This window comes from Panthera uncia, chromosome C2 (genome assembly GCF_023721935.1).
Source record: "Panthera uncia isolate 11264 chromosome C2, Puncia_PCG_1.0, whole genome shotgun sequence".
In the NCBI taxonomy this organism is placed as follows: Eukaryota; Metazoa; Chordata; class Mammalia; order Carnivora; family Felidae; genus Panthera; species Panthera uncia.
The window spans coordinates 48,951,033-49,023,121 of NC_064810.1; the positions used below are offsets into that span (position 1 = coordinate 48,951,033).

Here is a 72,089-nt window from a genome sequence, read left to right on the forward strand (position 1 = left end):
GGATCCATTTAACTTTATCAATAGCTAATGTAAGCCAGGTGCATACTTTTTGTTCTTTCCATAAGCCACTATATTCAAAAAGGAAATAATTGGGAATGAATTATTCTCTTTTATAATTCAGCAAGAGATTTTTTTAAAAAGTTTTTCTTTCCTTTTCACAATGAAGAGTAGTTGTCACAGCAAAGCTAAAAACCCACCACACTGCAGTCCAGTGTTAGATTTATCTTTGGACCATGAATGGACTTTTCATTATTGGGTAGATTACTGAAACATAGATGTACTCTTTGTACTAACCATATGTTATTAAGGCACACTGTATAACCCTGGGATTCCAAATGAAAGAGACAACACATAGGGTAAATTACATCAGATATGGGCTGAAGAAGGGAATTTGTGATTCCATTCTTCCCGTAGGTATAACTATATAAATTCATCCAAATTCAATAGAAAAAGAACCTTGTTGGTCTCCCAATGGACTATGAGTTAAAATTAGAGCAGGTACTGATCTGCTAATTTGCACTGCTGAACACACAGTGGGTAGTCATTATATATTTGTTGACTGATTAATTGACCTCTATTTTTGCAGTTGGAGAAGCAGATGAGTGATATATCATCCTGATTTTGTCCTTGGCTCTGTTACATGAGTTTATGCCACTTAGTTTTCCATTACCATGAACCTTCTACCCTAATGTTTCCTTGTGATCCTGGGCTCAAGATCAGAAGTGAAGGAAATTTCATTCTAACATGGAAACATGCATTTCAGACATTTTCAATTCTCATTAACTACTAGTTCTATATCTTATTAATATTATTAAGTCTTTAGATTTGTATTTTTATTCCCTAGTAAAATTTTACCTAAATGTTTTTTTTCCTTTGTGCCACTATCTGTGTTATATTTGTGTAACAACCATTGATTGGAATCTTTTGAAGCATTATTATAGCTCTGTCATTACTTGAAATTTCCAAATAAGGAAGCTGGGGATTAAAGATGGAAAGGGAGTTGTCTAGTTTAATAAACATAGCTATTATTTTTTCAAATACTCTAAATGCCAGAAGACTTATTGATATAATTATCCGTGTTCATCTACTTACCAACCATATTGCCTCCAAGTTCCTCAGGGACAGTGAGACATTTCATCTGAATGGGGCTTAGATGTCACTGGAGGACCACTATTTATTTCATTATTCTTTGGTGGCTTAACCTAATTTATCCTTTACAGTCAAGAGGCATATCTTCTATTAGAAACACTATCAATAAACTTCAATATCAAGAGTTTCCTAATATCCTCGAGATTTGTACAACCCACAGCTAGCAGAGAACTCAGACTCTTTAGTGCCTTCTAAGAGATTGTCTGCTGGAATTGAGTATGTACACAGCTAGGCTAGATTACTATGCTTATAGTCAAACATCAGAATAATCTTATTAATCTCACACATGCTTGTCATGGTGTAATCTCTTGGAGACTTTTTCTAAAGGATACAGCAACCCAGTCATTATCCCAGTCAACACCCATTGGTAAAATGATTGGGTAGAATCTGTGACCTGTTGCTAGCTAATTCTATGTAAGCCTTCTGTAGCAAAGAGGCTCAAGTGAAACAATTCATCAGGGTTATCTAAAGAAATAAAGGCCTATATTGATTTTATTGCTTGTGTATACCATCAAAAAGGGAACTATTACAAAATTCCATATAATTCAAACTAGTTTTAAATAAAATCTATCATCTTGCAAATTCCTTGGCCAATTATTCCAACAAGTAAAACAATTTTCATGCTTCATGGAAAAGAAGATTAATACTTTTACAAGTCATATTTTCCATATTTACTTGTATTCTATTTTTCCACTGATTTCCTTGTTCAACCTAATTTACCCTTGTGCCCATGGGGTAATTCTAATGTACATTGCTTTGGGAAGCCATCATAAATTTCTCTTGACATTAAAATTGCTTACAAAAATATGATTGCTGTGTATTCAAGTTCAGTATAGCTATGAGTTTGAGGTCAGTAATTACTTCTGCTAGACTTCCTATTAGGAACTTTACAGCGAGAGGTGTTCACTAAAAAGTAAAGTAAACAAAGTACATTTTCATGTCAGAAATGCATTTTATTCTTGTCATGGTTAAGTGATAGTGAATAATAAATAGATGGGCAGAAATAATATTACTTACTTGCATTTAAGAAATCCAATCATTGCCAACTGTGTCCACCCTATTGCAAATTACTCCTCAAGCTCCCTGAATTTTTCAGGTCATCCGGGCCACCCAGGGCAAAATGGCAAAGGAGGTAAATTTGCCTTGACAAAAAATTCCTCCTTCTCTTGCTTGCAGTTGGGCTTCTGCCTTCATTACTCCTTTAAGTAATAACTCCATTCATTTATTGTCTTTACATTTAGTGTGAATTAAGTTCATATCTACTTTTCCTGGAATATTTTCCTTTTAATTCTGTTCTCTGAATGTGTTATTGGAGACTTTGCCTACAGTTCCAAGAAATACAGGATTCTGATCAGTTTCTGTTACGTAGACTGGATATATGTTAGTATTCATTTCAAAATCTCTCTAATTTCTTTACAAGGAGCGTATAGTATTAGCTGCAGTTTCTCTCGTAATATCCTCTTTTCATTCCAGAATACACTATGACTAAATGTATATTTATTTGCTTTAATTAAAAGAATATAGCACCTTTATGTATATTATCCCTTCAGTAATTGTTTTTCATATCTCTCTTCATATTTCACCTTAAAATAAGTAAGTTCTTCCTTTTCTAAATTTTACTTGGTCTCCTCTCTGTTACATTTTCACACATCTATTATTTTAAACATTTTTTGGTGACACACTATGTATTCTAAAGAAAAAACAGCTGTAAGCAGGTGAACTTGAATAATCTTTTATTGGTCAGTAACACATTAGAAATAATGATAAAACTCATAATATTTTTATTTTAAATGAAGGACATAATATATCAAAGATAAATATCAGTATATATAAAAATAAAGACAAAATTGGACAAAGAGACAAATTTGAGTTAGAAAAAAAAGCACTGAATTTTAAATGCTTTTCCATCTTCCCAAATGATGGATAACATGGCATTATTGGTTATGAGGGCTCAGCAATTTGGGAAAAAATTGCTCTTCTTTCTCAGTGCTTTAATTAGACGAGGCAAATAAGATAAGCGCTCCATTGAAATACAATGAAGTTCTCTTCCTTCCGAAATGCTTCTGTGGTGGTGCCCACTTTGATTTCATCTCAGTCTTTCAGGCTCCACCCTCAAGCATGGTTTTGTTGCTCTGGTCATTAATATTGACATAAAACCATCAATACACAGGCTAACTTTTATAAATAGAATTAATGTATTATCAAAAATTCTGAAAGATAAAATGCTACATACAATGACAGTCTTCAATTTACCCAGCCTTTCTCTGCTTCTCTCTCCACCTTTATATGCGTGTGTGCACACATTTGCACACGTGTGCATGCACACACACACACACACACATACACACACACACAGAGTGTCATACATGGAGACCCTGAGAATATGGTATGTCTCTAAGTTCACTGTCAGTAATGGAGGTGATTGCTGGAGTTTACCAAGAAGCAGGCTTTGGAGAATTAGTAAATATCCCCAGAAGGGAAGGGACAATACCTACATGCCATAGGTCTTAAGCAAACTTCTGAGAATGTATTCATGCCATGTCCACATACTCATGTCAGAGGTCTGCCTTGACTTATTTTGAGAACCACTGAAGCTCTGGAGCTCTTTTTATTTTCAGGGATTCAGTTTTCTTTGGGTTTTATCCTCCCAACTTGCATGAACAGACGTTTCTTTTTTTTTCTTTTTATTTTATTTACTGTTCAATTAGTTTTATTATTCTTTTTTTTTAATATATGAAATTTATTGTCACATTGGTTCCCATACAACACCCAGTGCTCATCTCAAAAGATACCCTCTTCAATACCCATCACCCACCCTCCGCTCCCTCCCACCCCCCATCAGCCCTCAGTTTGTTCTCATTTTTTTAAGAGTCTCTTATGCTTTGGCTCTCTCCCACTCTAACCTCTTTTTTTTTTCCTTCCCCTCCTCCATGGGTTCCTGTTAAGTTTCTCAGGATCCACATAAGAGTGAAAACACATGGTATCTGTCTTTCTCTGAATGACTTATTTCACTTAGCATACAGTCTCCAGTTCCATCCACGTCGCTACAAAAGGCCATATTTCATTCTTTCTCATTGCTACATAGTACTCCATTGACGAACACACATTTCTATCCAATGTTCTCAGCTTATGTAGCATATTCCTCGCTGTATCTGAACAGTGTGTCTATGTAGTTGTCACACCCTTTATATTGACTCACATCTCAATCCTCTTGTTCCTGCTTGCCTAGCTTGTCCACTGGTGAATTCACTGGATCTTGCCACTTACAGGATTCACTTACCCCATTTTCTCAGACTGCTCAAACCCTAGTTACCATGCCAACCCTCCCAGATAGACCATATACTCGTTTCTTGATAAAAATGTAATTAGGAAAGAATTTAAGAAGCTCCATTCTATCCATTCCAGTTTGGCTGGGAGTTTGCTCTGGCGCATCTTCCTTATCTTTTGACTGAGGATACAGTCATTGAACCATTCTTGCTGTGAGATTTATCTGGAACATGTTTTTTTTTTCTATTGACTGGGATTTTCACATAGCTCTTTCATCAAAGTTCTTTCTAACAGAGAATAGGCCTGTTACAACTGATTTCCTGAATTCAATATCACTTTCTGTGCCTCCATTTATTATACTGAGCTTCTGTATGATTGCTATTTCATGTTTTATACTAAAATCCCTCATCTTCCCTTAAAGACTGGGAGCCTCACTCCTTCCCAAAGATGGAGGACAGCTCCTAACATCCGGCAACTCACCTTGATGTCTATTGTCAATGTGGGTTTTAGAGTATCATACCACCTGGATACTCTCATCGCTGTTTTTCACCCACCTCTTGGCACATTTCATACTCCTTAGAAATTGAGGGCTTATCAAATGTGCTTGAGACTACATAATCCCTTGGCCACTGTGTCTTGCCTTCCCAGAAACTGTCATTTTCAAAACTTTTTACCGTGCCTGCCCAGTTCTATGTCATGCCAATTAGGCCTTATATATGAGAATATACATCTTACTTCATATGCTGAAACACTGATAATATTTCATAGAGATGTGAAGGTACTACTGATACAGAGACAATCTTCTTTTTTGAAATTTATGACAGAATAGAATCTTCAAGAAAGCTCAATTTGGTCTTCCCTACCACTGTTGTTTCATCTTCTTAGTTCATGCAACTGTACTTTTGCCAAGTCCGCCATCTCTGATAATGCCCATTGTCTGTGTATCAATGGCTATCTTTATTCACCAAAGTCAGAGATGTGCAATTGCTGGGTAGGCAAGGCCTCATACTATTCTTGGAATGAAACTTGATTCAGAAGGATCTTTATCTTTCATTAAAACAGGAGAACTAGACACTTGGTTTGCTTTGATATACATATGTGCAATGTATGTATGGGTTCATGTGTGTATGTGTGTGTGTGCACATATATATGATGGAATATTATTCAGCCATAAAAAAGATAAGCTCTTTTTTTTTCAAAAAAAATTATTGTCTATTTATTTATTTATTTTTTTCAATATATGAAGTTTATTGTCAAATTGGTTTCCATACAACACCCAGTGCTCATCCCAAAAGGTGCCCTCAATACCCATCACCCACCCTCCCCTCCCTCCCACCCCCCACCAACCCTCAGTTTGTTTTCAGTTTTTAAGAGTCTCTTATGCTTTGGCTCTCTTCCACTCTAACCTCTTTTTTTTTTTTTTCCTTCCTCTCCCCCATGGGTTCCTGTTAAGTTTCTCAGGATCCACATAAGAGTGAAACCATATGGTATCTGTCTTTCTCTGTATGGCTTATTTCAATTAGCATCACACTCTCCAGTTCCATCCATGTTGCTACAAAAGGCCATATTTCATTCTTTCTCATTGCCACGTAGTATTCCATTGTGTATATACACCACAATTTCTTTATCCATTCATCAGTTGATGGACATTTAGGCTCTTTCCATAATTTGGCTATTGTTGAGAATGCTGCTATGAACATTGGGGTACAAGTGCCCCTATGCATCAGTACTCTTGTATCCCTTGGGTAAATTCCTAGCAGTGCTATTGCTGGGTCATAGGGTAAGTCTATTTTTAATTTTTTGAGGAACCTCCACACTGTTTTCCAGAGTGGCTGCACCAATTTGCATTCCCACCAACAGTGCAAGAGGGTTCCCGTTTCTCCACATCTTCTCCAGCATCTATAGTCTCCTGATTTGTTCATTTTGGCCACTCTGACTGGCATGAGGTGATATGTGAGTGTTGTTTTGATTTGTATTTCCCTGATGAGGAGCAACGTTGAGCATCTTTTCATGTGCCTGTTGGCCATCCAGATGTCTTCTTTAGAGAAGTGTCTATTCATGTTTTCTGCCCATTTCTCCACTGGGTTATTTGTTTTTCAGGTGGGGAGTTTGGTGAGCTCTTTATAGATTTTGGATGCTAGCCCTTTGTCCTATATGTCATTTGCAAATATCTTTTCCCATTCCATTGGTTGTCTTTTAGTTTTGTTGGTTGTTTCCTTTGCTGTGCAGAAGCTTTTTATCTTCATAAGGTCCCAGTAATTTATTTTTGCTTTTAATTCCCTTGCCTTTGGGGATGTGTCAAGTAAGAAATTGCTACGGCTGAGGTTAGAGAGTTCTTTTCCTGCCTTCTCCTCTAAGGTTTTGATGGTTTCCTGTCTCACATTCAGGTCCTTTATCCATTTTGAGTTTACTTTTGTGAATGGTGTGAGAAAGTGGTCTAGTTTCAACCTTCTGCATGTTGCTATCCAGTTCTGCCAGCACCATTTGTTAAAGAGACTGTCTTTTTTCCATTGGATGTTCTTTCCTGCTTTGTCAAAGATGAGTTGGCCATACGTTTGTGGGTCTAGTTCTGGGTTTTCTATTCTATTCCATTGGTCTATGTGTCTGTTTTTGTGCCAATACCATGCTGTCTTGATGATGACAGCTTTGTGGTAGAGGCTAAAGTCTGGGATTGTGATGCCTCCTGCTTTGGTCTTCTTCTTCAAAATTACTTTGGCTATTCGGGGCCTTTTGTGGTTCCATATGAATTTTAGGATTGCTTGTTCTAGTTTCGAGAAGAATGCTGGTGCAATTTTGATTGGGATTGCATTGAATGTGTGGATAGCTTTGGGTAGTATTGACATTTTGACAATATTTATTCTTCCAATCTATGAGCACGGAATGTTTTTCCATTTCTTTATATCTTCTTCAATTTCTTTCATAAGCTTTCTATAGTTTTCAGCATACAGATCTTTTACATCTTTGGTTAGATTTATTCCTAGGTATTTTATGCTTCTTGGTGCAATTGTGAATGGGATCAGTTTCTTTATTTGTCTTTCTGTTGCTTCATTATTAGTGTATAAGAATGCAACTGATTTCTGTACATTGATTTTGTATCCTGCAACTTTGCTGAATTCATGTATCAGTTCTAGCACACTTCTGGTGGAGTCTATCGGATTTTCCATGTATAATATCATGTCATCTGCAAAAAGTGAAAGCTTAACTTCATCTTTGCCAATTTTGATGCCTTTGATTTCCTTTAGTTGTCTGATTGCTGATGCTAGCACTTCCAACACTATGTTAAACAACAGCGGTGAGAGTGGGCATCCCTGTCATGTTCCTGATCTCAGGGAAAAAGCTTTCAGTTTTTCCCCATTGAGGATGATGTTAGCTGTGGGCTTTTCATAAATGGCTTTTATGATCTTTAAGTATGTTCCTTCTATCCCGACTTTCTCGAGGGTTTTTATTAAGAAAGGGTGCTGAATTTTGTCAAAGGCCTTTTCTGCATCGATTGACAGGATCATATGGTTCTTATCTTTTCTTTTACTAGTGTGATGTATCCCATTGATTGATTTGCCGATGTTGAACCAGCTCTGCATCCCAGGAATGAATCCCACTTGATCATGGTGGATAATTCTTTTTATATACTGTTGAATTCGATTTGCTAGTATCTTATTGAGAATTTTTGCATCCATATTCATCAGGGATACTGGCCTGTAGTTCTCTTTTTTTACTGGGTCTCTGTCTGGTTTAGGAATCAAAGTAATACTGGCTTCATAGAATGAGTCTGGAAGTTTTCCTTCCCTTTCTATTTCTTGGAATAGCTTGAGAAGGATAGGTATTATCTCTGCTTTAAACGTCTGGTAGAACTCCCCTGGGAAGCCATCTGGTCCTGGACTCTTATTTGTTGGGAGATTTTTGATGACTGATTCCATTTCTTTGCTGGTTATGGGTCTGTTCAAGCTTTCTATTTCCTCCTGATTGAGTTTTGGGAGCGTGTGGGAGTTTAGGAATTTTTCCATTTCTTCCAGGTTGTCCAGTTTGTTGGCATATAGTTTTTCATAGTATTCCCTGATAATTGCTTGTATCTCTGAGGGATTGGTTGTAATAATTCCATTTTCATTCATGATTTTATCTTTTTGGGTCATCTCCCTTTTCTTTTTGAGAAGCCTGGCTAGAGGTTTATCAATTTTGTTTATTTTTTCAAAAAACCAACTCTTGGTTTCGTTGGTCTGCTCTACAGTGTTTTTAGATTCTACAGTTTTTTTAGGTTCTATATTGTTTATTTCTGCTCTGATCTTTATTATTTCTCTTCTTCTGCTGGATTTAAGCTGTCTTTGCTGTTCTGCTTCTATATCCTTTAGGTGTTCTGTTAGATTTTGTATTTGGGATTTTTCTTGTTTCTTGAGATAGGCCTGGATTGCAATGTATTTTCTTCTCAGGACTGCCTTCACTGCATCCCAAAGCGTTTGGATTGTTGTATTTTCATTTTCATTTGTTTCCATATATTTTTAAATTTCTTCTCTAAATGCCTGGTTGACCCATTCATTCTTTAGTAGGGTGTTCTTTAACCTCCATGCTTTTGGAGGTTTTCCAGACTTTTTCCTGTGGTTGATTTCAAGCTTTATAGCACTGTGGTCTGAAAGTGTGCATGGTATGATTTCAATTCTTGTTTACTTATGAAGGGCTGTTTTGTGACCCAGTATGTGATCTATCTTGGAGAATGTTCCATGTGCACTGGAGAAGAAAGTATATTCTGTTGCTTTGGGATGCAGAGTTCTACATATATCTGTCAAGTCCATCTGATCCAATGTATCGTTCAGGGCCCTTGTTTCTTTATTGACCGTGTGTCTAGATGATCTCTCCATACCTGTAAGTGGAGTGTTAAAGTCCCCTGCAATTACCACATTCTTATCAGTAAGGTTGCTTATGTTTGTGAGTAATTGTTTTCTATATTTGGGGGCTCCTGTATTCGGCACATAGACATTTATAATTGTTAGCTCTTCCTGATGGATAGACCCTATGATTATTATATAATGCCCTTCTTCATCTCTTGTTACAGCCTTTAATTTAAAGTCTAGTTTGTCTGATATAAGTATGGCTACTCCAGCTTTCTTTTGACTTCCAGTGGCATGATAAATAGTTCTCCATCCCCTCACTCTCAATCTGAAGGTGTCCTCAGGTCTAAAATGAGTCTCTTGTAGACAGCAAATAGATGGGTCTTGTTTTTTTTATCCATTCTGATACCCTATGTCTTTTGGTTGGCGCATTTAGTCCATTTACATTCAGTGTTATTATTGAAAAATATGGGTTTAGAGTCATTGTGATGTCTGTAGGTTTCATGCTTGTAGCGATTTCTCTGGTACTTTGTCTCACAGGATCCCCCTTAGGATCTCTTGTAGGGCTGGTTTAGTGGTGATGAATTCCTTCAATTTTTGTTTCTTTGGCAAGACCTTTATCTCTCCTATTCTAAATGACAGACTTGCTGGATAAAGGATTCTCGGCTGCATATTTTTTCTGTTCAGCACATTGAAGATCTCCTGCCATTCCTTTCTGGCCTGCCAAGTTTCAGTAGAGAGATGGGTCACGAGTCTTATAGGTCTCCCTTTATATGTTATAGCACGTTTATCTCTAGCTGCTTTCAGAATTTTCTCTTTATCCTTGTATTTTGCCAGTTTCACTATGATATGTCGTGCAGAAGATTGATTCAAGTTACATCTGAAGGGAGTTATGTATGCCTCTTGGATTTCAGTGCCTTTTTCCTTCCCCAGTTCAGGGAAGTTCTCAGCTATTATTTCTTCAAGTACCCCTTCAGCACCTTTCCCTCTCTCTTCCTCCTCTGGAATACCAATTATGCGTATATTATTTCTCTTAAGTGCATCACTTAGATCTCTAATTTTCCCCTCATACTCCTGGATTTTTTTATCTCTCTTTTTCTCAGCTTCTTCTTTTTCCATAATTTTTTCTTCTAGTTCACCTATTCTCTCCTCTGCCTCTTCAATCCGAGCCGTAGTTGTCTTCATTTTATTTTGCAGTTCATTGATAGCATTTTTTAGCTCCTCCTGTCTGTTCCTTAGTCCCTTGATCTCTGTAGCAAGAGATTCTCTGCTGTCCTTTATACTGTTTTCAAGCCCAGCGATTAATTTTATGACTATTCTAAATTCACTTTCTGTTATATTGTTTAAATCATTTTTGATCAGTTCGATAGCTGTTGTTATTTCCTGGACGTTTTTCTGAGGGGAATTCTTCTGTTTGGTCATTTTGGATAGTCCCTGGAGTGGTGCGGGACTGCGGGGCACTTCCCGTGTGCTGTCTTGAATAACTTGCCTTGGTGGGCGGGGCCGCAGTCAGACCTGATGTCTGCCCCCAGCCCACCGCTGGGGCCACAGTCAGACCGGTGTGTGCCTTCTCTTCCCCTCTCCTAGGGGTGGGATTCACTGTGGGGTGGCGTGGCCCATCTGGGCTGCTTGCACAGTGCCAGGCTTGTGGTGCTGGCGATCTGGCGTATTAGCTGGGGTGGATCAGCAAGGTGCACAGGGGCGAGAGTGGCAGGGTCAGCTCGCTTTTCCTTCAGAGATCCGCTTCGGGAGGGGCCCTGTGGCACCGGGAGGGAGTCAGACCCGCTGGAGGGACAGATCTGGAGAAGCACAGCATTGGGTGTTTGTGCGGTGCAAGCAAGTTCCCTGGCAGGAACTGGTTCCCTTTGGGATTTTGGCTGGGGGATGGGTGAGGGAGATGGCGCTGGTGAGTGTCTTTGTTCCCCGCCAAACTGTGCTGTGTCATCAGGGGCTCAACAACTCTCCCTCCGTTTTCCTCCAGACCTCCTGCTCTCTGAGCAGAGCTGTTAGCTTATAACCTTCCAGATGTCAAGTCCCGCTTGATATCGGAACACACTCCCTCCGGCCCCTCTGCTTTTGCCAGCCAGACTTGGGGGCTCTGCTTGGCTGGCGGGCCTCCCCTCAGCCCTGACCTTCTCCCGCCAGTCTGTGTAGCGCGCACCGCCTCGCCGCCCTTCCTACCCTCTTCCGTGGGCCTCTTGTCTGTACTTGGCTCCGGAGACTCCATTCTGCTAGTGTTCTGGTGGTTTTCTGGGTTATTTAGGCAGTTGTAGGTGGAATCTAAGAGATCAGAAGGATACTCAGTGAGCCCAGCATCCTCCTACTCCGCCATCTTCCCAGGATCCCTCTAAAAAAGATAAGATCTTGACATTTGTGACAATATGGACGGACCTGGAGGGTATTATACAAAATGAAGTAAATCAGACAGAAAAGATAAATACCATATGATTTCACTTCTATGTGAAATGTAAAACAAACAAACAAAACAAATGAATAAATAAACAAAAAAACATAATCAGATCTGTAAATACAGAGAACAAACTGATGGTTGTCGAAGGGGAGGGAGGGGAGAGATGGGCAAAATAAGTGAAGGAGAATGAGAGATACAAATTTCCAGTTGTAGGATAAATAAGTCATGAGAATGAAAGGTACAACATACAGAATATAGTCAATAGCACTGTAATAACATTGTATGGTGACAGAAGATACCTACACTTGTGAACATAGCATAACATGGAGACTTGCCAAATCACTATGCTGTATACCTGAAACTGATGTAACATTGTGTCAACTATACTCAAATAAAAACAAACAAAACAAAACAAATAAACAAAATAGAATTGTCCATCTTCTTGAGCATCATCTCAGACTATCTTGTTACTAAGCTGTCATTCTTTAAATTCAAATCCATAGTCTTACATTTTTAGCTAAGTTGCTACATAATTGGAGAAAAGATATCCCCCCAAAAGAAAGCTTTCTGGAAGAATATAGCACTCTCCTGTTCAAGAAGCCCTGAGAATATGCTGGAAACAGGGACTGGAATATTAATATATTGACTGCTTCACATTGTACAAAGAATATTATTTTTCACAATTTTGAAAAATGCACTCATGGAAATTACCTACAGTACATGTTTTAGATTGACAAAGTCAGCAATACGTTTCAATTAGCTCAAATTATTATACATATGTTATATATATGTATATGACAATCATATTTATTAACATTATTTGTAATATCATATGCAAATCTCAATATTACAGAAAGATAAAAATAAGAAAATTTGTAAAACTTGGTATTATTGAAATCTGGTACCTGAAAATATAAAAATATGTCTTAAGATGATACAGAAGCAAACTCATATTAGAATTAATTTGGAATTAGAAGCTTGATCCTCTGTTTACAATGGCTATGCATGTATTGCCACCATTAATGGGTTCTGAGTTATGGTTGGATTTTACAAAACTGAGAATTTATGAGATTCATGTGTTGATAACACATAGACATATCTGTTAATTATATTCTCTTATGAACTATTTCTATTCTCTCCTCCATTAACCTACTATTAGTTATCTTCTAAAAACACATCAAAGAAAATGCAATCTTAATTATTTTTTGTCTAAATTAGGTGACTGTTGAGGAAATGTAATGAATTCATATATCATATACATAATTTATCAATATATTAGTAGTTTTAAAAATAATTATATAGAATTTGTCAATGTATTGACTTATCAGGAGTTGTGAAATTAAAAATATTTAATGTCAGGTACCATTTGTCAAGTGTTTACCATGTGTGAGGTATTTTATCTGTGTGAATTTGATTCATCCCACAACCACACTGTGAGGCAGAAAATTATTTTTCAGATGAAGAACCTAAGATTTAGAGAGATTAAAGACCATGACCAGATTACTCAGATAATGAGGAGAGGACATGGGTCTTTGCCTGGCTCTCATATTTTTACATCATTTTTTTACATTATTTACATCATTACGCAAACACTCCAGTCAGAGAACCAAGGAATAAGGCTCATGAAAACTTACTGACATTGAGGACATCTGCACATCACCATTTCAGTATGGAAATATGCAAACAAAATCTAATCTTGATTAAGTATTCAATGGAAGTGACTTATAATTCAATGCCAATATCAAGTAGGGGAAATGAGAGTTTGAAGCTACATAAAGATATGAGGCAGAATAGCCAGTGACACTCTACAGTGAATTTCATACAAGTTTAACTCCAGATCAACATGTTAGCTGAGAATACCTCAGTTCACAGGGAGCTGCTGTGTTAGAAGCAGTAGGGACACACAAGCCATTGGAAGAGAACAGATTTGGAAGCACAGGAATGGGTCTGTTTGTCAGATCACTACACACCTCACCCCAGGGGAGTCTAAGACAAAGACCAGTAAATGGAGGAAACACAGTAACTTCTAATGTCTTCACCATTATCAAGACCATTAAAGAGATGTAAAAAGCACAACAACTAACCACATTCATAAATAGTAAACTAGCCTTGGAGAAGGCAGTAAGAACTCAGTCTCATAAGTAACTAGATGTACGTTAATTTAATTTTATAGGAGAAGTAGACAAATATAAAACATTAATCACCATCTCAGGAGTGATTTATTTTGCATATATGCCTGCAGAGAGAAGGAAAGCTGTTTGCTTTTGGTAGTCTTCCAGCTCCTGCTTCCTTCTTGATCATCAGGGGGCTGCATTCATACATCTTCCATATGTCAATAGTAGATTAGCTCTGATGTGGCCATCCTCTGCTTTTGTGTGTGCAGCCAGAATCCACTGACGTTCATGGGCAGATGGTGGTGAGTTTGGTATTTGTGCTAAAACTTTATCACAAACAGTGTGATGCTAGGACTACGCCAGATGCCCAAGTTATTATTTCTCCCCTTTTGTGTATGAATGTTCCCCTTTCTCATTTACTTTCCCCCTACAGCTTTATTGAGGTATAATTGATATATAATATTACATAAGTTTAAGGTGTGCAACATGGTGATCTGCTATACATACATATTATGGATGTTTACCACAATAAGGTTAGTTAACATATCCATCACTCAGCATAGTTGTCATTTTTTTTGTTTTTGTTTGCTTGGTGAGAACTTTTAAGATCTATTCTCTAAGCAGCTTTCAAGTATGTAGTACAGTGTTGTTAACTATAGTCACCATGCTGTGCATTATATCCCCAGAATTCATTTTATAACTCCGAGTTTGTACCCTTTGACCACCTTCACCCATTTCCCCACCCTCACACCCCTGCCCCTGGCAACCACCAAATCTAAATTTTGTTTCTGTGAATTTGATTTTATATCTGTGTGTGTGTGTGTGTGTGTGTGTGTGTGTGTGTGTGATTTTTTAAGGTTCTACACACAAGTGAGATTCTGCAGTAATTGTCTTTATCTTACTTTGCATAATGCCCTCTAAGTTCACCCACACTGTTGCAAATGGCAGAATTTTCTTTTCTTTTATTGTTGATTATATATTATACATTATAAATATTATATATAATATATATATGTATATAATTCACCCAGTGATGGATGTACACCTAGATTGTTTTCATGTCTTGGCTATTATGAATACTGCTGCAATGAACACAGATATCTTTTTGAGATAGTAATTTCATTTCCTTTGGATAACCTAGAAGTGGGATTGCTGGATCATATGGTAATTCTATTTTTATTTTTTTGAGGAACCTCCATACTCTTTTCCATAGTGGCTACACCAATTTACATTCCCACCAAGAGAGCACAAAGGTTCTCTTTTCTTCACATCCTTGACAGCCCTTGTTATCTCTTGTCTTCCTGGTAATAGTCATTCCAACAGATGTGATGTGATATCTCATTGTGGTTTTGTTTTGTATTTCTTTCCCTGGTGATTAGTGATGTTGAGCATTTTTTTTCATGTACCTTTGGACATTTGTATATCTTTTTTCGAATAATGTCTGTTCAAGTCCTTTGTGAATGGACCCCTTTCTAGAAAATGTTGCTTTCATCAGAACTATGACTTTCTGAATTTACTGACTGACATAGATCAGTATAAACATTGTTTCCCAGTTGAGGAAATTACTTTCACATTAAAACAGATTGAGAAATTCATATAATATATTGATAAAACATAAGTTTCATAATTAGCTTGATTTTTAGTCTACTTGAGTCTATCTGTATGAAGATTTTTAGAAATAAAAGAAAACTTAAAACTTAACTCAAGCTACCCAGGAGATAACAGTTTTACCTATACAAAAACCACCATATGTAGAGAACCCACCAGCAAAACCCAACATACCAAACCTGAAATCAAGAAGGGCTGTGGAGAGGAGGGTAGAGTTAGTGGAATGTCACTGGTTTGACTTTTTCTTTTACCAGAAAATACCCAGCCACAAAACCTAACCACAGGAAAAAAGATTTTACAAAGGGCTGATATAAGGTAATTGCCCATTTTTAGAATTATTTGGTCATAATTTTCAAAATGACCCAACTCCAAAATACAATTTCTTGTTTCAGCCTTCAGCCTTGCTGAAATTCATGTTTCTGATAGAAAGTTGTAAATTATATATATTCCGTAATGCATATTTTTAAGCTTGGGCAAATGAGAATCTGGCCTCTTAAAATTTATCAGGAGATTATAAGCATTTGTAACTATTTTATTACTTTTCAATACTTTGTTGCAACTCTCATTAGGCATGTCCTTTGAGGGAATTTCCTCCTAAAAACTTCAGTGAAGCATATTCTTACTTAGATTGGTTCTGTGCTCCTGAAAAGGTCAAAAGTGATTCTGGACTAAACATGATTATTATATAGAGGATCAGAATGGAGCCATATAATTTATCTTGATGAGTCTGGTATTTTGTATAGTTTGTAGAATACCTCTGGAAAAATTTTCCAAAATTAATTCTAATCAAGTTTTAAGTAATAATCTTCATTGGAATAAGTATTTAGTTCTTAAATACATGAACTTTTGTGAAGGACATTTCTCACTGGGAACCATATTTCAGCATGTTTGTTAAAAATTCACTTACTTAAAAATCATTCAGTTTAGCAAGAAACCAAAAGCTATGCACTGAGCTGAGAGTATCTAATTTTAACTTTCAAACTTCCCTAGCCTAGAATTAGCCATCTTTTGCACAAGGATGGAGTCTATCTCCTGGATTAGTTTATTACCCTGGAGACAAGTATTAGAAAGCAATATCTTTTGTTCTTATAGTTGCTAAACCACAACCCAAATTAAAAGTAGTATTATCTGTGTGCCAAAAATGATGCAGGATGGAGAATTGCTACATGACAGTCAACCTTATCTTCTTTACAAATGACACAAAATACTTTTTGCTTCCCAGGAAAGGATGTAAGGTTTATTCTTTATTGAAAGTAAGCGAGAAAAATATTGCTATTTCCAAACTATAGGTAGAATTTGAAACACTTTAATAATACTTTTAAAAATGTTTATCCGCTAAAAAATGCTAGAGTGCTTTCCAAAGAGCAAGAGAGTTAGAATACCTTAAAGCACACAAATTGAGGGGTAACAACAGCATCAAATAACATATACAAGTCAGTATTTGTAGACAAACTAATGCCTGCTTTGCAGAAAGTCTAGAAATGTTCAGATTCTTCACTTAGATGTATTGGGTTTTTTAAGGAGAATGTTTCACATGACCTCTGGTCCCAGCACTCTTGGTCACACTGCGGTACTTGCTCTGGGTTTCCTGTTCAGCTCTGGCTTGTCATGGAGGAGCTCCTGTGGGCTCTCAAGCCAAAAGCAGCATCCAGACTCGTTCACTGTCCATGGTGCCCAGCGTGTCTTAGAGGGATTTGCTGATGCTGACGGTGCTGGCACCTTGAACTTTCTCAAAGAGATGCAACTTGGAGGAAGATTTACCTTTTACTTCCCCCAAAGAAATACTGGAGTAAGAACCTGAGCACTGGACTGAAGAGCAATTTGAGAAGATATTTGCAATGCGCAGCATCACCTCACTCTTCTCTTCCTGGCCCAATAGCCTCATACCAAATTTGTGGGCTCAGCTCTCTCTTTTCCAATGATCAGGTCCTTTTTGCCCCCAAAAGCGCTTCTGAGTCCTGTAGGCAAGTAACTGTTGACTTTTAAGTGCCCCTAGTTATTCATAGCAGATTTGCCCAATTGCATAGTGGGTAAAACTCACCCTGTATGTGGTGACACTCCTGATTCAGAGTTTCTGTGAGCTAGCTCTTCAGTTACCAGGGCTTTGTAACATTGAGGTGGTTGCTGTCTCTTACGACTTTTGCTCTAACCACTTAAGAATACAAATCAGAAGATTGTAATGAAAATCATAATAACTCTCACAATGGGAAATGCTAACATTTATTAAGTTCTACTGTATGCCACACATTGTTCCATATAGTATTTTACATTGGTTAACACATTTAATCTCACAATAACCCTTTAAGATAGGTGCAGTTAGGTGTGCCTGGGTGGCTTAGTCAGTTGAGTGTCCCACTTCAGCTTGGGCTTGATCTCATGGGTTCGTGAGTTCAAGCCCCACATGGGACTTGTTGCTGTTAGTGCAAAGCCTGCTTCAGATCCTCCGTCTCCCTCTCTCTCTGCCCCACCCCCTACTTGCTCTCTCTCTTCGAAAAAAACAAAACAAAACAAGATAGGTGTAAGTATTTCTCCCATTTTCCTGTGAGGACCTTGGGCATATAGAAGTTAAGTAATTTGCCAGAGGCCACACCAACTGAATTCAGAGCCTCAGCATCTGATGACTCACAAGAAGGGGAAAGGAAATAGAGTGAAATTTTTCCTTTGTTATATATTGTTCTCTATTCCTAATTTCAAAAACAATTCAACGGGATTAAAGAATCTTTCTCTGACATTCAAAAGTAAGCCCCACCAAGGCAAGACCAACCTTTTTTCCTTCTCCATGGTGTCTCTGGCACCTAGTCTGTGACTACTGCAAAATAGACAGAAGAATGAAAGGATCTAAAAAACTTGTAATTGGTTTTTCTTATGTGACCTTCATTTTTTTTAAATCTGCTCTTTCCAGTTTTTATGCTTGCTTTTACTTACACTAAAGAATTACTGAAGTGTCTGGATTAGAGTAATTCAAAACTCCTAATCAGTAATTTGCAGTTTTCTGTTGCCTTTAATTGTTAGCAGAAGAACTGGGACTGGGTTTGGTTTAAGAGAGTGTTTAACTTGCAGGATATCATCAACAAGACGTCTCTGAGGTGTGTGATAATGACCATACTTAAATACAGAGTCCATGTTTACATGGGTGAGCCACTGCTTCTGCGAGGACCTTTACTGTATACCATTTCATTAATTATTCCTGGCAATAAAAATAATTTCAAAAAATAATCCCTGGTTCTATGGGCCAAAGCTGACAAAACTGATAGTTACATGTAACATGTTTTAGAAGCCGACTTGCTAAACTACCTGATGAGTAAACACATACATGGAAGACTTATGAGTATGAGGCTTCTCAATCAAACCATGGCTATGTGGTAGGACTGTATTTTAGTTTTGGTGTTTGTAGTTGTTGAAAGTTGATCTGATGACTTATCCTATAATTCTTCACATTTTCATATATTTGACCCTCTTCAGCTTCCTGGATCTGAGACATCATGGCTAACCATATTCATTAAAGGAGTAATCAAATAGCTTCATTTCACACTTTGTTTTCCTTTAAACGCTTTGATAGCATCCAGGAATTTAAAAACATCATTCATAAATCATTCTTATGATTGGACCTTGATCAATTCACTAAAACTTAGTGTGTGCCCTTTTCTCCATTTACAAGTGAAAGGATAGTCTTGACCCACTTTTCAGAGGAGCCAATAAAAAATGATTGAGCCTGCCTTATAGAGTATTTTAAATATATAATTGCTCTGTATATGGAAAAAAGTAATCACAAATTTTTTAAAATGTTTAAAAACAGCTAGATGAAAAATCTGGAATGCATACAGGAATTACTAATTCTGTATAAGGCAGAAAAACATATTTTTGCCCATCAGCTTTACTAGTTTAAGTAAAGTCTATTTAATTATAAAAATCTACTTAATCGGCGACAGAGTCATTTCATTTCAGTGAGTGTCTAATTGTAGGGGAGCTCTGCAGCACAATCATGGCTTTCTGTTGTGCTCGGCTCAAGACCACCTTTAATGAAATGTGACAATGGAGCAGCTCCCTTGACTTTAATAAATAAATAAGTAGCTAGATGAATTTACCAGCTAGGGAGGGAAAGGAACAAATGGAGCTCTAAGTCCTATAAGAATAGTTTTTATCATTTAAGAACTTTTATGGATTATTTAAATTGTGCTTCTCTAATTGCAATGGTTTATAACGTTTCATTTTGTTTAATAGCATTTGCTTTGATCGTATCATTATCATAGCACGTTGCTCTACCATCCACCTTACAGTATCTTTCCAGTAATGTGAAGGATAATTGAAGCTGTGTGAATGTGTTTTCCTCTTCTGTCCCTAGAAAGAGGCCATAATAATCAGAATCTGGAGAAGTTTCATTTGTAGCCAACTTATATTTCAAAGTCCCTTACCAACTTACATTTCAGGCTTATTTGTTAACGGTTTCATTTTCACATTCACTCATTCTGATTGCCTTCTCACAAAGTTTAATAATCACATTCTGTTTGGGCAGGATAGCAACAGAAAGGTAAATTGTTCAATTTTTGTTCTTTTCGGATAGATCCACAGCATCGCAGAGAAAATGAGAATGATTTCAGTCTTCTCATATGTCACAGTTGTGGAGAAACCTCTGACATTACCACACACCATGGTCCTCCACCTCTGATTTCAGAGGGCATAAATAGGGGGCTCTTGCCCTCTCTTTTGCTTTGCATGGTCCTCTGGACCTAATGTCCATTTACGCAGCTTTCCTAGGTTGATTTGAGAGTGAACAAAAATGTCATTGTAGCAGGTGTCAGGCAGGGGCTCAGAACCAATTGTGTGAATGTTCTGTTTTTCCTGTATCTTGAATCTTTTTGCTCAGTATTGTTTAGTGTGTGCATATGACAGAGGGGGGGGGGAGAGAGGGGGAGAGAGGGAGAGAGAGGGAGAGGGGGGGAGGGAGGGAGGGAGGGAGAGAGAGAATTTACCTACTTTACTAATAGCATAATCACAAACAGATAAAATATCCTTCATCAATTCTCTGAGAGTAACTGCAGGGAAATGGTGTTGTGGCACCATGGAAAGAATATGGGCTTTGCAGTAAGAAACATCTATGGTTTAAATCCAGCTCTGGATTTACAGAAAATTAGCTTTTATTTGCTTTTCAAATTCATTAAAATCACCTGAATCTGTTTTCTCATCCATAAAATGGGAATAATAATATAAACCTCATAGCATTATTGTATTAAGTAAAGTATGGAAACTATATGGAATATTACGTTTTCAAAAAATGTGTGTTCTCTTCTACTCCTTAGTACTCCACTGAGGTAGGTTAGCAAAGCTCAGAACCATGATAAACACTTGAAGCAGAACTATCAAAATATGAATAATAAAAAGGAAGGTAAATCAATTACGCTAAACAAATGTCTTACGTCATTTATTGTGACTAATTGTAGTACTTATCTTTCAGATTCTTTGATGGTTAAGGTGACAAGATAAACACAGTAGCGTATATGATTGCCAATTTTTGAGAAAAGAAAATAAGACTCACCAACTTTTTTCTGCACTAACATTTTTAATATTAAATATTAATTACCTCTACTCTTATTCTGTATCTCAGATTTCATTAAAATTTTAATTAAAAGTTAATTACAAACTCAATGGAGAAGAGGGAGCACATCATCAAAAATGGATGGATATTTCTCTGCTACAGGTATGGCCACCTCTTAACAGGTAAAGGGACTCTTGTTAGAACATACTTGTGAGGTCTGAACTCGATTATTTTGTTGTGGAAATGGTGGAAAAGCTGACTAAGTGAAGCACCAGGAGATAATGGCTGCTACATATGTTTTTTTCAGATCTGTGAATTCAGGAGGACGACTGGTATTTTGTTGCCTTAATTTCTTCATTAGAGACTGCACCCACGTAGACCTTTTCCTGAGTTGTGCAGCTGTTTCCTCCTTGGTCCAAGGCCATAGCTCCATCAATACAACACTCACCCCCACAGCATACACACATACTTCTTCCCAAAGCCCGTTGCCCTCATTAGTCAACAAGTTCTCACTTGAAAGAAATGTAAAGACTTGGTTTTTTAAAACACCCACAATCACTACTACAATGACTTTTAGCATAAAGGAAATGTGTGACGTTTCTAAATTCCTGACAGATATTAATCTTTGGGGTTTGCCAATGACAAATTGGAATTCTTCGGAATTCTACAAATCGTAAATGATCCTTAAAATATTTCCAACATTGTACATAGTCTTTATGGATATATAAACAAATCATTACAAATACAAATGAAGTAAATTTAAATTTAGTAGCATTTATAAAGCACTTTAGCCTATAGTACATATTCAAACACAGATAAACACCAGTGAAGAATACTGGGTTATATTCAAATAAGGTAACATTCTGAATCCGAGTAAAATGAACATCACTCACTGTAGCATTATGTGCCAAAATTGCCAACGTAAGCGTTTATTTTGCTTTTTAAACTTGTTATTTCTTAGGAGATAACTCATATAGGATTTGTTTAAAATGTACTATGCACACAAATTGATTAATATTTACTTTATTTACTTTATTTTCAAGCATGGCTCACTGTTAGTAGCTAACAGGGCTATGAACACACACTTACAACATGACCATAGCCATGAACAATACTGCTGGAGTAGATAAGGAAATTCTCTCTTCCTGCTCCTGTTTGGTTCTCAGAAGTGTCAACCTCAACTTTTGAGTCTCCTGTCATTGTTTCCTGCTCCTGCTTTCCACTTGACTAGTAGATTCTTTTTTTTTTTTTTTCAACGTTTTTTTTTTTTTTTAATTTATTTTTGGGACAGAGAGAGCCAGAGCATGAACGGGGGAGGGGCAGAGAGAGAGGGAGACACAGAATCGGAAACAGGCTCCAGGCTCCGAGCCATCAGCCCAGAGCCTGACGCGGGCTCGAAACCACCGGCCGGCGAGTTCGTGCCCTGGCTGAAGTCGGACGCTTAACCGACTGCGCCACCCAGGCGCCCCGGAAACAAAGTTATTTATTAAGTGTGACCAAGATTTAGGGAAAGGAAAACTATAGTTTTTAAGGATAGTTTTTTTTAAATTTTTTTTTCAACGTTTTTATTTATTTTTGGGACAGAGAGAGACAGAGCATGAACGGGGGAGGGGCAGAGAGAGAGGGAGACACAGAATCGGAAACAGGCTCCAGGCTCCGAGCCATCAGCCCAGAGCCTGACGCGGGGCTCGAACTCACGGACCGCGAGATCGTGACCTGGCTGAAGTTGGACGCTTAACCGACCGCGCCACCCAGGCGCCCCTAGATTCTTTTGAACCAGTGTGTTTCTATGTTGATTGTTACATTTTGGTTCTTACAAGAGAATTATACTTTTTCCTGTTTTCTCCATTTCTCAACTGATTTTTCTCCTGATTCCAAAGAAACATATAAATTACCCCAGAAATGTTGAGAAGCAATTCCTTATGGAAACACTAAAAAAATAGCCCCCCTTTTTAGGACAGTGGCTCTTAGTCTTGGTGGCATTTTACTTGGATGCTATTTTTAAAACCCTGCACATGGGGCCCCAGAGAATTAATTTAATAGGGTATATTTTTTCAAATGCAGGCAATTCTGTTGTATAGCCAAGTTTGAGAACTTATCTCTCAGGAACTACCAAGTGGGTTAATCCTCATTCCATAATTCTATGCATACACTTATAAGTATTTCTCATTATTTCATTAGGCGAATTTACTTTTGTTTGTGAAATTCTTGAGGGAAGATACATTTACGGTTTGAAAATTATTTTCGATCAGCAATTTTAGAACCTCAGAGGTTCTGTCTTAGATATTTTAGAAATGTATTAGATAAAATTACGTCTAAAAAATAGTGTGTAGGTCTCAAACCCCCTAGCTAACCTTCAGAAGTAAATGGGTACAAGAGAGATAAATTGAAGCCATAGTATTTAAGAGATTAATATATTAAATGTTAGTACCTTTATTAGTACATTTTGACAGTTACAGGTATTGAATTAATCTTATATTGTTTAATTGTCAAAGAAATACACACAACTATTTAAAAATAAAGTTATGTAGGAATGCCAACGGGGCTTAGTTGGTTAAGCATACAACTCTTGGTTTCTGCTCAGGTCATGATCTCACAGTTTTGTGAATTTGAGCCTCGTGTCAGGCTCTGCGCTGACAGCTTGGAGCCTGCTTGGGATTTTCTCTCTTCTCCTCTCTCTCTGCCCCTCCCCAACTCGTGCTGCCTCTGTCAAAAATAAACAAACTTTTAAAAAATAAAATAAAAAGTTATGTAGAACTATTTATGTTGAAAACAAAGTTTACCTACTACAGTCTTCCTCTCCACAAGTATCCATTTTTAATTCTTTCAGCTCTTAGTCTGAGTTGTCATCTTAACATTTCTAAATAATATGATTACACTATTATTTCTTGATGAATTACTTTTTGACAGCTTCTATTTATTTTCTGCCATGATAGCAAGGATTTAGCTATCCAGTGTGCCCCATCAGTGCCTCCATGCTTTCATTAAATTATGTTATTATTTTTCAATCCTTTAGTGGCTACCTTTCTAATCTTAATTTATATATTTGCATCATTTTTTTCTACATTAACTGTAAACTGTATCTCTTGACTCTATGTTTTGTAAGACGAGGGTATTAGTACCTGTGCCCTTCTCATCCACTCTCCCTCCTCTTCCAACTTCTTTCATTTTTATTTTTACAAAATCAAGGTTGATGAAAATGTATTCCATTATATAAAATACATATTTTCTGAATTTGGCCTGTAGATTAGTTTTAAATTTTGATAGCTAATATACATTTTCACATTATTCTGACTATATGAGAATAGTAAATTGAAAAGTCAATCAGGCTTTTGTACATTGAAATTCCCTGTTCCAATCTCTTCACTATTTTCCCTTGTATCCTAACACCATTAAAAAAATATTGTTTATATTACATATTCTTTCTTGACCCCCTTTCTGTGAGGCCACTATCCTTAACCACTAGCTGGTTTTCCTGCTCTAACAATCTAGACTGGCTCTTGACTCAAACTTATAATTTGGGACTTCCCTCTAGGTTAAGAGTCATTTTCTCTCATATTTTGAAAGCACTGCTGTACCACTTTCTAGCATCTAGTATTGATGATAAGTCTTCTGTTTCTCATTTTCCTTCATTTATGGGTAAATTTTAATCCCCCCAGAAGCTTTTTGAATTTTCTATCTTTGGCACTCCAAAATTTCACAACAAAGTGTCCAGATACAGGTATTTTTCCATTTATCATGTTGAGCCCTCAGTCTACTATTTCAATCCTGAGATCATGTCCTTCAATTCTGAGAAATTCTCATGCATTTTTCCTTTGATGATTTTCATATCTTTGTCTAATCTGGTCTTATCATCTGAACTCTAGTTGGTTAGATATTGGACCTCTTGGATGTTATACTGATGCACTCTTTATATCTTTTATATCTTCTTTCATTTTCTGTATTTGTTTTTTATTTTGGGGGTAATATTTTAATATTTTTATCTCTCAATGATTTTTATTAACTTTTAAAAAGATGCTATCTGTTTTTAATTTCAGGAGACATTGGATTGCCCTCTCCTCCTGCCACAGTATCTATCATCTATCATCTTTATTTTTATATACACTAATTTATTTCTGAGGACATTATTTCCATTATTTTAATGCTCTCTTCTACTCCTTAAATTATGCCCTATTCCTCTAGAATAACATTTCTCTAACATTAGTTTCATGTTGCAGCTGGTATCAAAATTTCATACTTTGCTGCCAATTCATATTTAAAAATAAAACAATATAAATTTCAGTTGAGGCTTTAAATTTTTTTTCTTTTTCTTGACATTTATTTATTTTTTGAGAGACAGAAAGGGATACAGCGCAAGCGGGGGAAGGGCAGAGAGAGAGGGAGACACAGAATCCATGGGAACCTGACGGTGGGAGGTGGGTGGGTGGGGGGAGGGGGGCTCAAACTCACCAACTGTGAGATCATGACCTGAGTTGAGGTTGGACTCTTAACTGACTGAGCCACCAAGGTGCCCCATGGGGCTTTTGATAAGTTTACTTTAGTGCAGCTGGGCAGGTATGTGACTGTTACAACTGTAAAAAAATGTCAGAATTTGAGATATTATCTTCTGGTCTTGGGAAATCCTTTAGAGAAGAGGCTTTTAATTTTTTGATCCAAGGAATAGATATTTTGGTGCCAGATGATGATAGAAAGAGGTGGGATCCTGCCTTTTAATTAACACTCATTTTTTTTAACCCCCATGTCTTATCTTTGTCTTGGTGTTTAGAAATTCCAACCTCCACTTCAGCCGTATCTTTTTCCAACCTTACTTTTCTGAGCAGTTTCTTCTTTTCCCTGCACCATCATTTTGTTGTACTACCTTCCCTTTGTGATTCCTTTTTTTGTTGTGGACAGTCTATACAGTCAAATGCCCATATGGCTCAAGAAGGTAATTAAGTAAATGAAGAATGGTCCCTAAGAAATAACAATGGATCTGGTATGCCCTGGGATTGCCACTACTCAGTTTTAGTTATTATGTTTTATTCCCTTATAATTAATTTAGTAAATTTTTCAGAGACAAAAATAATCAACACATATGGTTGGCTTGTCATCTTGACTCAGAGGTCCTCCCAGGTACTAAATGCTAAAAGAAACATTATTTTTGATTCGGGGGGGGGGGGGTGGTGTTAGGTCCTTTTACCTTCCTTCAGACTTCTCCATGCTACCTTAAATGAACATAGTTCTAGGTTAAACCATGTCCTTGCCATTCGCAGGCAACCTTAAGTCATATTGAAAAGGAAATATTGTATTTCCTATTCTAAAAATTTCAATGTGAGAGGGCCTGAGTAATCTAAAAGGCAATAATTTTACCTTGGTTTTATATTACGATGGTAGCATGCAATATGTTTTTCTCTCATTTGGACCCTATATATAATTTTAGGGCTGAATATTGAGGCATAACTCAGAGAAAATGATTCTGCATGGGTGTAGGGTAATGTGGTTCATTTATATAGCTTTCTGGCTCTATATCTTGATCCAAAGATAGGATTGAGTTTAATATATGACCTGTGAATTAGATGGACTACATATTCTCAGATGGTCACTTTTAATATCATTTCTCTTGCCAGGCCTTTAGATAATGCAACAAAAAGTTAATGACCATATTCTTGGATGAGATCTTGAGTGTCTTGATTTTCCGATGCTGATTGAAAGAAGAATTATTGAGAATTATTTCCATTATGTGATGATGGTAGGGTTGACAACATATTGGATATTGAAAAAATGTAAATGTATTTTAGACTTCAAGAAGGCCTCTAAAGGGATGTTTGTAAAAGGCCAAAGGGTTATTTAATTTGTCACACCCTTCTTGTTATATTGGCAAATTTATCAATTTTCAGAGTTAATGATGAAAAATGGCAGAATATGCCTACCCAAAATATGGTTCTAGAAGTTCAGGACACACCACCTCCAAATACTCTTTGGTATATTGACTGTTTTTAGCTGCAGGCTCTTGAAAAGCAGCACATGCAGGGAGAGGCTGCCCCCGAGCTCCACTTATCTGTCCAAAGACAGATATTTTCATGGGAACTGAATTGTCATGAATCCCTCCCAGGGAGTTATATCATTCAGGGAGGATTGACTCATCACAGGACAGGAGAATAGAAGTGACATCACACCCAGACAAACTTGGTCACAGACGACCACACCTATTCTTCTAGGGGCTCATTTATCTTTCCTAAAAATCATTTACTATTCCCTCAGAGGCCTACATTCCCCCTCCACTTTCCCTATTAAGATGGTGTTTAAGCCTGAATTCTAAGCCACATCAAAGAGTTACTCATTTTTCCCCTGGAGATCTCCTATGTTTACATAAGGTATACATGATAATAAACTTCTGTTTGTTTCTCTCTTGTTAATCTGTCTTTTGTTATAAGGGACCCAGTGAAAATTTAGGAGGGTAGTAGGAAAATTATTTTTTCTCCCTAAAATGCCAAAGCATGACTTGGTGGTAGGGGCACTTATGTCCCAATACTCTCCAAAGACTTCCCCATGCCTCCCAAATAAACATACAATCTGTTTTAAAACCATGTGCCTTTCTCAAAAAGATAATTTTAAGATTTAGCAATAAACACACAATATAAAATGCGTCTGATTTCTTTTCTAAGTAGCTTCAAAGCAAGTTCCCAGCTTCTGTTCCCAATCTGATTTCTACTCTTGAGTCTCTCCTATTTAGAAAATTTGTTAATAGTATCACATTTTCAATCGTCTGAGCTACAGGGAATATGTGTTTTAAAATCTATAAAGTCATCTTAAAAGTTTTAATTTGAAAGGAAGCAAGAATATACAATGAGGAAAAGACAGTCCTTTCAAAAAATGGTGCTGGGAAGACTGGATACCCACATGAAAAAGAATGAACCCAGACCACTTTCTTATAACCACACACAAACTTAAGCTCAAAATGGAGTAAAGGCCTAAATGTGAGACATGTAACCATAAAATTACTAGAAGAAGACACAGGCAGTAATTTATTTGACATCCATTGTAGAAACATTCTTTTAGATATTACTCCTCAGGCAAGGGAAACAAAAACAAGAATAAGCTATTGGCACTACACCAAAACAAAAACAAAAACAAAACAAAAACGTTTGCACAGCAAAGGAAACCATCAACAAAACAAAAACACAACCTACAGAATAGAAGTATGTATTTGCAAATGATATATCCAACAAGGGATTAATCTCCAAAATATATAAAGAAGAAATACAGCTCAATACACACGCACGAACAATCCAATCAACAATTGGCAGAGGACTTGAATTGACATTTTTCCAAAGGATACATACAGATGGCCAAGAGACACATGAAACAGTGCTCAACATCATTAATCATCAAGGAAATGCAAATCAAAACCACGATCAATATCACCTTACACCTGTCAGGATAGAATCAAAAAGAGAAGAAATAACAAGTGTTCGTGTGGATGTGGAGAAAAAAGAACTCTTGTGCACTGTTGGTGGGAGTGCAGATGATGCAACCACTGTGGAAAACAGAATGGAGTTACTTTAAAAAAGAAAAAAATATAAATACCATATGATCCAGTGATCCTACTTCTGGCTATCCACAAAGAATACAAAAACATTAATTCAGAAAGATACATGCACCCTATGTTTATTGCAGCATTATTTACAATAGCCAAAATATGGAAGCAACCTAAGTTGTTCATCAATAGATGAATGGACACTTACTGTGATGAGCACTGAGTAATGTATGGAAATATTGAATCACTATATTATACACTTGAAACTAATATAACATTGTATATTATACTTCAATAAAAAAATTAAAATTTTTAATTCAGTTAAGACTGGCTTGTTCAGATATTTAGAGCAAACATGTTTTTAAGCTGTTTGCATTACCCTAACAATTCAATATGACACAGATGTGTCCATTAAGCCTATCAGCTTCCCCCTTGAAAAGGAGAAAATCAAATCAAAGCTCAACAAACATGAAGTGCATGGTTTGCTGCGCAATAGATATAGATCTCTAAACAATTGATAAAGTTGTAGTGTTCTAAATTGATTGTTGAGATGGGTGGTGGTGCATACCACAACCTGTCTTTTCCTTGCCGCACACTGCTTAACTGGTCACTCATAGCCATGTGCCCAGATCAATATCCCAACATATAAGGAAATATTGGAATGTTGCAAAGTGAAGCAATTTACAGATAAGTTTAAGCTACTGAAAGTGAAAAACACCTCAAATAAAAAAGCCTACTAATATCTTAGACTCCCAAGTAAAATGTCCTAAAGAGATCCCATGTCCTTTTTAAGTTACAGACTAAGTAAATTTTTAGCCTCCTCTAGAAACTATCCAGAAGGGGAAAGTATCCACCTAACATATGCTTCTCTTTTGTTTTGCTGATATATCTTGACCTCCTTACCTCATTTTACACAAGTGGAAGAGCTGACTTCTGCCATTTTTTTTTTTTGGTGAAAGAAAGTTATGGAGTCTAGTATCCAAATGTACGTCCTGCAACTGAACATATTAGACGTGTAGAAAATTTTGTGGAGTACTTCAAAGGCTTCTCTAAGACTATACCATAAAGGCATATTGTATTAACTTAACTCTGCCCCAAATTTCCCTACACCAGAACCAAGGAGAGGAAAACTAATCTGCTTTTAAAATCCTTTTAAAATCTGCTTGGATACCGTGTGATTGCATATTTCCCAAATAGCCACAACAGTTTCTCCCATCTAGCATTCCTTTCTTTGATGCTCCTCCTATCAAGAGGTGGGTGTGTGTGTTTGCTCCCTTGACTGGGTGGACTTGTGACTACAACAGAGAAGATGTAGTGAAGCTAGTTGAAAGAAATGATACAGCTTCTGCTTAGTTGTCTTTTGGAACATACCCTCTTAGAGCGCAGTCATCATTCTAGAGGAAACCTAAGCAACTCCATGGAGGAACCCACTGGAAAGGAACTGGTAGCCTGAACCTCTGACCAGGACTGAGTGGGTCATTGTGGAAGCTGCTACTCCAGTATCAGCTGAGCCCTGCAGCCATGTGGTGCAGTGGTGGCCATCCCCACAGAGCCCAGTACACACTGCAGATGTGTGAACAAAATAAATAATTGCCATTGTGCTTTTGAATTTTGGAGTGCTTTGTTAGGCAGTAAAGGATCGCTGTCTTGCAAGAGGACCCGGTTGACACCTTAATTGCCTCCATCGTGACCTCACTCTACTTTCTAACTGTTGAGTTCGTCTTTCCTTCCATCTTATCTCTTAACTCAGGCAAAAGACCCAGTGGGCAAAGCATCCCATGATGGGGACTGAGACTAATCACCGCCCCCCAGCAGTAATGACTGACCCATTATCAGCAAGACCCCATGTGACTTACCCCATGACAGTGAACAACCTGACCTTTACTGCCCAGTTGCATGGACCTGCCTACCTTTGTCACACTTTACTTACACAAACCTAGTATTTTTAGCACTTTGGAGACAGTTTTGGGGACACTAGCCCACTGTCTTCCCAGTGCTGGCCTAACTAAAATAAATTCCTTTCTTGTTTCACTGTGACTCATCTCTCTGCCTCTGGATTTACTAGCATCAAGTTCCCCACCCTGGTCTGTTTGAGATCTCTGGAACCCTGGTGCTGTTGTGACCCAGTTACAGTATTAGGCAACCATACCTAATCTTGTGGGGATGTAAATTTTGTAGGGTTTTCCTTTCCTGTGTAATAGGAGATGGCAAACTCTAGTTTCCTGGCTAAATTATGTCCCATAACTAAGAATGGTTCATACTGTATGTATGTATGTATGTATGTATTTATATGTTTATTTACTTAGAGAGAGAGAGAGACAGCGCATGTGAATGAGTGGGGAGGGGCAGAGAGAGAGGAAGAGGGAATCCCAAGCAGGCTCAGCGCTGAGCAGAGGACAGAGGCCAGGTTTCTACATTTTAAAGTGTTATTGAGGGATGCCTGGGTGGCTCAGTTGGTTAAGGATCAGACTCGTGGTTTCACGTCACGTCATGATGTCATGGTTCATGAGAGATTGAGGTATGTCAGACTCTGCACTGACAGCACAAAGCCTGCTTGGGATTCTCTCTCTCCTTCTCTCTCTGCTCTGCCCCCACTCAGGCATGCATACTTTTACATGCTCTCTCTCTCTCTCTCAAAATAAATAAACTTAAAAAAAGTGTTCTTGGAAAGAAAAACCACAAACAAAAATACAAAGAATATGTGACAGAGACTATAAGTGGCCTGCAAAGACTGAAATATTTATATCTGAGCTTTTATAGAAAAATTTTGCTGTTCTCTGCTCTAGGATAACCCATCTTCTCTCAGGTGCTTCATGTTAATTAGGGCTACTGGTTTTGTGCTGGGAGAAAAATTGGGCAAAAAGAGGAAATCTCGGAAATCTTTCTTGAAAGACTCTCCCCTGTCTTCCCACAACTAACTTACACTTCAAAAGCAGTTGTACATTTTAATGAGTACCCTCATGCAAACCTGTTGATTTCTCCATTAAGATACAGTAGACCATAGAGCAAGAAAATATATTTGGGGTGTTATATACATCAAAATAATAAATTATTGAGCAATGATTTTAGGAAAATATTTGCAAGCATTTGCTTGAGATCTGGAACTAGGCATACTACCCCTTTTCCTCTCCCTTTAAAACACATATAGTTAGTATATCTATAATTTCTTATCAGAGGCTGAAATAATAGGAATTTTAGTGGAAGTATATTTGTATACATTTGTATTATGTATCATAATTATATGTCATAACTAAAGGTTTCTAAGATCAAAATTGAACTAAGAAATGTAAACACTTAAGATGAAAAAGTTAGCATTTCTTTCTTAGATTCCTGAATTGATAGATTAAGAGACATTGTCAAAGTCAACTGCCAGCCCAGAACTGTATTAAGCAGCTGTGCTCTTCCATGGGCTCATTGTGCCAGTAAAATCACAGGATCTGGCCAAAAAGTCATTTTCTCGTAGTCGCTCTTACATTGAACAGATATTTTCATCATCTTTATAATTTTGGATTCAACAACCACCAATGTCCAAATTTTTATCAGTGCACTATGAGGAATAAGAGTATTTTAGTATAACAGTGTTTGGATTTAGACAGGAAAATGATGGCAGGTGGAATTTTGAACCTTGCATACTCTTCTCCATTGGGGCTGGAAGGTGAGGAGCTGCCTGAGGACAAGTAGATGTGGCATAAATCTTTCTTAGCTGACTTGTGAGGAGATGGATTCATACACATTGCATCTGTTTTGTGGGATTTTTTTTTTTTTACATTTGATAAACTGACTCATGTTTGAAATCTAGAGTCTTGAATTGGTAAAATTTTTAATTAGAAATATCTTTGGCATTTTAACTGCTATCACTTTGCTGTTTGCAAATGAAATGTTTCAATGAAAAATCATGAATATCAAAGAAATCATTTTCATAATTAGCATATCGTTAAGTACTAACTCACTGTCCTTTACCAGGGGTTTTGGTGATTTTAGAGAAAAGAGCATAACGCAGCTCTTACAAGGCTGCATTTAAGCCCTCGATAGGTTGGAAATTGCTGTGGAGCTTTAATTTTTGAAATATGTTTTCAGCACAAGGTAAAATTGATGTGATGGCATAAAGAAGCAAAACAAGTAACAACCTTTCAAAGAGATTCAACATAATTGTTACAAAGTAAAAAACCTTTTAGAACCCCCATACATTTCAGCAAGAATTGTGTTGTTTTCCATTATGGTTTTTATAGAGCTTCTGTAATATTGGTTCATAAAATGTGTGTCTGCAGAAATTATCTACGGAAGTTGGAGGGAGAAAGACCTGCCAGGGCATCTATTTCATTTACAAGCCATCAATAACTAATGCAAGACACGACAATAATGCAGCATTAAGGTTATTCATTTAAACACAGGAGTCAGGAAATGCAAAAAACAAGGATCTCATAATAACATCAAACACCCACAGTGAACAGATAAAATATTTTTGATTGCTAATTATACTGTTAAGTGTTATACCTTAAAATGAAGCACATGAAATATGAACAAGCTAATGTTCCCTTGAGATACTTAACTTGCATTTCCTGGCTTTAATGTTTAAATTGGAAACTTTAAAAGTTTCATTGACATAAATTTTTGTTTTTCATTTCCTTTCATTTACTTCTTATTTTTGAAGAAAATGAAAAAAAATGTTCATTGATTACTGATGGTGTTGATGGTGTTAAGAGTTAGCCTCAGTCTCCATAGAGCTTTCTAAAGCGATTTTAAAATTGGACTTAACCAGAATGATGCCCACAGTCCTCAGGATGTGACCATCCGTGTCTCCAGGCCTAGACCCAGTATTGTGGTTTCACCCTTTCATTTTAAACATGGAGCTGCCTTCTCTAAACAAATCGACTCTGTGCCACATATTTAGATTTCTAAATTTTATGAAGAACAATTTGAAAGGGAATAGGGGGTAGTGATATATCTACATCTAATAAATTTTGATTTTAGGAAGGCTTTTTACGAGTATAGAGTCTCCCTTTCAAAATACTACTCTCAATAAGAATAATTAAAAGGGAGAGGAGAGGTAAAGACTTACAGACACAGAGCACAGCAGCAGGAAAAATCCCCGGGTCGTGAAATTAAACACTGAATATGAATTTAAAATGACGATAACAGAGAATTGATGATAGTAGAGACATCAGTAGGGTAGAGAAAGGACGGATTCAACAGGAAGAAGATGACAACTTTTATTGACACTCTACCGCTTATGGCCAAAAGTCCAAATGCCTGACATGTAAACAAAATCCTCCGCAATTTACTTCTAGTTTACCTCTTGCGATGGGCAAAATCATGAATCCTGAAACACACTCATGGCCTATCCTCAGAGCCTGTGACTATTTTGCTTCATATAGCAAAAAAGTATTTTGTAGTGTGATTGTTAAAGATCTTGAGATGGAGAGATTATCCCGTAATATCCTAGTGGGTCCTTACAAGGGACAGAGGGAGGCAGGACAGTCCAAGGAGAAGACAAACAGTGGAGGCAGAGGTCTGAGTTATGTGATTATTGTCTTTGAAGATGGCAAGTTGTCATAGGCCAAGGAATGACAGCGACCTCTAGGGGCCAGGAGAGAAAGGAATGGATTCTCTTCAGAGGCTCCGTGAAGGAAGGCAGACCTACCAGCACCTTGATTTTTAGCCCCGTAAGACCCATTTTGGACATCTGGTCTCTAGACTGCAAGATAATATATTTGTGTTGTTTTAAACCACTCATTTTATGGTAATTTGTTACAATAGCCATAAGGAAACTAATATACCTCTACACACTCATAATGATAACATTCATTACATTACTGTGTCTCAAAGATGCTATCTACTATAAGACATAAAACTAATTTCATGAAACTTGGAGGTGGGTACAAAATATAACCATTTGTTTTATCAGTTAACAGTAGATTATCTCAACGCAATTATATATTTTTATCTTTTTTAATATGACAAGTGAACTTGGAGCTCAAGTTTTCCTTACAGTCAGAATCAAATGATTCTTCTGATTTTCTTTAGGCTATTGGAAGTTGTGTAGTTTCATCTTGGCATGTCGCTTTTCATAACTCATGTTCAGTTTCTTTAGAGATAGACATTGCCGTTTCAAGGTGTTTTGTTTGCATTTGCTTCTTGTTAATTCATGGTTCCATTTTTTTTTCTTAATTGAATTACATGTTGTTGGAAGTTTAATAGCTTCTCTTAAAAACCTAGTAGAAGCATTTGTCAGGCAGATGTTGGCGCTCCAGTGATAGTCCTTCACGATGTATGAATCAGCCTGCTATGCTTCGCTACCTTTAAAAGTCTTATGATTTATTCTGAAACACTGGCAATGTCTTCTGTCTCTAATTGTATTACCTGGATGCGACAGTCTTCTGCATATTCAAGCTGCCTTATAGCCCTTTTTTGAAGACATTTAAGTGACAATTAGAGATCCATATTTTAGTGAAAATTAAATTGCATGTGATGCTACCAATGCAAAGAACTCAAACAAGTCCATGAACAAACATCTTTTAGGTGCATAGTTTCTTCTATTCAGGAAATAAAACAACTGGGTTGCATCTTACTCCTCTGCCTTTTAGATGAAAAGATTATTTCATATTGACTATATGACACATCTTGATTTTTAGAGACATCAAACTAGAAAAACTTGACCTTTTGGGATCCAGGAAATAAGATAATAATATGAATAGTAGCTAATACAACACTGTCCAGATGAGGAAACTGAGGCTGGGGATGAGAAATAATCTCCCCAAGATCACTAGTTGAACAAAAGTAGCATTCAGATGCAGTAGCGCTGGTTACTTCTCTAAAGCCTGGGCATTGAACCACTGCACCCTGTTATCCCATATCTTGTTTCCACAACCATTGAACTTCTTGGTGATCCATGCACATGCTGTTCTCATTCCAGGATTTGAGTGGTTGGGCATATGCTCATCAGTCCTCCATCTGGCAACCTCTCTAAACAGAATGGTAAAGGAAAATGCTCTAGACTCAAGTGACTACAGTCCTGCCTCCCCTACCTACAAGTTGACCCTTTGTGGCCTCATTTCTAAAATGCAGATTACTTCGTTCATATCCCATAGATTTGCAGTAAGGATTAAGTAAAATAATACAGGTAAGAGTTTAGCAACAGTAACCGCCACATAAGAAATTATACTTAATGTGGGCGGCCGGGTGGCTCAGTTGGTTAAACATCTGACTCAGCTCAGGTCATGATCTTGCAGTTTGTGGGTTTGAGCCCCGTGTTGGGCTCTGTGCTGACAGCTCAGAGCTTGGAGCCTACTTTGGATCCTGTGTCTCCCTTTCTTTCTGCCTCTCCCCAGCTCATGCTCTCTCTCAAAAATGAATAAACATTAAAAAATTTTAAAAAAAGGAATTATACTTAATGAGAAAAGGAGAAGAGGAAGATAATAGGAATGATACATATATTACTTTATTTCCAACAACTTCTACTACTTCTCACAGTGTATTTTTTATACCATTCAATTCAATTAATAGAAAACAATTTTTGACTATCAACTCTGTGCATGCCCAGTCCTAGTTTTATCATCATCAAAAGAATTAATGGTGTTGCAAGAAGTGTAAGGATGCTGTGTAATGTAGACAGCTCCTACGTGGTGTCAAAGAGAAACAGAGTTAGACACCAGGTAAATGTGGTAAAAATAGAGTTTATTCAGTATTATCAAAATAGGGAAAAGAGGCTTCAGTATGGAACTGCATTCAACTTCTAATATAACAAGGACAAGTGAGGATTTTATAGCCAAGGAGCAGAGCGAGGGGATTGATAGATGGAGAATTTCTAAGACGAAACATTATGGTAGATGGATTCTTGCTAAACCAACTTAAGATTCTCGCTGAAGGCAACATGATCAGACATCAAATTAGAGGATGAAGAACTTGGTTAGGTATCAAGTGTGATCAGATAGGGTATGGGGATGACTTAGCAGAATTCTTGCTAAAAATGGGTTTGGCAAGGATTGACATGGAAGGTCAGGGTCAAGGCCTTGGCGAGAAGAAGGTTCAGAAGGGCCAATTTACAGTATGGTCGAGGAGAGAGTTTTTGTCAGTGGGAATCAATGGCAAATTGTGAGGGAAAGACCTCTTGACCTGTTCATCATCTCTTTTCTTTCACTGCTTTAGATACTGTAATATTTAATGGCAGACCTTCATTGGGTAGACTTATACAGGCTCTGTTTTTGCAAGTGAGTGTTGCTTGGAGAAGGAAGGTTGACAGGAGAGAGACTCTCCAATTAATGTGTCAGTCTTACCGTGATACTCAAAAATAGTCTAGGTATTTTTGCCAGTGAGTGGGAGAACTCTGATGAGGTATTTGAAGGATTAAAGTCTCTAATTTTTTAAATATCTTTTTTAAATGTGTATTTATTTTTGAGAGAGGGATGGGGCAAAGAGAGAGATACACAGAGAATCTGAAGCAAGTTCCAGGTTCCGCCAAGCTGTCAGCACAGAGCACGACATGGGGCTCAAACTCATGGACCACAAGGTCATGACCTGAGCTGAAGTCGGACGCTTAATTGACTAAGCCACCCAGGCGCCCCAAAGTCTCTAATCTTTTAAAACATGGATATTTGGTCATTGCTATGTAGGTCCCTTTTATCCTGTCCCAACTGGTACATCTCTAAGTCTGGAGAGGCACAAATACAGTGTGCTCATGTGAGTTACTACTCCTTCTAGTTGAGTGACTCTGGAGGATGACATTATCCATTACCTGTTCTGAATACAACCTCCCTCACATTTCCCTGATCTGAATATGCACTGTATCTCAATGAAATTTTTAGCAATTTCTTACTAAAGAATCTTAAGTGACGTGGTGCTTTATTTTCATAGGGTAGGCTGTTCCCTTCATTAATCACCATGGCTTTTAAATTCTCACATTTACTGAGTACAATACTTCCTCTGAGGTAATTGTAAAAACCTTTACTTGTTCTAAAGATATAGTAAACTAAATGATAATTTCTCTTTAGAAGCATTTTTCTGCACAGTTAAGTTAATGGTGACAGATTACTTTCACCCTTGAGATGAATGTGTGTGTGAATGCACACACACAAACTCCATAGATACATATACATATAGATTCAGCAGGAGCAGAGAGAGGAAAAGTTTAATGCCATTTAAATAAAAGCTTTAATTTTAGAAGAAAATTGGAAATTAGAGAAAAGCTCAAAGAAGGGAAAAATTTTAGAACTTGGGAGAAACCCTTATTTTCTCTATTCTCTGACCTTTGGCATATTATTTATTTAGTGGGTTTCAGTGAGCTTTAATATTTAGAAAAGGTCACAGGAATAGCCAGATTCATGTGCTGTATTTGAATAATGTAGGCAGCAGGGGTCTAGAGAATTAGTGTCCTCAGACTAGAAAGCCTGATATTCTAGCCCAGTCTCATTTCTGCCCCTGATTTGTTGTTTGACCTGAGGTGAGTCATTCTCTTCTTTGTCTGTCAATGGTGATAATGAGATCTCTTCTTTCCTTTTCTAAAGTAGATGTTGTGAAGAATGCAATAATCTCCTACCTGGCCTTTCCCCTTTATAGACTACCTCCTAAAACTAACTGGATGCTACCTTCCTAAAGCACTGCTTTGCATCCCAGCCCCGTGTTCAAAATTCCTTAGGTCTTCCCCATACTGTGATATCCAAGGTCTTCCCCATTTTAATCCCAAGCAATTGCTTCCTATCTCCAATGTGCTATACATTGTCCTGTGTACTTTTAATATTAACTTTTCATCTTCATACCATCAGAGCATAGCTATTTATGTTCATATGCTCTTAAATATAAAGAAAATAGTATCTTTAAAAGTACAAGTATGAAAGCAGGTCTGTTGGATTCTTGGTTTTTGCTCCTTCCACATGCATATTCAAGTGGTTGCTGCTTAGCTCATACCTTCACATGTGGGTGTGCACACACACACACACACACACACACACACACACACTCTTTTATTTAGAACTTTGTATCTATGCCCCACCTGCTTTCCAAAAAGATGCAAGGTGGAACAATAAGTTTGAAGTGTACAACAATACCACTACATTAAAAATAAAGAAAAATAAGAGCTAGGACAAGGAAGAAGAAACGGGCATCTTATCTCTGGAATGTTTCCCAAAACCACTTACTGCATTTGCACTGCTACCACTCAAAATCTCTTGCACGGTCTATTGCAATGGCCACCTATCCTGTACTCCACTCTGCTGTTACCCCAACACAATTCATCTTCCATACTGAGGGTAGAGTGACCATTTTAAAATACAAACCTAGGGTTGCCTGGTTGGTTGGCTCAGTGAGTTGAGCAGCTGACTCCTGAATTCAGCTCTGGTCACAATCCCAGGGTCATGGGATCAAACCCTGTGTTGGAGCAGACATGGAGACTGCTTAAGATTCTCCTTAAGATTCTCTCTCTGTCCCTTTGCCCCTCTCCCCTGCTTGCACTGTCTCTCTGTTCCTAAAAAAAAAAAGAAATACATAAAATAAAAATAAAAATGTTTAAAATACTAACCTGGGCGTTTGCTTAAAATATTCTACTGCTTCCCATTAGATTCAAGGCACAATGTCACTCTCTACCATGACCTTCAGGCTGTACGTGATCTACTTCACGCTCAGATCTCAATCCTTATCTTCTCCCCTTCCTCATCCATCTCACTTCAGTCATTGGTAGCCTTCTTAGAACAGTACATCTGGCCTGAGGTGTTTTGCTTTAGTTGTCACCCAAACCTGGCACATTTTAATGCTAGATCTTTGTGTGAGTAGCCAGCCTCTCTTCATTTGGGTATCAGGTTTTGGTTTGCTAGTTCCAGGTCAGTGTATGTAGGCATACTCATACTGTGCCTTTTTTTTTCTTTAAGACTTAATGTTTATTTATTTTTGAGAGAGAGAGAGAGAGAGGTAGAGTGTGAGCAGGGTACGGGCAGAAAGAGGGAGACAGAGGATCCGAAGCAGACTCTGTGCGGAGTGTGAAGTCTGATACAGAGCTTGAACTGACGATCTTGAGATTATGACCTGAGCGGAAATCAAGAATCAGCTGCTTAACTGACTGAGCCATCCAGGAGCCCCATACTGTGTGTGTGTGTTTTTTTTTTTTAAGGGATGCATAGTATTTATCATGTGGAAGCACTTTAATTTAGCTAAACTTTCCCTGCCAATATGCATCATGTCCCTTCCCAGTCTTTCACAATTACAAAAAAGAAACAAAACCTGCAATATGAATGATTACATATACATATCAACACACTGAAAAAAGATTATTTATACAAATAATTGCCTGAATTGGAATTACTTTATCAAAGGATATGGGATTTTTTTTTTTGGTATATTTTTGCCAAGCCAGAGTTTAATTTTATTTATTCTTTCAGCTTTATTGAGGTAAAATTTACAGATAAAAATTGTATACACAAAGGTGTATGATGTGATGGTTCGATATATATATGTATGTATATATATGTATACATATATATACACATATATACATATATATACATATATACATATGTATACGTTTGTATACGTATTATACATATATACATACGTATATATACATATATACATGTATACATGTATATGTGTATATGTACAAATATACATGTATACATATATACATATACATATATACATACATATATACATATATATACACATATACACACACACATATATTATGAAATAATTACCTCAGTCAAGTTAATTAACACATCCATCACCTACATAGTTACCTTTTTTTTTAGTGTGTTAAAAACGGTTAAGATCTACTCTTATAGCACATTTCAAGTATATAATACAGTATTATTAACTACAGTCACCATGCTGTACATTAGATCTCCAAAACTTATTCATCTTATAACTTAAGGTCTGTACCCTTTGACCAACAACTCCCCAGTTTTTTCACCCTTCAGCCCCTTGGTAGTCACTGTTCTACTCAGAGAGTTTAATATTAAAGCATAACTCAGTGAAGGTAGTCATGACATGTAGCTTTATAAAGCTCTAACTTGATCCAAGGATAGAGCTTAAAAAGCCTTCAGGAGTGGATGTCTTAAATGGTTTTCCTTGATGTGCACTTTTCTCAGCAGGTTTTTAGATATGAATTTTTTTTTTTTTTCCTGAACACAGCCTCCTGCATTCCCTATTGCTAACCAGGGGATGAGCCACAGGCTTATAATACTGGAATAAAAACAGGAGTTGACTTCCTGCTATGCACACTGAAAAGCCTGAGATGTGTTGTTCTTTTTTTCCCCAGACCTAGCTTCGCTATGAGGATGAATCAGGGGGCCCCCTGATACTGAAAACCCATCTGCTATTTCTCCATGTTCTGAAAGGCTAGCACCAAGGTCACCTCCTCCAGAAGTTTCCCCTGACTATATGACAGAATGCAATCTTTCCATTACTTCTCTCTGTCCACACTTAACTGGCCACACTATTCACTTGGTCCTAAAAATGCTGTACTCTATCATTTATTCTTTATCTTTTTTATATGTCTTTCTTGGGGTGTGTGGAGCTCAAGGGCAGACATGTTGCAACACCTCTGTTCTTATCTCTCAACCTAATTTAGCAGCTCATACCTACGAATATAAACATAAGGGGTGCCTATGCTGTTCAGGTGGTTAAGGGTGTAATGCTGGATTTCGGCTCAGGTCATGATCTCACATTTCTTGATATCGAGCCGCATGTTGGGCTCTGTGCTGACAGCATGGAGCCTGCATGGGATTCTCTCTCCCTCTCTCTGCTCCTCCCCAGCTCGTGTGCATTATCTCTCTCTCACAAAATAAATAAACATAAAAAAAAAAAGTAAGAATGATGAGACTGGTTGTCCTCTCTGCTGATAGGATGTGTACCTTCCCCACTCTTTGAACCAGTCCCCCTTTTGCCTATGATAGTCCAGCAGGAGATTACTGATCCCAAGCAGGAGCTGATCTCAGGTGTGGGATACTTTTCTTCCTACATGGATCTCATACCAGGAAGAGCCTGTGACCTTGACATCATTAGCTGTTTTCTAACTAACCGAACCCATGACTAAACATTTTTTAGGGCAAAATTTCCATTACATTTCATTGTTAAGCTGACTCTAAGAAGAAAACAAACTATAGCCCTGGAGGAAAAAAGCATCAAAAAGTTGCTAGTGAGAGAAAATTGGGGTTATATGGTCAGTCTGCATGCCTTGTCAGCTATGCTACACTTCCTCTGTAATGAGCTATGCAGTGATCCATATATATATATATATATATGATCTATATATATAGATCTCAGAAGACTGCTGAAATCAAATTTCTAGATGCAGTTATTATTGATGTTTTTATGTCCCCGCATAGTAACATTTGACAGGCCTGCACAATTTTGCGATTCTGCTGGGGCAAAGCTAAGTGTCTCTGTGACATGAGGAAGCTTATGTTCTGATTTTTTTCTGAATGTTTTGCATATTATGGGCACTCGTTCCATTTGATTGACAGGTTATCTTCACATAATAAATTAAAAAGGCTGTAGGCACTTCTTTTGTCTTGTTCCTAGGAAGAGAGCTTTGACGCATTAACTATGTCTATTGCTCTTTGAATGAGGTACTGGGGATCTAGGTGCCATGAGTCATGACAGAACCAGAGCCGGGTGTTTTTGCCTAAATTTTTACCTATTAAGTTTGTCCTTTGATGCCGACATCTAGTGACCTGCTACTCTTTGTTATGAAAGGAAAACTGTTGTGTACATGGTTAGTACAGATGTGACGTAGTCCCTTGTTTAAGAGCAGTTGGGGGGCACCTGGGTGGCTCAGTCAGTTAAGCAGCCAACTTCAGCTCAGGTCATGATCTCACAGTTAGTGAGTTCGAGCCCCACATTGGGCTCTGTGCTGACAGCTTGGAGCCTGAAGCCTGCTTTGGATTCTGTGTCTCCCTCTTTCTGTTCTTCCCCCACTTGCACTCTGTCTCTGTCTCTGTCTCTCAAAAATAAATAAAGATTAAAAAAAAAGAGCAGTTGGGATTATTTGAGTTCTCACATTGTTGCTATTCAAAATTTGACACACAAGCTGTAGTAAAGGGGTGACAAAAAGTGAAGGTAAAAATAATAAGAAGTAATTATTTGGGTAATTTAGGCTCCATAAACCTTTTTGTCTCATTTTAGGTTTTGAAGTTTAGAGCTTTTGAAAACAATTTTAACCAAACTTAAACTAAAGTTATCCCTGTAATAAATGTGTTACAGACAAAGCCATTTTTTTTCTCTAGAGATTTGATTGCTTCTCTTAGCAGCTCTTAAACCAATTGTCCTTTTAAATGTAGAAAGTAGTATATATAATTTTTTAAAGCCTCAATATATTGTGGCATTACTTGGCCCACAATAACTCCAAAAATGCTTTCTAGTGACCTTAATTTTTAAAATCTTTACAAATGTTCTTTTTTTTGTTGTTTAAGTATTTAGTGTTTTTCTTTATTTATGTGCTTGAAGCACATTATAAAATTCTTTTACTAATTTAAGTATCTCTCTTCTATCATTCATTCATTCAATAGACATTTATTGAACACTTATCCTTTCTTGTATAATATGAAAACATGCCTGCATTAAAGCAGTTTTATTTTTGCTTGCAATGATACCAATGTGTGACCATCAAGTAAACATTTTTAGAAAGACTTCAATATCTATGTTTTGGTACTTTAAATGAGACGCTGTGCGATGCTACAAATATATACCAGTATTTTAAATCTGAGAATGTTGGAAATAGTAGACTAAATAGAGACTAAGTCAGTGGTGAGGGGACTTTGATAAATCTAAATTTTACTCAGTCCATTGAAGTTAGTGTAAGGAAATACATACAACCTGCAGACCGCTAAAGCCCTAACTATGTAGAGTTGTTCATTTAGTATCCCTAACTTGCTGAGGCAATATAATAATATTTAATGATTATTAACAAGCTTCTTTAAATTCTTATCTTTACTTAAGCAAAGATCCAGAAATTAAAAAATATCAAGCTATTTCCTTCAATGATATGATATCTTCCACCTGCATTGTTAAATGTCAAACACGTGAGTGGATTTTGATCATGATCCACATAGTGATAAAGGTGGTTGTGGGTTGGTGAGAAAACTGAAACAATTAGCATTTTTAAAGGTTTTATTATGAGATGCTTCAAAACATACACAAATAAAATAGAATAGTGTAATGAACTCCTATGAACCCATCTCCCAGCTTAAAAAGTCATCAGTATTCAGCCTTTCTTATTTATTTTTTACTTTCACCCACTCCCCAAACTTACTTGATCATTATTGCTATTTACAGGTGTGTGTGTGTGTGTGTGTGTGTGTGTGTGTGTGTAAGAGAGAGAGAGAGAGAGAGAGAGAGAGAGAGAAGTTAAACATATTGAAATGCACAGATCTTAGCTGTACAATTTTCACAAGTAAGTACTCCCATGTTACTCCACCTATATCACAATTGGCAGTGGATTTAATAGTTATTATCACAGATGCTATAAAGTTTGTAAGTATTCACATGGAAGAGAGGGAAATTCTCCCTCTATCTACAACCTGACGCTCAGGCCTGTAGTTGGGTCTTATACATGTGCTGGAATGACATTAAATGGATAAGCTTTTGCTTTCAGGCTAATAACTCTTGAACATTCTTTTCAATTATAGACTCTGAAATATCCTCCCCTCATGCCTCTTCAAGGTTTAAGGAAGAGGAGACAGCTATCATGAATTAGAGGAGAGAGAAGGAAGAAGAATCTCCAAATCTCATGTTAATCCTCAACATCTTTCCTTGGTTAGAAAACTGGAATGAATTGAAGTCAAATGATCTATCTTAGGTTTTTATGGAAATGAGACAATATTTGTTTTTTCTTGATCTGTAATTACTTGTTTTTGAATTATAACTTAGTAGCTTCATCATACCCTTAGATTCCTATAGCCTCCAGGATGGTGATAAAATGTTAGTGTATCTAGGTATGTCTTAGCTATGGCTGTTGAAGTTGCACAGTATGGTTGAGTGGAGGCTGAGACATAGTAGAATATCTGGGGTGTTCTGGGGGCTTTGAGCCACAGGCAGTGTGGCTTAAAAAAGTTCTATTTTGCCTACATTTCCTCTTTCTAGCTTTGCTCAGTCCAACCAGTTCGACATACAGATCACTACTGATAAATAAGCCTTTAATTCTATGGCTCAAAGATACTCATAATATTTCTTTCCCCTGTTGGCATTGAAAGTCACAAACCAACACGGAGATATTTTTTAAATGAAGTCAGATTTTTTCACTTCTTGCCAAGATATTGTTGCTTATTCACAGTCAGTGGCTATTTGCAAGGCTGATCATAATTCTGCAGAAAACTGCCTGTATTCCGGTGTCACTCTTGAATAATCAAAATTCAGAGCTTCAATAAGGGTGCTCCTCATTTACAAGGTTAATTCTTCCAATAATGATGTCTACACTCTTACACACATTTCAGAACTGAGAATTTATTGCACAGGGCACAAACTCATTGGATATGCAGTGTAAATAACCTTATTAAGAATGCAGGGAGAGAATATACATTACTGTTCTGTTGGGTCAGAAGGGTAAACACAACAAGAAAATGAGGCATTTACCACTAAGTAGTCCAACTGATTTATTTTACTGTGCCTTTTTCATTTTGAGCCTTTCGAAGCGCAGGCTGCCTGAGTACTCTGCCCTCATATAGGCATTCATGTAAAAAATACTAAATTCTAGAGGGCGTGGGAACTGTCCCAGAGAACAACACCAGGGACTATGTGTTAACTGAAGTTAGAATTGATAACAACGTTTCAGGTCAGTGTGAGTTAGTAGTAAATGTGCTTTTGCTTTTGTGCTCCAGGTGTTTCTGTTAGGATTCGATAAAACATATGATGGAGAATTTTTCCCTGCCAGTATAAACAAAATTCAATTGATCTAGATCTAAGCAGTGACACAGCTCTAAGTAGAGACCAGAGCCAAGCAGAACAGGATATACTGACCCTTCAGCTATCTCCTATATATGGTCTGTATTTCTAGTTCAACTCTAAGTGCTTTTTGATAGAAGAAAGTTGCTGCTGTCTACTTCTTTTCTGCCTAAGAGATAGTATCCAGTATAGGATGCCAGTGGGAAGAACGCTGTCAGCCAAGTTCTTCAGTGACATGAGGTCACATTTTATATAACACAAAACATCATATCAAAGCTACAATATCCTCAGGGCCCTCCTTCCAAGGCCACTTAGCTTAGTAGTGTATGCTTTTTCTAGTCCTGAAGTAAGGAAATATTTTTAGGAAGACATCAGTGTCTTTCAAACTTGTAACACTTGCTATAGTATTTCTTTACCTGACGGTGATAATGATTATAGATTACTATTTATTAGTAGAGATTATTACTGTGTTATAAACACTGTAAGCTTGAGTGGACTCATAATAAAAGAATTTGGCTTTATGTTGATCCCAGACTAAGGAACATACTGAGTGCATTATATAATTTGTACATTTCTCTAAAAAAAATAACTTATTGAGACTTATTCACCATTCTCATTCTCTGAGTTTCGGGGAGAGGATGGAGTATCTCCCTTTCTTTTATCCGGCTATCTGAGGTTCCTTTTTGGCTTACCTTGTTTTATTCATACTTGTCTAAGGAGAAAGATGGTTTCTCAATTTTCATTGTTCCAAATTCCTGCCTCATGGAAGCAGAAATTTTAATTACTTAAAAGTTAAATTAAATCAGATAGCCATGTTGACCATGAGTAGCAGGAAGCACGGAAAGATAGATAACAGAAGACCAAGGGTCATGTGGTGAAAGGAGCAGGAACCTGAAATTTTGGAGGAACAAGCACACATCTTTCAGGGGTTTATGGAGTAAAATCAATAAAGGCAAAATATGTCAAATAAAGCCTGAAGAAATTTTCATCAGTGTGTCACCTCCTTATTCATTGGAGGACAAGTAATATGATCCACCCTATATGGCTTTGTGGTGCTAAATAATGTTTTAAACTTTTACTGATGTGTCCCATCAAGTCAGCTTCCAGTAGACCCCTTTTGGGATATATTCCTTAAAAGTATAAACTATTGGTGAAATGAAATTTCTCTTTCTTTGTCTCGTTCCACTTTTCTAAAGGAGGTACAGGTCGGGAGAGGAGAAGGGGTGGGCTCTATTCCTTGCCCTGGTGCTAACCAGCTGGTGGTGACATTGAGTATTTAGCCCCTTGGGGCCTTGGTTTTCTCTGTGTCAGATGAAAGGGTTGGGCTACATAATTTAAGATTCTTTCCATCTTTAAAATTCGTTCTCTACATATTTAAAAACATTTTAATCTTCATTGATTATATAATACCTACTAATGATGATCTATTGTACTCTCACCTTGAAAATACTAGAACTGAGTCCAAGAAATGTAAGTCTTTGTCTTCACTATAAAGAACACGCTGATGTTTACAGAGGGGAGTGGGGGGAGGAGGTTACATAGGTGATGGAGATTAAGGAATGCACTTATTGTGATGAGCACTAGGTTCTGTATGGAAATGTTGAATCACTAAATTGTATACATCTGAAACTAATATTACACTTTATGTTAAATAAAAACAAAAAGAAAAAGAAAGAAAAGAAAAAAGAAAAAAGAAAAAGAAACAGTTGAGGCAAATTAAGCCAGAGCCAGGACCAGAATAGGAGAATAGGAGACTGTTTACTGCTTTAGGAAGGGCCAGGTTCCTGGGGTTGTGAACAGGGCATTCATAAAGGGTCCCATGCTTAAGGTTTGATACAATGTGGTCATCTTGAAATTCTTAATAGTTTTATCTTTAAATTTGTTTTCTGTAGTCAAAACTCATCCTGATGGGATGATGGAGGTATTCACTGACGTGTTGGATCTCCTACTCACATAGGGTTCTGCCTCCTGTCACCTTATTTCCTCTGATTGCATGTCCGGCCACTTCCTAGCCTCCACCCAGTGACTTCTGCTGCCTTTTGTTCACAGCATGGGCTTAGGAATGGGTGTGGACAGGACACTTGTGAAGGTCTGCACTTGCCCTGCAGGTATCCTCATTCCCAAGGAAGCAGTACCTTCAATGCAAATAAAAATTACCAGGATAGTTTGAGAGACTATAGAAGAACAGAAAAAGCTTTTCCCCTGCTTTTGAACAAGGGGTCAATGTTTTCATTTTGCACTGAGCCCTGCAAATTGTCTGGCCTTCACCTCAGTCCTTCATAAACATATTCTTTGCAAGGATTAGGAATTAGCAAGAGCATCACCCTTTCAATATTATTTTGTATACAGCATAATAGCAAAAGTATATAATGTATAATATAGTGATATTTTTAGTGTCATCATTGCTCCAAATCTTATTTCTCGTTTTTGTACATTTAAGAATTTGATTTTTTATTTCTCTCTAAGTATTAGCCTCTGGAGGGCTAATTCATGTCTACCAAACTATAAGAGCCTCATGAATTAATTTATTTTGAATTGATAAATGGTTGGAAATACTGATACTGGGGTATCAACCCATCCTCTTCTCAGGTGAAATGCTATTTGGGAAATCAGATGATTTTAAGAAAACCCAGAGAAAAGGTATTTAGATATATTTAGAAATAATGTTAATAGATTGGTATGTACCCTTCTTTACTGTAGGAATACATGTGCTGAAAAGACTTGAGGTTCGTACTGTCAATCAGGGTACTCTGTTCTATGGATTATTCTAGGGACACAACTACACAATATTAAATTCTTAATTCTTGCTTACCCAAATGTTACCCTTCCAAAGGCATTGGGTGTTACAACGTCCAATCCCATTTGGAGGAGCTTTAATAATTATATTTACCCAATATTTATTTATTTTTAATTTTTTTTAATGTTTACTTATTTTTGAGAGAGAGAACAGAGAGAACAGAGAATGAGTGGGAGAGAGGCAGAGAGAGGAGACACAGAATCCGAAGCAGGCTCCAGACTCCCATCTGTCAGCACAGAGCCCAACAGAGGGCTTGAACTCACGAACCGTGAGGTCATGACCCCAGCAGAAGCTGGATCCTTAACCAAATGAGCCACCCAGGCACCCCATTTACCCAATATTTATGATGTCAGTATATTTGTTTTATTTCTACAATGAGATGATTAGTGTGAGCAAATACTACAAATATTATCAGAAGTAAAAGTTCAATATCAACTCTATCAAAATGAACATGATTATTTTTTGAAGATGTGTTTCAATATCTGAGTAGACATGATGCTTCACAGGTCTAATCTGCAGGCTCTGTAGAGTGTGTTTTGACAGGAACTCATCCTGAAATGCCATTAAGGTATAATCCTCCTCAAATTATCATCGGTATTCGTATGACAGAGATGGAGAATTACTGAAGTACGCTGTGAAGTTTTCCTGTTAATGTATGTGCAGAACTCTGAGGATTTAATTGTGTTCTTGTTCAGACCTCTGGGAAGAACCGAATCTGCTTTTTTGAGAGAAGTCTTGGTCTTGCCCGATTCAATTGCTCTGCAGCTGGGCAGGGATACAGATAAATTATTCAGTGTTTACATAAAAATAAAAACCTTGTCAACTACACAGGGAGTAGCTAATATAAAGAAATCAGCCCACTAAAAAAACAAAATGTGTTCATTACAAGCATTTATAAAAACCTTAGATTTCAAATATATATTACATATGCTATTCTCTAAGAGGTCACCTGAAATGAACATCCATTTTTCTACAATTTTTAATCTCCCTTCTGTTTTTCACTAGAAAGCTACACAATCTAGTTCTTAAAATAATGCTCATTTTAGTGATTGATTCATTTATTTACCCAACTGGTGTTTATTGATCCCATACTAGGAGATCTTTTAGGCACTAGTTATAAACATAGCAAAGACTTGTGGACCACCATAGATAGTAGATGTTTGACTTATAATGATATATTTATTAATATTCTCTTGAATGCCAACATGAGGTTTCTGGAGCAGACAGATTTATCATTATTTATTTACAGCAAATAATAATATCCTTGTTCCCTTGTGTTGCAGTGTCTTCCTTCTGGGACAATGCAGTGAGAGCCAGTTGTCACTCAACACATAAGGTGTCTGTATTGTAGGTGAATACCACCCACCCCCCCTCCCCCAAAATGAACCTGGACATTTATACATGAGGGAGAGGCAGCTGTATTTCCTCCCCTTTTGAGAGAGTTTCCTTGGAAAAGTAATGGGAAGGATCCTGGGTCCTCCTTTTGGAACATGTCCACGGTCCTGGTCTCATCTCCCCTTGAAATGTAAACACATTACCTCTGGAGACATAAAGCTCTCTGGAGTTCTTGTTATTTTTTCAGTCCTAAATTACCTTGTAAAGATAGTGTTTTACCTAGCTGCCAAATTCCAGTAAAATGTTCTCAGAAGACCATAAGTTTGCAGCAATAAAAGAGTTTTCTCCACAGCTGCACAAGAGGGTTATGGGATGGAGTGCCTGATGAGTTCCTCTAGATTGAGCTGTCAGCTGTGACCTCTCTGAGGAGGTGATATAAGCTGCAATCTGAAAGGCAAGAAGGAGTCAGTGTGTGGAAATCTGTGAAACAGTAACATCTGGCATAGAGATCTTAAGGTAAGAATGAGCTTGGAATGTTTCATTAACCAATGGAAAGCCAGTGTGGATAAAATGTCATGAGGAAGGTGAGAGGACATGCAGTCAGAACAGTTCCCGGTTTCCCAGAATGTGGAAGTTATTTGTGTTTTATTCTAAGGGTAATGGGAAGCTATGGAAGGGTTTTTAAGTGAGGAGGAAGCTACTTCAATAGTCTAGGTTTAAAAAAACCCTAGTTGTATAGATGTGATAGTTAGAAGTAGATGTAGAGAGAAGTAGGTATTATACTTATTTGATAATTTATTATTCTCCCGTTTAACAAATGTATCGGGTGCCTACTACATGCTATATAGACATGAGCAAGTTTCTGGGGACATGTGCTTGAAAGTTTGAAATGATCTCTCTCTTCCTGAAATTTATGATGCAGTGAAGGAGAGAAGATTGTGTTTGGGATTGTAGGGGATGGCATGGAAACAAGGAGGAGCAGCTAAACCAGATGGGGCTGAAGTACATACATAAAGGAAGTCTGAGACTGAAGGCTGTATTCAACTGTGTCACAGAAGGCAGTTAAAATGTTATCTTATCTTATCTTATCTTATCTCATCTCATCTCATCTCATCTCATCTCATCTCATCTCATTCCAGGACTGTTATGGTAACATGAGGGTACTGAGGTCCAGACTCCCCCTGGCTTTCAGCATTGTCATCCTTAATGCAAGGCTGTTCTCATATTTACAACAAAGAGATTGTCTTTCTAGACATCACTTTTCAATCCTAGGAAGGAAGAAAGGGAAAAGGCAAAGAGCAAAAGATATGTTGAATGGGTTTGCCCATTTTTTTTTCATGAAGACAGTAACACTCTGAAAAGCCCAATACTTAACTGCCATTTATACAATATATTCTTTGCCCAGAACCGCATCTCAAGCCCCTCTCTGATTTGTGGGACTGTGGAAAGCTAAGTATTTTTAAGCCAAAACATTACCCACAAAATTAATTTGCATTCTATTAGAAGGGGAGATGGAGTGAATAGATATTAGGAAGGCAATTAAAAACAACTGGCACAGGGATGACTTCTGTAGAAAGTGAGAGCTAAGATTTGCGAGAAAGGAAAATTCTCAGAAGGCCATTGAGAGATTTACAGGAAAGAAAAAAATTCCTATCACTTTTTCTTCTCAAATGTTTCTTAGAAGCAGTGATAAGAAACAGTATAAAAAAAGAACGTGTTCTTCATTTTCTACAAAGTTGCTGTTGAAGATACTATTCATATTTTACTCAGTGCTCCTTTATAGAGGCTTAAACTACATTCATCTTTGACTGTTTGACTCTTATCCTTTGAAATTTTCATAATAGCTTTGTTATATCTATTCCTCTTACTTATAATATCCCTTAAGTCAGTTTAGAAGTAGTTGGAAACCACCTATTGTAGCCTGACTGAAATAAACAGATGTAATAATATAGCAAGCTTCAGGAAAAAAATGTGATCTTTAGAAGATTTTCTAAACTAAGTATCTAGTACAATAGACCATGTGGTCAGTCCTCATTAAACAAATTACATGGCTGTTGATAAAAACAGACCCACATGTATCCCTGGCCAGAATATTACCCTTTTAATAAAGGAGTTACACACTATAAAATTAATTAAAAAATAGGCTTAAACTATCAAAGATATTAATTTTATTCCTTAATTTCAGATTACATGGAGTATTTGCTTCCTGATCCTTCTTAATCTCTCTAGCCTGCATTTCTGAAAACTTGGGGAAGGCATACAAGCTTTGAAAAGAAGGAAAATTTCTAAGCATAAATATCAGTAAAACAGCTCTTTCCTATGGGATTTTGATGTCTAACTGAAGTAGCAATTAAAACTGGACTCTTTTGAAGTTGTTTATTCCAAGAATGCACCTTCTTGATTTTAAGGTGAGAGCTCAACTGTGGGTCCAAGTCAAATACATTTTTCACAAAACAACCATGCATGATCATGTGGTTCAAATGTGGTTATTCAGCAGCCCCTGCTTCTGAGAGCACAGAATATGCTGGATGATAGTTAGGACCAGAAATCTCTACCAAGATGGCCCTAGGCATGGTTTACACAAACCTGAAAGCATTGATTGGACTTTGCACAATTTATTCTTAGGAAATTATTATATCTGTATAAAAGTCATTTTCCAGATGACTGATTATGTTTGTAAAAGCAATAGTTTTAATGATTTTGCTCCTGTTTGATAATTTCAAGTTTGATAACTTGGAGAGTCTTCCATTCAATGTGAGTTCTGTTTCCTTTTTCTTCTTGATTATATATTGATCTGATTGGATATGAGTATGTGGAGCCATTGTTGCAATATGGCTTTTGGCATTTATAGATTGGACATTTATAGGTACATTACCACCCTAAGAACATTGTGCTTTTTATATTCAGATAATGAGTAAATATTTGCTTCTAGTGGAGTTGAGTATTAGTATTGGGCAAATACATGCATTCATCTAATTTTCTTTCTCTTTTACTCTACAGACTATTATTGCCATTACAGTAATTTTTATCTCACATTTTGCATTTTAATTTGAAATTTAGAACATCACAGAAAAGTTGTTTTCAAAAAATGAAGAGATGCTCAAAAATGTTTATATGCTTTTAATGTAACAGATTGCTAACTACTCCAATATTTCATACACACACACACACACACACACACACACACACACACACACAATCATTACATCACTCACCTAGTTTCTAAAGCCTGTTAGGCTCCTGACGGTACAAATGAAGTAATCTTTCAGCAACTTAACACTGGACTGCAGAAATGGTGAAATCAGGAAGCCACTTAGAGTTTAATCCCCTCTCTGTTAAGAATTCTTTTGGAGGAACACAGGAGTTGCTGTTTGGCACCTACAAGTGCATAGGAAACCTGTTGAGTGGAAAATGGCCCAAGTACCTAAGTCCTGAATGGATTCCTTGTTTGTGAAAGGCTTACTACACATGCCTGTGTTCAGAAAAAGGGTAGGGGGGATGGGAAGGGTGGTCAGATGAGAATACCAATATATTTATGTCATATTTTAAAATGTAATAACAGTCACCTTCCAAAATATTTATTGGGCAAAATGGAAAATTGTTTGACCTAATAACTGTTTATATAAAAGTTAACAAATGCTTTAGGAAATAATTTGTAAAGGACACCAGATAGTAAGAAAGAATTGTCTGTTTGCAAAATACTTTTTTAGTTTTCTTAATATACCCATCTATGTTTGTTGTGGGGAAGCAATAAAGTGGCTTTCAAATAATACAATATGGTTGCAAAAGTTTATTTTACATAAACAAAATATTTAACTGTAGGATGAAAAGATAGGAGCTGGAAGCAATCTGGATTCTGCTTCTCCAAACCTGAGCATATGTAAAAGAAAGCCTTTGCCCAGCAGAATTAGCAGATGGTCTAAATCCCCTTGGAGTACATGGGCTCAGTTCAACACTGATTTGGGATTATTCATTCAAAGTCCTTGGTCTTCTGGAACTTTACTAAGGTAGGTAAGAATAAACCATGTCATTCAATTTGAGCATTGTAATTTGTCTAGTATGATTCAGAGAGTTAGTAAGGTAGCTTTTATGCTTGGGGGAAAAAAAAACCAACCAGTAACAACGCTCCAACATGCATGTTGACTATGGTTGGTGTAGACCATTTCCTTAGAAAATCAACTAACTTTTACATTGTTCTGACTTCAAAAACTAACCTTGATGAAGGAAATATGATTCTATCTTCTGTATTTGAGGCAAAGATAGGCAGACAGTGAATACATGGGATACCAGAATCAGGCCTTCAAAAGAATCATTCAGCCAGGAATAATGAATTGACTCTAAGAAGATAAGGCTTATTGTGAATAAATATAAATTTCATCATTTTGGGCACAGACAAATAAAAACTGAAAAGAAAAAAAATCTGTAAAGTTGTTAAGTAGGGCATATGGAATTTAGCAGAAACAGCAGCTTGCTGTATTAGTCAGAGTTCTGCAAAGAAACAGAACCAATAGCATACAACTCTCTCCCTCTGCCTCTCCCTCTCCCTCTATCTCTGTCATCTATCACCTCATTTCTCTCCGTCATCTTCTCTCTACATACTCTTATGACTATATTTAATGTTGGTTACATGGAGAGGAGTTAGATGCATTTTTTAAAAATGATGATGATGATGAAGAAAAATTGATTAATATTGTGCCATTCAGGAAGAAATTCAGAGAGTGAATAATTTTCCATAGACATTGCATTTTCATCCATAACATGTTTCTTTTTTTAATTTAAATTTTATTTTATTTTATTTTATTTTATTTTATTTTATTTTATTTTATTGAGAGAGAGAGAGCTCACACACAAGTAATAGAGGGGCAGAGTGAGAGAGAAAATCTTAAGCAGGCTCCATGCTCAACACAGAGCCTGATGTAGGGCTTGATCCCAAGACCCTGGGATCATGACCTGAGCTGAAATCAAGAGACAGACGCTCATCTGACTGAGCCACCCATGCACCACCATAGCATATGTTTCTATAGGTCAAAGCCACAGGTTTGAAAAACTAAATAATATTTTGTTCTTTGTCTCTATTCTCAGTTTTGTTAGAATAATGCTACTGAATACCTTCCTGAATGTGTCAAAAAGTAGTGGTGATGTTATGACCTATCCACTTTGATGTGATTATAGTAAAACTAATATCGAGATGGTACATCTGAACTTAGTATATTCCCCCTTCAAGATGTACTTTATTATATGATAAAAATATATAAATTAAACCATGATGTTGTTTCTCATGGTTATTTAGTATAATGAATGTATAAACGGGTGCACAAAATTCACTCTGTGACTCAGACAAATGTGACTACCAGCTAATTGGGCAGTACTATCTAAAAAGAACAAGATCAGAGTGCCTGGGTACAGTCAGTTAAGTGTCCTACTCTTGATTTCAGCTCAGGTCATGATCTCATGGTTGTGAGATCAAGCCTGGCGTTGGGCTCTGTGCTGGGCTCCGTGCTGGACTTGGAACCCACTTAAGATTCTCTTTCTCCCTCCCCCTTTGTCTCTCCCCCTACCTCTCTCTCTCTCAAAAACAAAAACAAAACAAAACAAAACAAAAAACAACAAAAAAAAAACCCCAACCAACCAAACAACAACAACAACAGCAACAACAACAAAAACTCACAAAGAATAAATACATATTAAACAAAATCTTAGCAGGAAACTATCTCATTTTTTTTCTAATAAGAAAATACCACTGATGTTTCAGACTTCTAGACAAAGTGGCAAACTGGTAGCTCCAAAGTGTAATCCAGTCCAAATATGTGAAAATGATTTAGAAACATGAGGCAGCATGTAAAAGTCAGGTGGTTGCAAATAAAATCCTTGATCTGCTCTTTTCTTTAAAAACTTGAATTTCTCACAATGTTGTATAATGTATTCCTGGTTGGCAACAATCTCCTGAAAATGTGTAACCATTTTTGCCTTTAGGCAAGCTTTGTGCTCTCCAGTTGATTCCTTCCTGCCACTATGTGTCCTATGCCCATTCACCAGGGGGCTCACATCACTTAACTTAAATTATCTTCCAGTCTTTGTAGTCCTTGAAGTTTTGTTTCCTGTTCTTTAAAAGAGATGATGGCCAATTTAACCAAAGAGTTCATGACAAACTCCCACCATTCTGGAATGTGTATTGAGACTACTGTGGAATCCTAGGTTTCTAGCTTAGAAAGTTCTTAGATTTTTTTTTTTTTTTTTTTTTGGTTTTAAAAGGAATCGGCCTGCCTTATTATGACAATAGAGATATGATTAGAATAATTTTTCCTACCATTATCCAGTTTGTGGCTTTCAGCAAAGATTTGCTGGAAATATGAACCACAATTTCAGTGCTTTTATTGGCAAATAGGGCCATACTGGTGAACTGATACAGTAATTGCACTTCTGTAGACCTCAGTACTCCAATTTATAATTATTTTCAATTTAATGCTTTTGATTAGGTATTTCCAGAAATGAGAGTGCTTAAGTAATCCAAGAAACAAGGAAATGCCTTATAAACGTAGGGATGATTTAAAAGCTTTCTTGAAAGTATTCAATATCAGATACCTAGTAAAGCTAGTTCCTGGAATTGATCATCTGTAAATAAATAACTAGCAAGAAATTGTAGTACTATAAATACTGTAATCACCATGAATTCTTCATTGAAAGCATCTAGAATATATCAGTAAATCTTTCATATAGGGGAATTTCTAGAAATACCTGAAAAAACAGAGGTTTTAAGTATCATGTGTTATAAGAGCAACAATCTATCAGTATTTCCACTGATGGTCTTAAAGTGATATGTTCAAATTCCTTTAATAACATTTTCCCCTTTTGTGGTGCAACAATGCCTACCATACAATAACATATAAACCTTATTGCCACTTGCTAACTTAACAACTAACAGTTTATGCTGATCAAGAGGTAAGGCTAATTTATTCAGGTTTGAGACTCTTGAGATTAGAAATATTTGGTAAAATTATTTGTTGAACTGGGAAATCAATTGCACTTATGTATAAAGCTTGTGTGGACCCTCTTCCAAGTGCGGCTAAATCTGCTTTTATAATTTGTCCACAATTCAGTGTGGACTGAAATCCCACTAGGACATAGGGCCAGTTTATTTGTGTATAAGAGTACATGGTTTACAACTCATTTTATAAGTACCTGAAAAACCTTTGGCTCCTACAACTCAGCTCTGCAGTGAGAAGCCCATGGGGGTAGAGCTACAAGATGCCCACCTGACAGTAGAAAAATGAACAGTAAATTGGTTGGAGAGTCTACGATACCAAAAACTACTTTCTGGCTGCTGCATTAATTGATTATATCAATCAAAGTAAAAACTTAACATATATACATTTATGAGTTCCTTTATATCATTGAGTTTGGGTCCATTTTATTATTTTTTTATTATTTTTTTAAACAAATTTTTTATTAGCTTTTAATTTTGACTTTCTTAGCTTTCTTTCAAGAAATCCTTACTGAGAACCTATTTTTTTAATGGTTATTTATCTTTGAGACAGAGAGAGACACAGCATAAGCAGGGAAGGGGCAGAGAGAGAGGGAGACACAGAATGTGAAGCAGGCTCCAGGCTCTGAGCTGTCAGCACAGAGCCCAACGCGGGGTTGGAACTCACGAACTGTGAGATCGTGACCTGAGCCGAAGTCGGACGCTTAACCGACTGAGCCACCCAGGCGCCCCAGAGTTTGGGTCCATTTTAAAACAAAAAGGAATCCTGAAAAAAAAATCTGAGGCTAAACATTCGGATGGTAAAAATTTCTTCAAGCATAGAGGTATAAAGTTCTTATATTTATTTTATAATACAATTCTTTATTGTGAAGCTAGAACTTTGCTTTAATAGAACACTATGATATAACTGGGTCTTCTTTACCTTTTCCTGTTACCTTGAAAGAAGCATTCCCCACTTATAAGTTATAAGAAAGAGTTACAGACATTTTCTGTAATCCTTCACCTTCTTTGCTCATTCATTTATTCAAAATATATTATTGAGTACCACTGATATACTAGGCGTTCATTCTCCTGGGTATGAGGCAAACATTAGGGAACAAAGAGAATCCACAACAGGGATTACATTCAGGTATACATCAGGAGGGAGAAGACCTGTAAGTAAGTTAATTATGTAGTATGCTCGAAAAGGATAAGTGCTTTACAGCTGGATGAGATGGAATCATTTGGGAAGCAAGTGTGCATATCGAGGTGAAGAGGGCAAAGACTGAACCCGGGGAGAAATTCCATCACGGAGAGATAACTTTGTGAGAGACAGTGGAAATCAACCTTTATCCCTTGCCCGTGACACAAACTTATGGTCAGTGTCAACTTCATCATTCCAGGTTTGACTCTAGTAACAAAAAACCAAAATCTCACCATTATATAGTGAGAAGATACTTATACTGAATGATAGAAAGGCCAGAACTCTCCTGTAAGCAAGATCCTGGCATACTGACTAATTAACTATGTTTTATTATAGCTCCATGAGACAGGGAGGCCTTTTTACTTTCATTTTCTAGCCTGAGCTGTTTAGTCATTGAGGGTTTAGTTAAAAGACTTTTAAAGGAAGTTGGGAGTGAGCCATGTAGTTTGAGGGAATAGTTGGTTACTGGTCAGGGTGCCTTTGCAGTCTGAATTCAACCTTCTCTAGGAACTAAAGGGCATTCATTGGTTGCCTTTCCTCTGATTACGAAACATTAAGTAAATCCTTTTTTTGGACAGGATAACTGCTCAGATTTCCACTTCTGGTGCTATCAAATACTGATGAATATTTTATATAGCTAAAATTATTCCCTGATACAAGCATATGCTGCATGTACAACTAATCAAATATTCAGCCAAGTCACATAGCTTGTACGACAAGAAATCCCCTAATAAAGGGCTCAGAGTTTTCAGCAAACTGGTAAAATTCTCTCTTAGAAGCTAGTGGAACGTGTGACATTACTGTTCACTACATTTTAATGGCAAAATAATAACAAATAATGTCAGTTACTTTATCTCAACTGTTTTATCTTTTCCTTGCTGAAAGCCTCTAATGGAATTACTGTCTTTTTAGCTAACCAACTTATAGAGAATGTGGGTAGTGGTTTCAATATTTATGAAATGCTCATTTTCTCATAGGGTGGAGGCTACTGATTTTTTTCTGTAAATGACAGAATTTGTTAATTGATGCTTGAGCCTGTTGCATGTTCACTTTAACTTTCAAGAAGGTAAAGAACATGGGAGACACATATTCAAAGCAAAACCTGAAACATCGCTTGAAAACATCTAGGTCAAAAACTTCATTATAGAGGAAAACACCCTCTACACAGCAAAGAAAAGCTTCAGTTCCTGTCAGCATAATTAGGAAGCCCTGAAAGAGATTTCTTAGGATCATTTTTATGTTTTTAATAAGAGTTCTTAACCAAAAGAATATATAGGGAAATTTATATTAATGGTATTCAAAAAATTGGTAGATTCATGTATCTCATATTTACTCATGAGTAGAATAGAATTATAAGTTTATGGAGCTGACACTTCTCTGAAAAACATGAACCTGATTTGTTTGGTATAAAAAGCACCAACTCTCTCTCAACACTAAACAGGACATAGAAGGCGATGTGAATAGCCTCCAGCTATTATTTTTTAGTAGTTATGTTAGCTTTAAGTTCACTTACCATTTAGGGAAAGAACTTGGTTCAGGGAATGGACTAGAAATCTTGAAAGGCTGAACTCTTAGATTTTAATCTCAGTTCACAGTAGCCATAGGCAACTAGCCTCTGTCACAGAAGCAATTGAGAACATAAATGTTGTTAAAGTATCTTGAGCCAATTGAATAAGATAAAATTTTATAAAGATATATGCCAGGGTATTACTGATAAAGCAATGTGCTTTTTCAGGATAGCCATTATTATTAAACAGCTGGCGGAGTAATATAAATCCACACAATGGGCTTCAATCTGCCACATGGTCATCCCTAAGCACAGTAGTACATAAAGTAAAGCTTTGCTTTGGTCAGAATATCTTGAAAAGCTTTCCATGGTGCCGGAATCCCAGCTTCCCACTTTCCTTTCCAATGAGAAGTCAGAATAGTTACTGGGGTGGAAGGCTTAGATGACGTCCAACTGGGTCCAAAGGCTCCAAAGGCTGGTGGGCTGTGTTGTTTGGAGGCCCCTAAACAAAAGCAAGGATTATGAAGCGGGTTCAGTGTCTAACTCCTTTACAATTGGGTCCTGTTGGGTTTTTTGCATTGACAGCCTCTTAGTCATTATTATCCCAATCAAACCAGTTTTCACGATGATATTCCATATCCCATTTTCATCGCTACATGAAATGTAGTATTGAAAGGGCCGGGCATCTTTCACAGAGCATAACAGGACATTGATAACTGTGCAGATTGACTCCCAATGCAATCTCGGGCCTTGTTTCTTACTTTATGATCTTTTTCTTTTTTTTTTTTTTTCTGGACCAGCAGGCTTTCCCTCATCAGGCTGACGATGGCTCACTTCACACATAACCACTCAAGACTTCTGTGCAGCATAAAATAGAAGATCAAAAGCAGGTAGGAGAAGAGGAATAAAGGAATGAATTGAAAATTGAAAGGGATGTAGTTGGAAGGAAACAAAGGTTTATAAAAGATGAGCTCAAGTTTCATGTTGGTGATGATTAGTCTTGCAAAACCTTCTGAGACCATGGAAGCATTTGCTTGTCGAAAATCCAGGTTTTCTCTCTCTCTCTCTCTTTTTAAAGGCTTTTCATAATGAGCAACTCTTTTCTCATTTGAAGGGTTGAATCTTTTTTGAAAGAGTTTGGTAACACCAGGCATTTGAACACTCAGTCACATGCAGCAGAACCAGGCACATGGAGAACAGCTGATTCCACAAAACCAAGGGCTTGGGTAAGTGCCCGGCGCTGAAGCCACCTAAAGTGACTGCAAATGCTGTGTTTTTTGTAAGCACAGGAAATTCATTTTAATTTAATAATCTTTTATGATATAAGGCCATCTCTGGTAAAACTCTTCTGGTAGTGTGGTTCCATTGATGGGTAGGGGTTGGGCTGGGGAGTATCTTAAATATCTCAAAAGGAAACGAAAAACATCTTCCCATATTTGAGGGCAGAAAGCTATAAAGAAAATTTTATGTTGTGAACTGCAGTGTCATCCCGAACATTTGGGTTGGATTTGGAGAAAGGACTTAATCTTTTGGCAGCTTATTCAATTTTGAAGTTAGAGCCTGAGGTCAAAAGTTGTACATGATTTGCTACACCATTGTATATCAGGCTGCAATTCCATCCGCTGTCCCCTGCCAGTCGGCCACAGTCCACAGATGTTCCATTAATGAGATATCAGGATCCCATCCTACCAGAAAATCTGGTTGAATATGGGTGGCATCATCTCTAATTATGAAGACGATATTATTGAAAATAATTATAGTTTGATTTTCTTTTAAATAAGAATAATTTTAATAATGAGCCTAGTATTATTAGAATTGACATGGGATCTCAAGTAACCTGGGAGCTGTCATGGCGATTCCCATTTCTTGGGTGACCTCTAAGTCTCCTTCCATTCTAAGATTGCCTTTGGTAAAACCAGTTGTTTTTGATGTTAGAGAGAAGACCTTACTTCTTAGGTTCATGTATTTGAGATAATAATCTTTTTGGTTCTCAGGAGTATGACATTATTTGTTTTGCTACTGTGAATTGGCTTCTTACAATTCATTTTACGGGCCAAAGAAAAACAATCTAAACTGTCAGTTTAAATAACTTTGGTAGCAACAGCAAAGAGGTTGAATTTAGTTAAAAGTTTAATATTTCTTTAATACATAATAGAATATTTCTTTATTTCATTTTTCAGTCAGTAGCTTTATCTTATGAGACACATATCAGAGCTACTATTTGAACACTGTTCCTAGTTATACATTTTTTAATGTTCCTCAGTGATTTTTTTAAGTTTTTCTTTACAGAGTATTATAATACTTGGCTAAATATAAAAATCTATAAATATGCTGTATGTACTTTCATTTTAGGCATTTTCAGCAATGTCCTCAAAATAAAATATAGTAATGGTTATTGTTAATAGCCACATAATGTAATAGCCAGATCATGCTAGATATCGTAACAAATTCTACATTCCTTTCAAGACATTTAAAGCTCCCCCTCCCCCGCTTTTAAGAAAGCCTATGAAAATGATCCAGAGGATATTAAAAAATCAGAATTTTCTGCTAGGAAATCTTATTTCAAAGGTAACTTTTGAACCATGAGCAGATGCTCAGACTGTAATCTATTTAGTTATGGCATCAAACAGTGAATTACTGAAGATTATGTTTTTGTAGCTTTTTCAATAGCTTGGATAGCATTAAGATCATTAGTAGAGGATGATAATCTTTTGTATCATTTAAACACCTATTAGCAATGTTTGCTTGCAAGGAATTCAATTTTTTGGTTAATTTACCAAATCTGTGTTCTTTTTTTCTTCTGTATTTAAGCTGGAATTTAAACTGGGTCAAGACTATAAATTAAGCTTGATCTGGTTTGCCGTGTTTTGCTTCCATTACAAAATGTTGTAACTAAAAACCAGGCATAACAGCTTTATCAAGACATGATAAAGTAAACGTTAGACTGACCTTTATAGATTCAGAGTCATGGCTGATTGTTAAAGTATCTAAGTTGATTTTGAGTGGGGAATTACAGGAATTCCAAACTCTCAAGGCTTCAGTGATGTGGGAAAGAAAGGTACACCTCAAAAAAGTAAATGATCGACTTGACCAGTTTGATAATACTTTGCCGAATATGGAATGAATGTCATGGGAAGTGTTTTATTAATAATGACCAGTGGTTTTTACCAGGGCTTACAGAAAAATGTATTAATGAAAAAAATAATAAAATGATATTGGTTGAAAGGAATCTCCTGAGAAATGTATTGTGTCTTGTCCCCCAGACATATGTATTGTGTTATGTAGAGTCATACAGTAATGTTTAGAGCAGGGTTGGCAAGGCCCACAAAGTAAATATGTTTAGTCTTTGTGGGTCTTTGTCAGGACCACTTAAAGCTGCCATTGTAGCTCAAAAGCAGCCCCAGAAAATATGTATACAAATGAGTGTAGCTATGTTCCAATAACATTTCATTAGTAGACACTGAAATAAGAATGTCACATAATGTTCCCTTTTCATGAAATATTATGTTTTTTACTCTTTTTCAAGCATTAAAATATGTGAAAACTGCCTTTGTTCATGGTCCATACAAAAGTAGGTGTTGGGTAGAATTAAGCCTGCAGGCCATAGGTCACTGACCCCTTGCTTAAAGTGTTAATTTTCTAGAACTCACAATAAGGTATAATAGTACACTAAGAAATCTAAAAAAACAAAATTACATGCCTGGATTTTTACGGATTTTTAAAAATAAACAAGAACGTTTAGAAACTATTATAGTGCCAAACGTTGAAGAAAAATAAAAAGCTGCTAAGCCTTAAGAACAGCAAAATTAAGTTATATTAATATGGCAATTTTGTTATTTCTATTGCTATGTATGTGAAAGTTCCAGATGCTAAAGACAAAAGGTATTTTTTTAGCTTGTTAAAAGGTGGTGGAAGTTAAATGAAAACATTAATAGCTTTATTTGTTTATAAAGTTCAGATTGTCTGTAAAATGATGTTAATTTCAAATTTTCACTAAGACTATAGTCATTTAATATGAAACTGCATCACTAGAAAGAGTAAGAACAAATGAAGACTGCTTAGTATCATATGTTAGAATTTAAAGTATATTTGCTCAAAAATGCTTAACTAATAAGTAATCAGAGCTCATATAACTACACTGTCTCTCAGTTGAACATACCGTCATTAACCCACTGAATATAAACCTGTAAATTACATGAATAGTGCTTTCAAATTAAACCATTTTTTAGATAACTTATAATTTGGAATTAGAAAGAACTATGGATAACTTTCTATTTCAAATGTAATTTGTCATAATTTGGATATAAGAAGTTAAAATAATTGAATAATAAAAAACTACTAATCTTTTAGAGACTTAAAATCATTACCATAGGATATATACGTCTTAAAAACTTATGTGTATTTGTGTATAATGCACTTTTGTGCTCATACATGCGAATTCTGGCACAGCAATTCTATTTAGAAACTTATTTTGAATAAGTATTTGAAATTAAAGTAATATATTTCTGGTTTCTAAAAATTCCTTGCTTTGTCAATTCTATCATAGGAATGTGTGCCATCAATGTTAATGGAATGAAAAGGAGACTTAGCAAGGGATTGTATTAAGTTTGATGCTTTTTAGTTTATAAAAGCTGAAAAAAATATTTACAGGGCATTAAAAAGTGCTAGCTGAACATTTTTTTTTTTAAAAAGTGAAACAATTACTTAAAGCTATTTAGAAAACACTAAAAGTATGAATATTTTTTAAAAAACTGAATCGATTAACTAATTCAAGTAATTTTTAATCCAAGAGTTTTATATATGTAGATATATTCTTAGACCTCAATCTCATTTTCTTTTGTTTTAAAATCATATAAAAATAAATATAAATTACCTCTAGTAGCGGGTGGGTTTAAAGATTTTAATTTAATTAATGTTAGTTGAAATTGAAAATTTTCATTAATGATATAATCTTTAAAAATTAAAGCATTATCCTGATCAGGACTAGATGTTGGTATACTTGATTTTCTACATTTTGGCAGTATGGTGTTGTCTCTTTTATATCACAAATATGATAGTAATTTATTTAACCAACATTTCTTGAGAATCTACAGTGGACATGGCACTTTGTTAGATCCTAAGTACAAAGGTGAGCATAATACTCTTGCTTTTTTTTTTTTTAATTTTTTTTTAACGTTTATTTATTTTTTGAGACAGAGAGAGACAGAGCATGAACGGGGGAGGGTCAGAGAGAGGGAGACACAGAATCTGAAACAGGCTCCAGGCTCTGAACTGTCAGCGCAGAGCCTCACGCGGGGCTCGAACTCAGAGACCGCGAGATCATGATCTGAGCCAAAGTCGGCCACTTAACCAACTGAGCCACCGAGGCACCCCATAATACTCTGCTTTTATGAAGCTGACAGGCTTACTAGGGGAAAACAAAGATGTACATCTAAGTCATCTGGGGTAAGTTTGAACCTCCTCTCCCACAGAGACATTTGGCAGTATCTGGAGATATTTTTGGGTGTCATGACTTGAGTGGGAGTACTCCTGGCATGGAGTGAGAAGAAGCCGGGGATACTGTTACACATTGTACAATGTTGTTAAAACATCCTATAAAAAACAATGATCTAGTCTAAAATGTCAACAGTGTTGACGCTGATAAGCCTTGACTTCAACGTAGTACATTTTTAGATCTGCTGTTATACAATGGCACAGAGACTCTGGCAGAAACTGAATAGGAAATGGTCAAGGCTACAAGCAGAAAGTGTTGTCTTGTTAGAGGAATATCTGAAAGAAGAGCTATATGTGAACAAACTCAAAAAGTTGATTGGAGAGATGTTCCTGATAAGAGGGGGTGGAGTTGGGAAGAGGAGCTTTGCAGACTGAGACAGCAAAATGAGCAAAAGAATGAATGTGTGTGTGAAATAACTTCTCATCTTTGGGAATGATAAGTGTAGAGTGGGTAGAATGGGTACTGGAGAAGAGAGATCTGAGGTTGGGCAGGTAAGTAGCAGTCTTATCTCAGAAGTTTTTTCTTTCTTTTGTTTTGCTACATCATAGAGTTGGGTTTTCCCCTGAAGGGTGTTGAAGATGATGAAGGGTTTCAAGAAAGGACATCACATGGTCAGGCAGTCTATTTGTAGGTTTTATCAGCCGTGGTGTCAAGTGTCATGATTATTTAAGGAAACACATAATACTACATCATTTGATCAGAGAAGAGCCATACGAAGAAAATGTCTCCCAGTGGGAAAAAAAAAAAAAAAAGGATCCCTACTTTTTTTCCTATAAATGTTTTGCTTCTGATTGTATACTTTTCACTTTATTGGTCAGAACCACATGAAAGCAATAAAAACTCAACCTACTTTAATTTATGTAGTTTTGTAAATGTATTCTGTTGCTGACTGGCTGAGTTCCACAGGCCTAAGCCACCATGTTGTGGTATTAGGTAGCATTGTCCTTTCTTAGAGGTTCTGTTTCAGATTTCTGTTATGGAGCCGTGATGAATTACAAAAAAAAAAAAAAAAAAAAGAATCTGCTTACTACTAAAAAAAAAAAAAAAAGACAACTATAAATGAAATCTCAACTATAACAAAACCTTGTTCTTTTATCTCAGTGGTTCTCAACTCTGGATGCCCCGTAGAATAAGTGGGGGGAGAGATTTGGGTATCTGTATTTCTTAAAACTCCTCAGGTTGTCTCTCTCTGTCCCAGAAATAAATAAAAAACATTGAAAAAAAATTTAAAAAAAAAAAAAATGGGGCGCCTGGGTGGCGCAGTCGGTTAAGCGTCCGACTTCAGCCAGGTCACGATCTCGCGGTCCGTGAGTTCGAGCCCCGCGTCGGGCTCTGGGCTGATGGCTCGGAGCCTGGAGCCTGTTTCCGATTCTGTGTCTCCCTCTCTCTCTGCCCCTCCCCCGTTCATGCTTTGTCTCTCTCTGTCCCAAAAATAAATAAAAAAACATTGAAAAAAAATTAAAAAAAAAAAACAAAAAACTCCTCAGGTTAACTAGGAAATATTAACTTCACATTTTTATTTGGGTTTTTAATTTCTCTTTAAATTTTCTCCAATAAATGTATCTTCTTATTTCTATTAAAGATTAAAATGAATTTTAATTGTTTTGGGCATACAACAGCTTTTAAAAAGTGGCTTTCGGACAGTGATACAGAACAAGAGGAAACTAGTGTATGATTTCTTACATGAAATTCACAGGTTGGATGAGTCTCACTCAGGTAGCTAGTTAACTAGAGAGAACTAGAGATTTGAACATGGAATTTTGAACAGTGATATTTATGCTTTCTAGTGGTCTTATTTTGTACTGCCTAGCTCTCTGATTGCTTGATCAAGGTGACTAATAAGCATGGTGCAGTGAAAGAAAGGCTAAGAGTTTGATTTTCCTAGCTATAGATCAGACCTCTCATCCTAGACAGCTGCCTTAAAAATGTGGGGTTTTATTGCTAAAATGCTACAGGAGATTGTACTGTGTTCCTGTGATTGTACCAACAGAATTCATCCCTGCAAAAAAAGTAACTAAAAATGCCAGTCCTAATCCTTCATTAACTCAATAAAAGCTACTAATTCCCTGATCTGTGCAAGGAGATGACATTTTTTTTCATCCATCAGGAAACAGAAAGGAAAAGAAGGTTCAGTTCTCATTCCCTATGGATTATTTATAACATTGTGCCAATGGGCAAAGGAGAAAACACTGTCGTTTATGAGTTGTCTTCTCTACAGCTTCTGGAATATTTTTTTTTTTTTTTTGCATTTCTCTTCTTTGCATCAAAGCATTCCCTCTGTGGAAAAATTTCCTCTATATACTCATTGTCTTCTAGTTTCCTTCCTAATTTTCTCCTTCAATTCACAAACTTTCTTAACCAAGTATCTATTGCCTCTACTTCCTTAATATATATTTATAACAAACATCCTCCTAAGACATAAACAAATAAATAATCAATCCCACTCTACAATCCTACTTCAAGTCCTTACTCAGAGCATGGGAAATACATTTTTTCTCAACATCGTTTTGTGGGGACCTCAGTCTGGGAATGACATTTTACCTTAGCTTGCTTCTTCTGTGAAGCCAATCAATGTTTGTAGGTAGGGACATTCAGCCCATGGGGACCATGTTGCTACCTTGTTCTAAACCAGTGAGTTTCAAACTTTCCAATATAACTCACAGTCAGATATTTACATTGTAATCTAGTATACACTCATCCAAACATACATACACACATAGTTTGTACATACAAATTTTATAAAAAATATTCTATTTGACTCTATTCCATTATCTTCCATCCTATACTATCCCAAACTGTTCTATTTCATGAGAAATGTTGTTCTTGAGCCACTAAACTAATATCCTAGTACAATAATTATTTAAAAAGATTCTTCTCATCTAAACCCATGATTTTCAACAAGGTCTGAGAAGTGTAGAGATAGTTTGAAACCTCTCACGAGGTGTACAGGTAGTTTGAAAACAAAGCTGTTTTTGTTGTTCAATGAAGACTTGTGTTTAGTGAAGAGGATTATCTTATTTAGATTTTCAAATATCACATGTAGGAGATAATGAGATTGTTTCAAAGATGTCATTTCTATTCTTCTCATTTATAGTTTATCTTTTTTGTGGGTCATCCAAGAATAACTAAATACTTATTGCCATTCATTTGGCAATTAATTATGTATTGCTGGGTGACATCTTTTGTGTAAATCTTTGGGTCAGAGACATTTTTGTCATGATGAGCCTCAGTTTTCAAACTGTTCTTGTTGGAATATTTACCACAATAGTACAAAATAAACTCTCCTGAAGAAGTGGGATCTCCATGTCTGAAGGATTTGGGTTAAATTTTCCAAAGGCCCTGATTTACAGTTATGATACAACATTATCCATAATCTTATCCACCATAATATATCCAACTGCTTACCTCCTTCTTTCTGTTCACCTGCTTCCCTCTCACTTACTGATGAAGATCCACTGTAAGGGCCTTACCTACTGTGGCCTGCAGCTATCTCTACAGCTCTCTTGGGGCTTCAGATCCCAGACACAAATTTTGGTTTATGACAGAAGCTGAAATGTTGTAACTAGAGTTATAGCTTATATTCCTAGCACTGGCTATTGCAAGGGCTATGATTTTGTTTGAATTATTTTCATCTCATTGAAGATACAAAAGCTCATAAGTTCACTTCTTAGAAGTGATAACTATCCTCCCTTTCAGAACTTTCATTCTTCAATGTCTTGACATCATTGTCTTTGATCCTATAAATAAATTAGGCTTATTTCTGCTTCTTTCCTGTAATGCTACTAGAAAAAGGATAAAATATTTTTTCAAAGGTTCTGTAACCTAGGTATAATTATTTAGTCACTTAGATTGTCCTTATTTTATAGATAACGAGAAAGTCCAAGAGAGGTAAAGTGGGTTACCTAAGGTACCACAGTTAGAATAAGTGAGCTGTAGCTCACTTGATTTTGTTTTTATTATAAATTTCAAATATACAAGAGATCAAAATAATAGCATAAACTAATGTTTTGCCGTAGTTTCCACATACACACACACACACCCTTTTTCTTGATGTCATTAAATTTTTTTAAAAGTTTATTTATTTTTGAAAGAGAGAGAGAGAGAGAGAGAGAGAGAGAGTGAGCAGGGGAGGGTCAGAGAGAAAGGGAGACAGAATCCGAAAAAGGCTCTGGCCTATGAGCTGTCAGCATGGGGCCTGATGCAGGGCTCAAACTTACAAACCATGAGGTCGTGACCTAAGCCAAAGTCGGATGCTTAACCGACTGAGCCACCCACGTGCCCCTTTGATAAGTCATTTTAAAACAGAAATACTGCTGATACTTGAACATCAGGATTAATGTTTAATTCTTTCCTTTTAATTACTGATTTTCAGAGTAAGGATTTAATGTAATGATCACCTCCAGGGATCTATGAATGGTCTTTCTAATTTGTGATGTAGAAACAATTAATTAACATGGAGCTAACTGAAATGTTGACATAGGAGGATTTAAACTTTATGTTCTTCCTGATTTCAACACTGATATTTAAGTAAAGCTTTTGTATATACATACTACTTGATCTGACTGGCTAAAACTTTTGTGGATCTGATTTTATCATGGCCAAAGGTATCATGTTTTGTGTATATAATTTTGTTGTTATCAAACATCTAACTTAGAGATATTAGAATTTATTATTTCGGGGCGCCTGGGTGGCGCAGTCGGTTAAGCCTCCGACTTCAGCCAGGTCACGATCTCGCGGTCCGTGAGTTCGAGCCCCGCGTCGGGCTCTGGGCTGATGGCTCAGAGCCTGGAGCCTGTTTCCGATTCTGTGTCTCCCTCTCTCTCTGCCCCTCCCCCGTTCATGCTCTGTCTCTCTCTGTCCCAAAAATAAATAAAAAACATTGAAAAAAAAATTAAAAAAAAAAAAAGAATTTATTATTTCAAGAGCTTCTTCTAGTTATCTTCTTGTGTATTATCTATAACAAGCATGCATTACCTAGGAAAACCATTTGGTCACTTGGCACCAGTTCCCACGTCTAAAACAAAGGCAGCTCTTTCCTTCAAGGTACTCCTCAGAGTGATGTCATGAAGGTTAATATTACATTCCCCCAAACAGCTCAACAAATAATAAAAAAAAATCATCAACGTTAATGAGAACAGGGTTGAATATGTATTTGAGGCAGAACAAAGTGCTAGTATAAATTCTCAGCAGCCTAGTTTATTCTGTGATTATTGCTTCCTGAAGGCCTTTGGGACCTTTGAGAAACAAACAAAAATGTAGATGCAATGAGAAATAAATAAAAGTATAAAACCAATAGCAACTTATTTATTTTTAAGTGTCATTTTAATTTTACCATTTGTTTGTAGGACAGACATGCCCAAAAGTGGAAGGGTTAATGCTTTCCCTTTATACCATTGAGATTAATCTATGAGGCCCCTTGCTGATTTTTATTTCTTAAAAAACAACAAGAGGTAGATATGAGGATGTTCTAGATGCAGTGTTTGGCCCCTCATCAATTGTTGTGGAGAGAGCAAGAAGGCAGTAGGTCTCTAAAACCTTCTGATATTGTAAAGCCTAAATTCTGATAAGGGAGGAGATTTTAGAAAGAAGGTCTTGAGGAATTTATCACAATTTTCTCCTCCAGTTTTTAAAACATCATGATTTCATTGGCTCTTGATAGCGGGAAGTCATCTTAGTCACCTTCTAGTCAAACATTTCATTGCCCACATGAAGTAACTGAGAGTAAGACACATGATGTGACTTCCCCACGACCACAGACAGTTAGTAATGGAATGAGAACCAGAGCCCAGACTATGGTTATATTTAATCAGAAGTATGCTAGTGTATGCTACATAAGTGTTGCCTTATATGAATTAATAGGCAACATGGTAACAAAAATATCTCAGTGAGCCTTTAGAAGGAAGTTGTGGGTAGGCACAGCCTATAATTTATGATAGTAAAACAATTTTCTTTTCTTAAGAGATCTTTCATTATCCCAAGGCCATAAAGATATTCTTCTAAATTAACTTCTAGAAGTTTTAATGTTGTTGATGTCATTATTGTGAAGCTTAAGTGTTTCCCCATTGACTAAAAACTTTTTGAGGGCAGAAACATATATTCAGAGGTATATATTCTGTGCATTTAGTGGCATCACATCAAACTGGAATTTATCGTCAACAAATTCCACTATGTAATCTTGGGGGGAAAAAAGGAGAGAGAAATGCAATTAATTTAAATAGTAGTTTCAGTCTTCCTATTATTCCAATCAATGAATTGATTGATTACTGTGTAACTATGAGATGGACTACATGAAAGTGATATCTTTCAGTCAATCTTAGTTCCCCTGTAATTGTCTGAGGGTGAGCATTACAATATGTGGTATATGAATTTACTGTTTAAAGATGTGAATTCTATGTCTAACATGGCTTCTGAAGCAAAACAACTACTTATTCTGTGTTTAGTGTGAGGCTGTTTTTTTTTTCCTGTGTTGAATAATTGAAAAATATATTCTGAAGTGTTTAAAGATTAACATTCAATTAGAATTACAAATGACCAAACCTAGTTTTTCTTGAAGATTTTAAGTTCAAATTCTGACTTTTTATCAGTAAATTCTAGTAGACTTTATCATTTTTAACAAGTCTTTGAGGAATATTTGATTGTGTATGAAAAAGTAGTTAATTGACATTTTGAAAAGGAAATAAAACATATTAAATTTTGATCAGAGGAAGTTTAGTATGTTTGTAGGAGTTAAATTATCTCCTTTTTAAAAAAATCTTAAGTATTCAACTAATGCTCAAATATAAAAAATAGATTTTAACATGTGCTCAAATTTATATTTTCTTAAATATCTCAATAATATGTATAATCTTGGTAGCATGTCAGTTTTACATAAAAAGTCTGAATTTACTCAGTTACATATCTTAAATCAGAATAAAAGGACTAACCTTAGTTAATCAAATAGGTCAAATTCTCTAACACATTAATGACAAAGAATACCAATGTATATCAGTTCTTTTAACACAAGAAATAGTTCTCTAATTTTTGATTATTTTAAATACTTCTATGCCTAAGTATCCCTGGATTTAAGACATACTAATCTACTTTGAAAGCAATTATCTTTTGAGCTAACATCAATTTCTTATTGGTCACATCACAAGTTTTCACTTGGACAATGGATAGATTCTTATTTGTAACCATCATACACCATAGCCTTATTTATTGCCTATACAAGGAATTGATAAATTAGAGATTGGTCTTATTGTTGTTATAAGCCACATAACTCATCCAGCCCATATCTCACATTTCTAGTATTCTTTATATTCATGTTGCCCATTACCCAATTTTTGTCTCTGCAACCTCTACCATACAGTTTTAATTTTAGATTAAATTTTGTTTTCCTTCCTTCGTAAAATATTTGAATGATTTATTCAGCTTTAAATATTTCTGATTTTTACAGAATCTTGCATTTTCTTCATTATTTTGGTCTAGTAGGACCATAGAATTCTTCTGAATATAAAATGATGTCAAAGCAGTGG

General features: G+C 36.5%; 1 long non-coding RNA gene across 1 annotated transcript; it reads left to right on the forward strand.

Moving 5' to 3' along the window:
* Nucleotides 1-53,239: 53,239 nt before the first annotated feature.
* Nucleotides 53,240-60,355, forward strand: LOC125922102 (uncharacterized). Its single transcript, XR_007457577.1, has 3 exons — nucleotides 53,240-53,416; nucleotides 59,885-59,971; nucleotides 60,196-60,355. It is a non-coding gene; the product is annotated as an uncharacterized LOC125922102 (long non-coding RNA).
* Nucleotides 60,356-72,089: the final 11,734 nt, after the last annotated feature.